The sequence below is a fragment of the Solanum lycopersicum genome, chromosome 3, assembly GCF_036512215.1.
Source record: "Solanum lycopersicum chromosome 3, SLM_r2.1".
Taxonomy (NCBI): domain Eukaryota; kingdom Viridiplantae; phylum Streptophyta; class Magnoliopsida; order Solanales; family Solanaceae; genus Solanum; species Solanum lycopersicum.
Window position 1 is genome coordinate 12,665,303 of NC_090802.1, and position 72,089 is coordinate 12,737,391.

Sequence of the window (72,089 nt, forward strand, 5' to 3'; positions counted from 1 at the left end):
ATATTTTATATAAAATTTAAATTAACTATAATACAAATAAAACTTATATATCAATATAAAATAAATATTACAATAAAATAACATAAAATCTTTAAAGAATTAAGTTGATACGAATAAATAAAATTGGATAAATCATGTTAGTTTCAAATATATATACAACCCAAAAGAAAAAGGATTTATATATAAAAAAGGTATCAAACCCTTGTCAAAAAATAAAATCCTTCACCTCGAATACTGATTCTTGCGTTAATAATCTTGGTAGCAAAAGGAGAGTTGATTTTGTGGGTTTGACAAAATCTTCATCGGCGGCACCAACCCATTAGCAGCCCTATCTGAATTCGAGAGAAAGAAATTTGGTGATTGTTGATTTTTGTTGGAGTGAGTTATGGGATCGGATGAAGGAATGAGTTGTTCAACTTCCATTCCTATTGATTCCTCCAACCTTGGTTTTAAGGTTCGCTTCTTTCAAACAGAATATCAGTTGCGTTTTTTGTTTTTGTTGGATATTTACCTGCCTCATGACTCGTCGTTGCAGTTGTTAAAGAAGCATGGCTGGAAAGAAGGAACTGGACTTGGCATTGCTCAACAGGTACCATTTTCCTTGCCTTCCTCTTTAAAAACTTTGACCTATTCTCATCTTTAAGCAAGGCTTTTGCAATTCCATTGTTTCTTCAGATTCCCTCTCTGCCTTACCTTTTTGTCAACTCAAACACCTCTTCAGATGCTTTTTTTTTTTGTGCATTTAAAATGGGATTGGTTTGATTTCCTTTGTTCATACCTTCTCTTAGGGTCTTTTCGTATCCCACCTTCTATATAAGATAGCTAATCCCACCATTTTAGTGTAAAAGTGGACCACACACCAAGTGGTAGCCATATTTACCTAATCCAAGTCGACATTTGCTTCTGATGTGCGATCAAAGCATTCCACCACTCTTTAGGTTGATCGGTATGCTTTCCAAACTCAACCCCATTGAAAGGTTGTTCTTCCATATACCTGTTTGGAAATTCAAATAGGGTTGAGTTCGTTGCACCAGACTTGTTTTGTGAATGTTACATCTCCAGTGTTGGTTTGCGAGCTATTGCATAGGAGCGGGACTTTTATCCAGAGGGTAGCGACTGTGAGTTTTCCTTGTTATATAAAAAAAGGGAATATGTAACAACTCCAATTTTACAAAAGAAACATTTAAATATTATAAACACTAAAACTCGCAGTTACAACGGAAAATGGAACTAACAAGAAAACTATTGTAGAAGATAACTAGAAGGGAGATAAGAAGCATAGACTCAAAGAAAGGGGATGAGAGAACTAGATATTTTTCTCAACAATTCGTATAATCCTTAAATAACATAGCACTACCTTTTTTGATGGAACCATTTTATGCCCACTTCTCTCTGAATCCCAAATTAACCTGGACGAATTGGTCGTTCGCGGCCTAATAGCTCTTGTCAGCTCAATAACAACTTGTATGACATGAGTATCTACATTGGGCTAGACTTGGTTCATAACAATACCCCATCCCAATTAAGAATTGTCCTCAAGGTTCAAGTCATGAAATCTATCCCAACTTTCTCAATTATTTGAAGAGTAGCGATTTCCACTTGCTGCAATGGTCTTACGTGTAAAGTTGGACACAACTTCTCCATCCACAATAAAAGCCAAAGAAAATGATCTGATGCAAAGTGCAACTCTATGCTGTCTGCCAAGAGTGGTAAGGAAATTGGCATTACTCCTATTTTCTCTGTAATAACTTGTCCAACTTTAACCAGAATCGTATAAAGTGGTAGATGTCTCTGCAACATATTCCACTACCAAGAATGAAATTAAGATATAATCCCACCACAATAGTTATCGAAAACCAATTTTCTAGAAATAGGTTTTCTTTTCCAGTTTCCAAAGGTATTGTTGCAATTGGAGGTTGCTGAGATAGTGTGAGATCAGATACAACTTCGAGAAGCCAACCAGCTGTGCCATCTCCACCTGCAACAATAATTTTGATTCTCTCTTCAATTTCGGCGTCAAATTGATCACTATTACCCTTGAGCCTTTCTATATTCAAATACAGTCTATGTAAAACACTATCAGATGTTCCGTCTCCTAAATAAAAAACTTTATATTTGTTAAGAAGATGACAAAATGTGCAAAGAAGTTCTCCTCCAAGTTGACCTCCACCTTTAGAGTTGATGAGCACTAGCACTGAGCATGTATGTACATCAGGTAAACATAAACTGTTGAAGCACTCGGTGCAAGTATATAAGAATATAAAAGTCTTTATGGATGTTATTGTGCTCAAACCTCAGAGTATCTACCGCTAACTCCAATATTTTAGAGTTATTCCCATTGTACACTAGCTTTCTATCCTGCGGTTTGTGTCGGTGTGCTAAATGAACAATCATTCCAACCATCAATTGTGCCAATCTAGCATTCCAGCCAATGGTAGAACCAGATGTGGGAATATCACCTACAAGTGAATATATATTAGTGAAGAAAAGAGATGTGTTATCCACTGTTTCATCGACGTGCTTCAATACAAATTCCTTATATATAACCCTCCAACTAAAACTGGGATCTCCAATTAACGATCTTGCGACCTTGTAGCCACAACCAATGACACAAGAGGTCCGACATTGTTGTCGAATGCTGAAGAAATGTTTGATAGTTTCCTCATCCATTGCAAACAGTCCCAAGTCATCAAAAATCTCGCAATAGTTTCCTATACTTCGCAGAGGTGGTTGCTCCCACGAGCTTAGCATCATCAACGACTTCACACATGAAGAAAGTGTTAATGGAATGATCATTGTGCGGACCGAAAGCGGAAAACAATAAATTAATGGGGTACTCTTGTGGTGGAGGTGTTTCATAGGATATTATACGAACATTTTGTCCCCCTTCTAGACTTGATTGGTCATCACATAAAGGAGTTTGTTTGGAATTCCAAGAGCTTCATCTTTAGTAGGTTACTAGATAAATTTGGATCCGACACCATTTGATCATACAAACTAGGTACTGAAGAAATCGGCCTACTGTACATATTATCAAAAGTATCATTTATTACTTCCAACAGAGGTATTGTCCAAGGAATCTACTTCATTACACTTCTCGGGCATTTATTGCACAGGTGGTCTACGAAATTTCTAGTGAAACCGAGATGTTGCCTGTTCAGAAAGATGACATACCTGGGTCTCTGGTAACACCATAGTTTCATCTCTAAAGCAGTTAGTTTCCCCATCTGACATCTCCTTGCACAATGTGTGTGCTAGGTTTGGTTTGTTGCTGTTTGAGTGTTCAATCAAGTATTGAGGCGAGTATGAGTTAGTAATATAATTCTCCTCTGCCTCATGTTGCTTGGGAATGGGTGCTAACTCGCTATATGTGTCTCTAGTACGACTGTACGGGAGCGAGAACGAATCAACACTTTATCCACAAAATGATCCCAACCAGCGAGTTTTTGTGTTGCGAAATAACCATCGTTACCATTCTGAAGAACCACCATCAAAATAAAATAAAGCCAAGGACAATTTATGCTCCAATAAAATGTTGTAGGATCCAAAATACTTCTCTTCCTGAAGAACCACCACAACCGGATTATCACAACTAAATCACTGTATGAAAATTGAATCCGATATGCGACGAGGAGTTGAATGGGGCAGAACATGGATGACCGGAGGAAATCAAACCGTTAGCGGAATGCACAAATAGACATTTTTCTCAACAATTTGCATAATCCCTGAATCACATGTCACTAGCCTTTTGATGGAACCAAACCGTTTGATGATCACTACTCAACCCGGATCCTAAATTAATATGGCCCTATTGCTCGTTCTCGGCCCAATAGCTCTTGTAAGCCCAATAACAATTTGTATGACATTAAAATCTATATTGGGCTGGACTTGGTTTCATAACAAAATACATCTTTATTTCCTTCCTCTTTTTCTTGTACTTGATAGTGGGTCTATGTTGATGCATAGTGTGGTAAGTAGATGCATTAGCAGTTCATCATTCGCATGCACCGACCATCTTCCTTCCCCATATATCTTCCCCTAAGAAGAGAAACTTGACAAGCATTGCCTTCTGAAAATGGCTAGTTTAGAAACAAGCCTATATTATGGCCTGGTCATTCGTTCTCTCTGTAAAACATGGTGTAGGTAATATATCTGTATTTTGAATCTTCAGTTGCATAATGTTGCAATGTGAATGTTTTTGATCTGTTTGTGACCTCAACAGGGAAGATTGGAACCTGTGCCAGCTTATATCAAGAAAAATAAGAGAGGATTGGGAGCAGAGAAGCCAAAGAAGGCAGCAGTGCACCCAAAATGTCCCGAACATTTCTCTGATAGGAAGATCTTAAAAGATGGGAACAAAGAGAGTGTAAGTTTCCATTCCTCTGAATGCATATTTTAGCATTTGTTTTAAATTGATGTTATTAAAGATCTTTGCTTTTTGTTTTTGGAAGCTTTAGTAGACGTATGACACATATTTAAAAGTTCTAAGCACAAATACCTATACCTATGTTCCTCTCAATGGGGATAAATACCATTGGCAAGTGTGATAAAAGGCACATGATGTTTGTTAGTGCAACAATTTTGTACTTCTTTAAAGGAGCTGTGTTTTTGTGGGAGGGAAGGTGATGTGGAAAGGGTTTTATTAGCCTACAATAGGGCTTGGGAACTATTAAATGTCATTCGGCTGAAATAGAGATGATTTGATGTCTGTCTTTGCGATAAAGTTGATTGTTGTAGAAAAAATTTAATACCCCACTTAGATTTCTTGGTATTGGCTCTTCGTGGTGTGGTTATGTAAAACACCAAATAAGAAGTTCGTCTAACAGAAGCATGGAGAAGCTACTATTTTGGACTCATTAACATGAGATGCTATAATGAACCCGTACAATTTCACAGAGCTTATCTTCTTATTGTTGAGAAAACAGATTCTGTGGCCCTTGTATTTCTTCTTTTTGATTGCCGAAAATTCCCTATTGCCAGTATTGCACTGTTTGGAACTCATATCATTGGAAGACTTCTTTGACCAGTTTAAAATATAATTTTAACAGAATCAACTTATACTGTTGATATGAATATTGATTTTTTTTCTCCATTGATATCACCGTCTCCTTTGCCCTTGTCCATGTGATCAAGTAAGAAATAAATGTTGTGGAAACTTAGGGGTCAGTTTGTGTGTGAACAACCTTATGTTGTGATTTCAATGCGGAGATTTATTATCCTTTGATTATCTAGTACTTATTATTTGTTTTAAACGTTGCATGAAAATAGGTTGTGTGATGTATAATCTAACGCATGCTTTATTTTAAACTATGTGAGGTTTTTGGATAATTCATTTAATTTTGACCTTTGACAAAGCTATCTGCATAGCTAGTAGTTGAACCTACTTAAGATGGGGCAGACTTTGACGAGTGCCCTCTCTTTCACCGGAGTGATGGGCACATACTTCTCAATATTGATTTGTGTAGAATTAGAATATAACCAAGTGATCAAAGACGCTGACGGGATAGTTAAAGGAAAGGGCTTTGGCAAAAAGCTCAAGATTGATATTTTACATGTTTTCTCAAGAAATAGCTAACTCTTGGATTATTTCCCACATTAGTTGGGGTATGAAATAATACCAAGATTCCGATATCAATACACTAGTATAACTTTTACCTGAATAAAAAAATGTAACCAAACAAAGAACAGAATAATATCGCATTTCGTAACGGGTATATATTTAATTACATACAATGCATGTTACTTATTCCCTTGTCCTTTTCAAAGTGTGATGCGCTAAGTGACAAGGGTTTGATTCGTATAGTGTGTGAAGCGAAGTGCTCGCTTCATTGAAGTTTATGGCAAAATAAACCTTGCACAGAAAAGTATAAACAACTAAATTGTAAAGGACTCAACAAAATAAATATATAGAGATAAATGTTTCAATTTTAAAACTACAAAGTTGAAAGCAAAAAATCCGATTGAAGACGAGTAAAATCAAACCAGAACACAAATGAATCAACATCATATTGTTTATCATCTTCTTTTGCCTCCTCAACTTCATCAATGAGGGATCTAGTTGTAGCTACTTCTTGCCCCTTATGGCTTGAAGTACTCCCCGCTTAAACCAGGGGCCGTCTGGTTACTGGTTAGAGTTACGTAGGAATAAGTTAGGTGCGTATAGTTATGCACGAAAAAGATACGCACGTAGGAATAAGTTATGCAAGTATTAATTATGCAAATATTAGTTATGCATGTAATAAATATGTACGTATTAGTTATGTAGGAATAAAAATACATGGATTATTTCTTATTGAAAGTTTGTTTCGTTATAAATTTATTATATAAATGACTCATCAAGTAATTGTAATCTAGTTTTGTATATAAAATTATAGGAATTGATATTTGATTAAGTATATTATTTTTTTCTAATCTTGAATCACTTTAAATACACAAATTAAAAAAAAAATTAAAAGTGAATTAAAGATTCCAGTACCTTATAAAGCTGGAGAAATTAATGATAATGTAAAGAATTAAGTATTGTCAAAGAGAATGGAGAAAACAACTGGAGCGGAGCAGTGATTGCTGCTTCCTAAAATGCCACTTTGTGAATTATTGTAATAATACTTTTTATTATTTAAAGATATAAATAATTATTTTAAATTATAATTATAATCAAATATTACATCCATAATCAACCACCGATAACTATTACTAATTTATATATTACAGGTCCCTACGTAATTTGTCCCTAAACAAAGCTATCCTTATGGAAAAAAAGAAGGGAAAGATGAAATTTGTTATTTTAATCTATGTATAACTAATACTCACATAACTTATCCATCTTCTACCCTGCATAAAATTATACATAGATTTCCTCATAAATTATGAAGTATTAATCATATGGAATCACTAAAACACAACCGAACATTGTATAATTAATACATGAATAACTATTATACAACATTTGAAACCTACCAACCAAACATTGTATAAAATTAATATATGAATAACTTCTGTTCTATTTACAAACCAAACATGGTATAAAACTAAAAGTTATTTCATATATTAAATTGAGTCTCAAAGGCATATCTTGAACTATGCCTAGGAGAATTACTGAAGCCCTAAAAAGTTGGAAAGAGGGGCAAGAGTGCTAGCTAAAGACAGAACTAGAGGGAGAATTATCCCTGCTTCAATCTGGTGGGCAACCTGAAAAGAGAGAATAGGTGTTTTGAGTGCATACAGAATAGTATACATAAAATCAAACTCAACTGCATTTGTTGTTAAGTTTTTGGTGCAATAATTATTCTCAAATGAAATTATCTCTATAGTTGAAGTTTTAGACTCGATTTAGATTTAGAACAGTGGAGTTTTCGAGTTCATCTGTATATAAGATTAGTACTACCCATGTACTATTGTGATATAATACAAAGTTACCAAGTTTCAAAAAAAAAACTCATTATAGGGATAGGTTCGTATTGTTAGAGTTCCTTGTGTAAATATGATTTTAAGTTCTACCTATATAGTGTTCTACAGAAATAGGAACAATTACCATTTTTTTTAGAAAAGCATAAACCCTAAGATGTTCGTCTCTCATCTTTGCTTACTTAAGCTCTAAAATGCTCTCAGACGCGTTCCTTGAGAACTATCTTTCCTACTTCCTAGGAAGGATTCATCCCTTTCGGTGATCTTAGCTGGAAAAACCTTATTTTGTCTCTGAGCCACCATATTCTATGGTACCTCCAAACCCCTTCTCTTTTTTCTTTCTTTTCTTGACAGCCTGAGACATTTCAACGCTCGATTTAAATCCTTTGACATTAGCGGACAGTGGGTAGGGATACATGGTACGAATGGGTAGAGGAAGCCGAAACATGATGAGAAGATCAAATGAGCACAAAGGTCATGAAATGGATCTGCAACATACTCAAAGAAGCTTCTAAAGGTGAGAAAATGACGATAAGGAGATGGGAGAACAAGGAGATACTATCAGATATTTTTTTGCACTAGGAAAGTTAATGGACATGGTAGATACATGAACATTCTATCACTTCATGGGCTAGAAGATCAGTTATCATTATCCCAGAACCAGCCTTAAGTGCAGCGTGGAATGAGATAGCATTTAGATAGGAAGGTTCATGCAATGCTCCAACCACAAATTGTTGTTAGAACAACCCAAACTTATTAAGAAAGATCTCTCTAATGCTAACGTCGTAGGAGAGAGTAAATGGCATTCTGACATCTTTCGTGTTTCATTAGTTTCATCCAGCAAAGTAGACATTAATGTTACAGTCTAAGTTGCTCGGACTCGGGTGCGGGTATCCGAGACGGATTCGAATCCGAGAGTCGGATTCGGCGAAATCCAAATTTTAAGATTCGTAGGTGCGAATTCAGTATGGATACGGGTGCGGGTATACGGCTAAAAACGTAAATTATTCATCACCAAGATATTACTATAATATTATATTTTCTATAAATATATATATTTTGTAATAAGGTGAGCAAATAAATTTAGAGGAGTTGTACCTCACATTTTTTAACTCAAAATCAAACCAATTAAAAAGCACCACAAATGAGTAGCTAATTGGATGATTTATAGTGGTTGAGACTTGAGAGTACACTATTTTTATATGTGGCTCTTCCACACTCCAAATAATTACAAGTCAATATTTAAAAAAAATTAATGTTTAAAATTACTTTTTCCAACTTCCAAGAAAAAAAGTTGTCTCCCTAGAAAAAAAGCTGGCCCTGGCAGACCAATTACTTTTGAAACTTTCAATAAAAATACTTCTTTCTTCTCAACTCTTCTTCTTCTCTTTCAAACTGTTTCTTCTCAACTCTTCTTCTCTTTCGCCAGCGATGTCGCCGGCAACTTGCCGGCGTTGTCGCCATAAAAATAATTTTCTCTTCTCTCTTCTCTGTACTTTTTTCAAGCTTTGTACTTTTTACGTCGTCGGAAATTGATTTTTTCTTCCCCAATCTTTTCTCGGCTGCGGTCAAAGTAGGGGTGTGCAAAAACCGAACCGACCAATAAACCGAATCGATAAAATGTTATTGGGTTATTGGGTTATTGGGTTTTTAATGGGTTCAGAAAAAATAATTTTTGGGTTATTGGGTCGGTTTCGGTTTATCCTATTGGGTTATTGGGTAAACCGATAACCCAATAAGACGATATTTATTTATTACTTACCCTTCCTCAATATTAAATATGCATAATTTAATACATAAACAGATTCAATATTAGCTTTTCAGGCTATGTGATTTTTTGGTTAGGAAATTGGTGAGAACTTTGTTGATTATCTGGTGGATCAAACAACTGTTAAAGATTGTCTCATTGAAATATTTTATTTTAGTTTTAATTCTAGTTCGTAATTGTAGGCGATAGCTTTTGCAAGTTTGTGAATATTAGTAATTTGATCAGCATTCAAAGTTTTCTATTATGTTTTGGCGGTAAGTTGGTAACATGTAATTATAATATACGTACTATTATATATTATTTGATCGACATTTTTTTATTGGGTTAACCGAAACCGAACCGATAACATCAAAAACCGATAAACCGATAAACCAATAAAAAGTTTTTTATTGGTTTGTTATTGGGTTAGCATATTTTAAAATCGAAAACCGATAAACCGAACCGATTATATGTAAAACTGAACCGAATCGACCGATACACACCCCTAGGTCAAAGTGTCTGGATTAGATTGACCGAATCCGACACGCACCCCGCACCCGCACCAGAGTCGTGTCGAGACGGGTTCGCCTGCAAAAATGAAGAGTCCGCGGAACTTAGGTTACAGTGCCTCCTAAAACCAAAGACACTGGCCTTTTTAAGGGATGCATTGTTGCATCCTTCCATGAGGGAGAAACAGAGAATCCGACAATCTCACAGATCAAAAGGTGATACGCAATTACATGGAATACAACTTTTGGGGTCAACATCTACGAAACGGATAATAGTATGCTCCTTTTCAAATTTCCGAAAAGGAATATGGCAGAGCAGATTATGCATAGGGAATGGAGATGGAAGAAGACCAAAGTTAGGCTACTTTGTGGAACTCAATAATCGGATGCTCCCCTTTCGAAAAAAAATTTAGCAACACTTGGATTGAAGCCGTGGGTGTGCCGTTACATCTATGGTCTCAAGGAACGTTCAAAGAAATTGGAAATATTTGCGATGGTTACGTCTCAATTGAAGAAGAGACAAATCTAAAGAATCATCTCAAGTGGGTGCGAATCCAGATTGCAGGAGATGGTGGGGACTGCCTGAATGAGATATCAATACAAAGAGACGAAATCAAAATCACAATACCAATATGGGTGGAGAAAGGGTTCGATTTCAAAGATTGTCACTAGAGATGGACGATGACACCGTTTTTTTTTTGAAACTGGAATCAGTGATGGATGACACAGTTGGAACATCAAATTGACTGAGCAAAGATTGTAGTGAAGGGGGTTCCCTTGAAAGTTTACTGAACATCAAATTAATATATTGAGATGCAAATGAAGTCCAATTGATGTGTGGGTACTCCCTTCTTTGATAGCACCAAAGGCTCATTTCATTTCTTCTTTAATAATCAAGAAAAGGAATCATTATTTTATCATACGAAAGATATCATGAGTTTTGTAGTCGAACAACTACAATTCATGAGAGATATTTAAATAATATGGTGCCTCACACAATTAACGCGAGGATTTATACAAGAATAAAACATTTTTCTAAAGCTTAAGATTTTGTCTTTTAGGGGATGTCATCATTTTGGGTCAACCATGGAACGAACCATGCAAGCTTATCCTGCTGGTGTATGGACTCTGATTTATTATAAGTTCGAAATGCATAGAGTAGTATGAAAACTTGTAAGACAATTTAGAGCACTGATCTTCCCAACTAAGAAAATTAGAGTGTTGCACTGATCTTCCCAACTATACTAAACAACTTTCTGCAGCTCATATGTATCAACATCTTATCCAGTCGAATAGCCAATCTATTCGACTTATTTGGGTATGTAGTACTTGAAATTGAGCCTAAAGTTACCAAAATCCCACATTTTCATTTGAGATTGGTCCTTGAATTCCAACTTCAATTTGTTGAACATTAGTATTATTGAGTCCATTAGAATCATGGCAAACATAAACCCATATAATTGGTGTTAGCCCATCACCATTAATCATCATCTTCCCAAAAAAAGTCCCCTTTCAAGACCCATTTCTAGAGCTCTTCGAACGACTAGTTCAAATTTCAATTTTATTCCATAGCTATGTTCGACAACTTCATTGGAACACAATTATATAAAAATGTAGTGGTAGAATTTCCTCTTTTTCAATCCGTAAAATTCAATACTTCGTTGAAATTGTTATAATTGCAATTTTTTGAAAATCTAGAATTTCACATTTATTTGATTTTAATACTTTTTGTTAGAGTGGGTAAAAGTCCCACATTGGTTGGGGAATGGACTGGTGATCTCTTTATATGGGGTATAAGTCCCACATTGGTTGGGGAATGGACTGGTGGTCTCTTTATATCGATTTGGGCAATAATCCCCTCATGAGCTAAGCTTTTGGGGTGTCCAACATTGGTTGGGAATGGACTGGTGGTCTCTTTATATGGACTTGGGCGATACTTCCCTCATGAGCTAGCTTTTGAGGTGTGAGTTAGGCCTAAGACCTAATTTCACAATTTTTTTTAATCAAGTAGCATTTTGCATTCAAGCCAGTACTACATGAGTACTGGAAAACCATATTTACAAGAGTGAGATTAGATACAGAGTATGCCAAAAGTTGATCAAACCTAAATGGTATGTAGCACATCTAGGATTGATTAACAATTTAGTACACCAAACGCAAAATAACAAAACAATTTAGCTTAATCTTTTGTTGCATTTATCCTCAAAACATCTCTCATTTATTTCTATCCAAATTATCCACCATATACATGAGGGGATGACCTCCATTTCTCTCTGCTCCTAGCTCCAGCTTCCTCCCAGCTAAAAATAGTGTCAGCAATCTTGCGTGGTACTGCCCATGCGATGCTCCTAAGATTGATGAAAATCTTCCATAACTGATCGATGATACTACAATGTAGGAACTAGTGATTTAGGGCTCATTTGTTTTTATTTAGATTAGAACGTCCGAGTCTGAATGCACAACTGAACAACTGAATGATTAAGATGTTGTCTCCCAATCTGAGCACTGAATGAGATGGTTTGTTTATAACATCTGAATGTGCATGATTTTTAAACATCATAAATATATAATTTAAATGAAAAAAAACTAAATGTTTAAAATATAAATAGTAAAATAATAATCGATTAACAAAAACAAACTAATTACAATTGCTATACAGCAAGCTCTCAAGATACAAAACTACAGAAGGATGAAAGGAAACTTGTTGAAATTAAAGACTCTTCTTTCTCTTTATTTTCTCACAGAAATCTAGGTGCTTTATTTCCTATTGTATGGCTTAAGTTATGGGCATCTTGTTGGTGTTTTGAAATTCTAATTTTGCAATTGAAGAATAGCATTTAAAATACGGAATAAAGATGAAGAATTAGATTCGAGAATATACCCAAACGAAATTCGATAATTTATTGGTTCAAGAAAAAATAATTAGGCTCATTGATTGATAGTTGAAAGATATGTGGAAGAAAAAGGTTACTTTGAGAAAAGAAAAAAAATAAGGCGTGAGTTTAGAGAGAAATAAAAACATGTACTTTAAAGTTTGAATAGTGTTAAAACTCTTTCAAAGATCTGGTTCGGTCAGATGTGTTCAGACCCATTAGAAGTTATTTTTTAAGAAAATACAAATGCACTTAATAGGCTTAGGGCTGAATCAATCAGAGTCGAACCCCCACTAAGTGCAAACAAATGAGGCCTTACTGTCTCGGCTTCCTTTTCACGTAAGAAGCATCTTGGGCATAGGCGTGCTATAGCTTGTATTCAACTTACAAATATCAATTATATCTTACCTTAGTTGAAGAGGTTGAACATTGGGTTGAAGGGTTCTTGAAACTCTCATGACTTGAGCTAATTTTTGGAAAGGGGAAAAAAGTTCCCATCAGAAGTATGTATATATAGAAAAGTTACCAGTTTAAAAATAGAATTGTTTGTATGTATAGAACTAGTCAGGGGGCTGAAGCCACAATATTGCTATACCAATACGGTCAAGAACTAAAGCTTCTTTACTTTCGACTCAAAGATTGGATTGGCAAAACTTCTTCCTCTAGCAATGGCCTGCACGAGTACTCCTTTGTTTTAGGTGTGACGAGTGTTTATGTGGATGTCCTGTTTGTGTATTAGTTTTTGAGTATTAGACATCTGATGATGGTACACTTTGTGATTCACAGAAAACAAAGGGAATGTCTAAAAAGATGAAGAAAGTATTGGAGTTTGAGAAGCGGATGCAGGAGAAAGAATTTGAGCGAGCATTCTTCAGGGAATTCTGGCCAGATAATGTTTAGTTAGATTAGATGGGTGTTCTGTTCATTTCAACGCATATTTTTGTAAATAAATATTTTCAAGTCTACAACATGTAACTGTATTTTTACGTCAATTCCATTCGCTTAGACAATTATTATCGAGTATGTGTATTTTTATCTCAAAATCAAATCTGCACTAGTAACAGCAGCCAAATTAATTTTACATATTTTGGTCAAAGAATATAGAGAAAGTTACAGCTAATTAAATAGTTGGGAAATAATGTTCATCAAGTAAAACAATTCCATTATCACTTCCTTAACAAACACAAATTATTCATACAAGTGTTAAATGGATGATTTGAATAACCATTAGAATGCAATTCACTGCTAAACAAAAACACGAACAACAAAAGACCGTGGCAACAATGAATTAACCAAAAATAATGGTCGACTCCGCTGGGGATCGAACCCAGAATCTCTGGTTTCGTAGACCAGCGCCTTATCCATTGGGCCACGGAGTCATTGCTGGTATCGATAATGCAACTTTCCTGCTACATAACAAGGGATTCAAAATTCAAGTTTGATTAGTTAAATTATTTTAAAATTCCTATTATATTAAGATTGATTAGTTAAATTATTTTAAAATTCCTATTATATTAAGACTAGATACCTTTTCACATTAAAGGGTTGTAACTTTTCCAATGAGCTGTGACTTTTTTGAGGGGTCGTGACATTCCGATAAGTTCCTACTCTTTTGAAGAGTTGTGATTTTTTCAAATGGTTTTGTCTTTTTCAAATGAGTTCTGACTTTTTTGATGAGCAGTAACTTTTTTGAAAGGTTGTGACTTTTCTGATAATGTACCTATTAATACTACTATCTCTTAGTTATGAATAGAGGGGTTTTCTCTAATTTTTCATCTACAATTTTTTTAAGTTTTCGCTCTTCTTCTTAAAAAAATCTCAATTTTTATTTGCAACAATTTTATTAAGTTTCAAATTCAACAAAATTCGAGGTGCCACATAAAAAAAAGTTGGTGAATATATTGTAGAAAAGTATTCATCAATTCAAGCTCATATTTTTCTCTTATAATTTTCATCACAACATACTTCAACATTGTTTGTATCCTTATTGAACATTAATACCCTTTTATTTATTAAAAAAGACTTCATTTATATGAGTGGTGACAAAAAATTCAAACCTTTATGTTTCTTCTGTCATAAATCACAATCATTTACTTCTTATAAATTCTTTAGAATCTTTTTTCTGCAACAATTTAAGATCAATTAAGATTTTCATAAATGATTCAACTTCAATCCATTGATATGTTCTGCCGAATTTCTTCGCATGAAAATTTAGATATTATCTTTTTATCAAATAAGAAAAAAAAGAACAAAGAATATCTAAATAACTGTGAACTTTGTTTCACACAAAAAAACTTCTATGTATTGTGAGCGATAAATTATAGTTCATTTTCTTGTTTTGTTTCTTCAATTAATTTCTTGTGTGTTTTATTGGAGAGAGAGTTTAATAATTAGTGTTCGCATAACAAGTGAAGAGTTACAAATGAACACATTGAGGATTAAATTTTCTAATAAAATTAATCGATCAAGTTATGATAGAGACAATAATAATTTTAAAAAATACAAAAAAGACACGTGATCTTTTTTGTTTTTACCTTTTTTATTCTTTTACCCTCAAACAAAGTTTCTTCCTATTTTTTTTTATAAAAAATAGTTGGCGTTAATATAGTTCATTGAATTACTCTTTATGATGTGAAGTCCATTTTTTCTACAATAGATTATCACTTTTTCTATGTCAACGCACTTTTCCTATGTCCTTTCAATTATAATAGTTTACTAAAAAAAACTTAATTTAGTAATATTAATTCCATTTCCATTTTACGATATCGTATACTATATGATATGATAGACATGTTCAACTGTCTAGTGGTCGAATTTGTTGTGGCGATATTAAACTTTCATGATGACTTATAACCTCCATGAACTATTTAGTAGTGTATTTTTTTTACCTCCTGAACTATTTAATAGTGTATTTTAAAGGTATATATGTGCCCACGTGGACACATTACTATTTATAATTTTGACTCTTTAATCAAACAATAAAGTTGTGGTGGGGGTAATACTAGGAGAAATATTATGGAAAAGGAGGAAGGAATATTGTGATTCATATTCTGTCAACAAGGTTATTGGGGATGTTATTAACATGGTGCAAAAGTTCATGTGATGTGTAGAAAGATGGATTGTTCAATTCCTAGTACTTGACCTCTAATGGTGACGTTATCATAGGATGATTTTAGGCCCTTCTTTAAAATCAGGAGTGTATCCTCCTAATGGAAGGTTATAATTAATAGTGATGGAAGAAGAGCTTGGCCTAGTGCGACAATTTTTTGTATGTATTAGAGACAATCATGGTTGATGCAAAAGACAGTGGTTGTTCACTTTCTCCTCTTTTGTCTTGAGAAGTGGGCTCATGAGTTGACCCACATGTATTATCAAGTTATTTTTTTTTATAAAATTGACCAAATGGGCCGTTGATTAGAAAAAAAAACACTCATTCTTTAAAAATAATTTATAATTAAATGATCGTAGTAAAAATAATATTAAGAAAATAGAAAAAAAATATATATATTTTTTAAAAAAATCAAGTAGTAAAGTAGATAAATGAGGGTTGGGGTGGGGCTACATCATTGATGTCAAATAAGTCTTTATTTTGAAAGAAAAAAATATCAATTATTTTTTTAAAAAAAAATTAAGAATAAAGAAGAGTAATAAAAAGCTCTTCTTTTTTTTTTTTTAAAAAACAAATCCTATAATATTTGAATTCAATCAAATTTAAAAGAAATTTGAGTTGAAATTGGGTTCTAACTCCTTAACATCTCTTATAGATACTCCTATAACTATATATATATTTCTTTTTTCCTTTTTTATATTGATCATTAGCTTTATTGATGAATTTATCAGCTACATTCTTCACTTTCTAAAACATATTTGTATTTTAAAATTTTCATCTTATATATGTAAATGAGCAATATTCGTATTACAAGCTAATGTTTTGCTTTATATGCAATTAAAGTAGGTAGTGTTTTATTGTAATTTGTGCTACACTCTCTTTAGGCGTGTAAAACTATTGAAAATGATAATTTTTTTTCTTTTTTTCCTAACTTATAACCAAAATTAATAAAAAAAAAACGGAAAAGGACCTAAAATACCCTCAAAGTATTGAAAATGGTACACAATTATCCTTCATCCACCTATTGGCCCCCAAATACCCTTCACATCCACCTTTGGGTCCAAATTTACCCCTTCATTAACGGACCAAAATTAAAAATAATTAAATAATAATTTTTAATGACGTGACACTCAACGATTGGTTGTAATTTAATTATTTAAAATAATTTTAAACCCACCCATTACTTTTAATTCTAACATATGTAGTTACCTCTAACAGGTTTAGCCCCATAACAATAGCTAAAAAGGAAGCAGCGATGGGCAATCCTTGTCCTATTTGGCCATATGCCTTTCCAGCAAATGCAGCCGCAATACCCAATAATGCTAGTGTGGTTGCCAATCCCAGTGCAAATGCAATTGAATCTCCAACAACCTGTACACAAGGATTGAAGAAAGAAAATTGAACTAGTACTACGCTCTGGCCTCTGGTAAATTTCCAATTGGAAAATGCAGAATTCTGCAAAGCTTTGTGCATAAAATAATTTTCTACTTCCTAGTACTCCTTTCATATTCTATACGACACCTTTTGGTTGGACACCGAGTAGAAGATATTAGTATGATTTCTATATAAACAGTAGTAGAAATATTGAAGTACCAATTGAAAAACTAGTTTGATGGAGAAAACATTAACTTTGATTATTATTAGTTTTTATCAGTAAATTGTCTATATTGATGCACGACAGTAACAAGCAGATGTAGGGAGAGAGCTACAAGCAACATTACAAGTTGTGTACTGAACTGAGGAATTCGATCATGGCATCAGTTAAATAAACATTTGTTGCGATAGAATTTTATCATAACGAAAATCATAAATGGACTCATCATCAAGAAATAAACAACTATCATTCACCACTTACAGGATTCGCAAGTAAACTTTTATATGAGATTCAATGGGTGGGTTTAGTTAAAATGGGTGGGTTTAAAATTATTTTAAATAATTAAATTACAACCAATGGTTGAGTGCCACGTCATTAAAAATTATTATTTAATTATTTTTAATTTTGGTATGTTAATGAAGGGGTAAATTTGGACCCAAAGGTAGATGTGAAGGGTATTTGGGGGCCAATAGGTGGATGAGGGGTAATTGTGTACCATTTTCAATACTTCGAGGGTATTTAAGGCCCTTTTCCGAAAAGAAAAAAGTTGTTATAAACATATTTGTATTATAGTGAATGTTTAATTATGTGAAACCTTTTTAGGATATGGTTAGAAATCCTACTTGGAGACCAAGTCAGATTTTTCCTATAAATAAAGGATATTTCTTCATTGTAAATAAGATCTGTGAATCCTGAATATACATCAAGATATTTGAAAAGTCATCTCTCTTCTCTCTACTTTGTTCTTCTTCTTTATTTATATAGTTCCATACCACGTTATCAATACGATTGTTTTATTCTTAAAGAATGATGAAGAAGACGGAAAAGTGCAAAAGAGATCTTGCATAAGTTATGCAATAAGGTTATTATATCTTCAATGTATGATTTATCTTAATGTTATAATTATTTATGTGACAGATCTGGAGGTACCATCTAAAGTAAGTATTTAAAGAGACTTGTCGACTTTCTATACGTTTAATTTTAATCGATTGGAAAGAAAATTCCTTAATTTATTTTAATAATTAAATAAGCACATTTAGTGAGATATGTTTTCAACCTTTATATGAGATATGTGATCTATAAAGCTATGTCTATTAACTGCTAATGTTGATTATAATAAATCAATAATCTCAATTTAATGTGTAATTATAATGTACGATCATATTAATGATCATCAAAAGTGATAAAGTTACTATTATTTTGAAGGCTTGAGGTTGAGCCTCATTGTGGGTAAGAGATGGATTTAAGTTCTATCGCACCAAAAGCATAAGACGATAGATTCATATTCAATCGCACCAAGAGGGTAAGACATCATGAGTCTTGATGCTCTGTGATGAAAGATGTTGAATTCAAGTCCCTCAATGATTTATGACATAAGACGTTGAGTTTGAGTCACAATGCACCATATTGATTATATAATGATGACTAAGGCAAATAATGAGTTTTTGATAAAAATTAGTCATGAAATATATCTCGTTGAAGCAGATCCATTCCCCGAAGTGAATGTAGCAGTGCATAAATGTCTAAAGAAGACAATTGACTAAATGATGCACATGAATATGGAATGAGGTACTAAGTTATCAAAATTTGACGTACTTAGATGATTGTGTTCTATTCATGAAGAATGAGAGCTTTTGACAAATGGTAAAAATACAGATCCATTCTTTAAAGTGAATGAGGTTAAGCTATCATGCTAGGCGTGAAAAAGATCGCAATATTTGATTGTAAATGTGGTATCACTAAGATTGTCTCTTGACAGACATATGTTAAAGAAAAGTTTCATACTTTATCTTTTGACTTTTATTGGATAGTAATTAGTGCAATTGAGGCACATTCTAATACAAATTCCAATACTTTTTTACTTTTGCATGATTGTATGGGACATCATGAGTCTATAATGATGAGGTGAATTATAAACAATTTGAATAGACATCCACTAAAGAACTTAAAGATTCTTTTAAATGATGAATTTACTTGTACTATTTGTTATCAAGACAAGTTGAGAAGAAATAATTCAAAAATTACTCTCAGAGTAATAAAATCAAAATTTACTCATATAATAGTAAATTAAAAATTTACTAAATCAAAAGGCATAGGCCATAGTAAACTTGGAGTTTACAAGTAATAATTTTATTCATCGGCATGAATAATTGGTAATCCCAAAGTTGTGCATACACGGTGATAGACATACACTAGAGAATTTGAAGATTCTTCAAGAATTCTATATGCTACTTGTTCTCGTGATAAGTTGATTTGATTGGTATGGTCCACTTATTATGGCGGTGATTAAATAATCTTTATGAACTTGGCCTTGTCGGCATTATTATATGAATTATGGTATGCTCATGATATGGTATATGTGAAGGTATAAAGTGAAGTTGCTCATGTGATGTCTATATGATCTTATATGGGTGCTATATGATTGAATATGCTTCTTCTCTTGTTGTTATATGATGATGATGGACTAGGGAGATCCTTTATAGATTGATGTTGTATCTTGTATTGGTAGACTTGTTGTCCCTACTTGGTACTTGTATTGTATAGTATTGAGTGAGTGTATGAATGAAAGTAAGGATCGGTAGACCTAGAGTAGGTGCCCTTTCCTTGAATGACTAAAACAGGTATTCTAGAGTATGTCTTCAATCGGTAGACCTGAGCATGGTGCCTCTTCTTGATGAACCTAGAACCCTAAGTGAAAGTAAAGCCTTGAATATGAAAAGACGGTCAAGAATGTAAAACCTTGATTAAGAAAAGAAGGTTAAGAATGTGAAATCCTGAATAAGAAAAGAAGGTTAATAAGAAGTCTTAAAGTGAAAGACCGTGATGGTGTCCTTATTGAGTGGAATGATGGACTTAGGTGTAGGTTGACTGGAACGACATGAAACCATCTTTAAGGAAGTCATAAGAGCTATCCTAATAGTCCTTTGTTGGCATCCCTAGTGGATCCATCCTTTGGATAAAAAGTATTATGAGATGGTAGGGCACAGTGATGGTACCTTCTTTAATACAACTAGGGAATGATTTACTCTATGAGAACAAAGTCAAAGCACCGAGTGAATATTCTTGTGGTAGTAGCTCTACTTTATATGAGACTAGAGTACAAAGAAGCCTTTGATATTACTACTTCTACCTTTGGTGAGTGGAACACCTTCTATGGTGGGGGGTCTTATGACACCGGATTCCACACCTAGCTAGTGTGGTCTATGTCGGTTAATGCCTATTCTCATCATATGGGCTGGTGGCAATGGAAGGGCAATAGGAAATGGAGCTGAAGAAGAAGACTCAGGGTGGGTAGGGTAATTCGAAAGAAAAAAATTTATATTCTTAAAATTCATTTTGAATATTTAGATAGAGTTTTTTTAAAGAAGTTAGATTCAATGTCATGTGTTATCGTTTTATTAGTCTGTTTGTTATATACATGCATTTGAAATACACACATATTTATTTTCCAGCTAATTGTGATTATATGTCAAGTATGTATAAATTTATTAAGGTTTAAGTTTTTAATAAGTACAAAGCTAAATTTAGGTGTCTAATTTAAATATGCGGACAACTTTAAGGACTGCGTGTGACTTAGTCTATAATAAAGATAAAAAAACTCAATTTCTTATTATGAGTAATATACCCATATAAAAATATTCAAAGTCAAACTAGCAAAAAGTATAAAATGTTATAGAAAAAATGTATGAAGAGAGAGGGGAGGGAGAGCGATAATATTTTGAAAATATAATGAAGTAATTTGATAATTCACATATTATTTGTCCATAAATTTTAAATTGTAGAGATGTGAACAACTTTAGATTTATTTTATATCAATAAGAAGAACATTTGACAATTATATATTAAGTCAAGTGGTAAACTAATAAAAATCAATATTAACAATTTAAAACATGATTCATTAGCTCTATTCCTTTTTTGATTATGAGGGATGAAGGTGGGGTGAGATGAGCATGGGGCGGGAAGAGAGGAAATATATATTTCATTGAGGAACAATATGAAAGTCAAAGAAGGGAATTTGCTGAAAATTCTCGCCTTCATGTATACCAATTATAGATAAACATAAGGAAAGTTGAAATGTAGAAAAAGTTGAAATGCTTGTTGCTTATTGTTAAAATCAACAAATGCTGCAACAAACCAAAACTCATCATTTCTTTTCAACTAAAATCCTACCAAGAAATATGCATAGTTGCAAAGGTTGAAGTTTTGGTGTTTTTCTTTATGTTATCAATGGTGACATCATTAGTAGTAGGTTTGTTCTATAAATAGAGAGTCCTTTCTCATTTGTACATACACTAAGATAGAAAGAAAAAAATACTGAGAGTAAAGTAAGGTATTTTGTAGATTATACAAGAAAATAGTTTGTGAAGAAAAATAGAGTGTGAGCGATATTTTCGTAAGGTAAAAATTAAAAGAGTGTTATTACATTTGACTGTTGTATATAGTCACTTTGAATATTATATTCTTGACTACGTAGTATAAAATTCCTTACTTAAGTGATATCAGTTGCTCCTCTAGGCCCGTGAGTATTTTCCTTATTTAAAAGAGTTTTCACATAAGTTTCTTGGTGTCATTATTTTTCCATTTTATTTTTATTATTTTGAAAATATAAATTTTGTTTTAGTCCGCATTTTTTTTAATAAACTGGTGTCAGAGCCAAAGTTTTATCTTAATATGCTTTGTGATTGCAGTACAGTCTGAACTTCCATATCATAACAGATTTACTTTGGTTTGCAATAACTATATATATTTTTCGGATAAATAATGAAAGTCAACATAAGTAGAGTGATTATTTTGAATGTTATTAATTATGCCATTTGGAAGAAAAAAATGGAAAATTTGTTAAATGTCAAGAATTTTTACAAAATGGTTTGTACTACTACTATAAAGCCTAATAAAATAGATAAAGAGTAAATTTGTAGCACAATCATATTTGTGAATTCATTACGGAATGAGTTGATGATAATGTGTTGAACTATATTTCTGGAGAGACACATGTTCAAACCCTATAAGAACATTTTGAAAGTTTGTATGCTCGGAAGACTAGCAACAACAAAATATTCTTAATAACGCAAATGTGAGTTTAATGTATCGTGATAGTTCTCAAATGACAAACAATCTGAATAATTTTTTGGGATCACGAACCAATATCTAATATGGTCATTAAATTTGATGGTAAAATTTCCCTACCAGACTCTTAAAAAATATTTAGAACGTCATTGTCAAATTCTGCTCCGGATGATGTGATCTCTATAGATTCCATCAAGATTAGTGTCTTGAATGAAGATATGAGAAAAAAACTCAATGTTTTTCTTCATCGGATATCCTGGATCCAGGGGAGAAACAAAACTCATGGTTCTCAGAATAAAGAACAAAATAGAAGCAAATCCAGAGACATACTTAAGGATATTGAGTACTATCATTGTGGCATGAAGTTAAATAGGAGAATGAAAACAAAGAGGAAACTAAAGAAGATGGCGATGAAAATTTCCTAACCACTGTCACCACCGAAAATCTTATTACCGTCCTTGATGTAGATATGATAATATTGCTTGTGATGAGTCAAGTTGAATTGTGGAAACTGGTGCCGTATCTCAGTGACATCAAGGAAGATTTTTTTTCCCTCTTTCTATACTCGTAGTGAATTTGTAACACTGTGTAGGGATAATGAGACTGTTTCTAGGGTAATTGGTATTGGTATAATTTGTTAGAGAACTAGTGTTGAAACTATAATAGTTTTGAACAATGTGAAACATGCTCATGATCTTCGTTTGTGTTGGGGTTTATTAATGATGAATGATATGTTAGTACCAACGGTGATGGAAAATGGAAGCTCATTAAGGGTTCCTTGGATGTGACTTGTGGTAACAAACGTTGTGGTCTATACTGGTCTATGAATTCTGCTTGTTTTGATATGGTCAATACAGTTGAGAGTGATTATGTCATAAGAGGCTTCACCACCAGCAAGAAAGACTTAATATTCTAGCCAAGAATAAATAATTTTCAACTTTTCAAAGTGTTAAATTAGAAAAGTGTGAACACTGTTTGGTTGGTAAACAAAATAAAGTTTCCTTTAAGTCTAATTATCCATCGAGAAAGACAGGGATGCTTGAATTGGTGGACTCTGATTTATGTGGTCCAATGAAGACAATGACATTAGGTTGTCCACTTTACTTTGTCATTTTTATTGATGACTGTTCGAGAAAACTCTGGGTCTATGTCATGAAGACTAAACACCAAGTGTTAGGTGTCTTCAAGCAGTTTTAGGCTTCAGTTGAAAGGAAAATTGGAAAGAAATTGAAAAGTATTCGTAATAATGATGATAATGTTGTGGACCATTTGATGAATACTGTGAGCATCAAGGTATTAGACACCAGAAGACTCCTCAGCTTAATGGTTTGGTTGAGAGGATGAAAAAAACCTTGATGGGAAGAGTTAGATATTTGCTTTATGAAGCAAAGTTTCTGAAGTCATTTTGGGATGATGCTTTATTGACACTGCACATGTTATTAATCTATCTCATATGGTTTCTTTGCAAAGTGATGTGTCAAATTGAGTTTGGTATGGAAAGAATGTCTTCTATGACCATTTGAGAGTATTTGGTTTCAAAGCTTTTGTATATGTTCCAAAAGAAGAAAGGTTAAAGTTACCAAGACAAGGCAGTGCGTCTTCATTGGATATGTCCTTGATGAATTTGGTTATAGCCTATATGATTCAATTGAGAAGAAACTCTTGAGAAGCCGTAATATTATTTTTATGGAGAATCACATAATTGATGATATTGACAAAGTGGCAAACCTAGAATTTTTAAATTTTGATGACATAGTTCATTTAGATGAAGTTCCTCACACAAGTATCCATGATGTTGTTGGGCTTGATAATCATGGTCACGCTCAATATAATGTATCAAATCAACATGTTGATGTTAATAATAATAATTATGTTGTTATTGATGATCCTCATTCTCTTAAAGTTGTGAACGAATCAATCATTCCGCTTAGAAGGTCCACAAGATAGTGAGTCCTTCCTTTCGTTATTCATCCAAAGAGTATGTGTTACTCACTGACAGAGGAGAACCTAGATGTTATAAGGAGTCCATGGAAGATGCACAAAGATCAATGGATTGAATCCATGCAAGATGAGATGAAGTCTCTGCATGAGAATCACACTTATGAGTTGGTAAAATTGACCAAGGTCGTGAGAGCTTTGAACAAAGCGAGTGTTCAAAGTTAAAGTTGAAGATACATCTTGAAGCCCAGATAGAAAGCTATTGGTCGTTAAGGGACTTGGTCAAATAAAGAATATTGACTTTGACAAAATATTTTCTTTTGTTGTGAAATTTTTTTCGATTCGTATGATTATAGGTTTGGATGCTAGTCTTAATTTAGAGATTAAACAAATGGATGTAAAAAAGATTTTCCTTCACAGTGACCTTGAAGAAGAAGTTTATATGGTACAACATAAGGGCATTAAAGTATATGGTAAAGAAAATTTTGTATGCAAATTCAGAAAGATTCTCTATGGCTTAAAACAAGCTCGTAGACAATGGAACAAGAAGTTTGAATGTGTTATGGGGGGGGGGAGAGCCTATAAGAAGACTTCAAATACAAAAATTTTGTGACAATGATTTTATTATCCTCTTGCTCTATGTGGATGATATGTTGATTGTGGGCAAGAATACTTCCAAAATTGACAAGTTGAAGAAGGAGTTGTGTAAGTCTTCTGCTATGAAAGACTAGGGCCATGTCAAGAAAATTTTGGGAATGAAAATTACTCGTCTGAGAGATAAAAGAAAGATTTATTTATCATAAAAGAATTACATTGAAAGTGTACTAGAGTACTTGAATATGAAAAGTGTTAAGCCTGTTAGTACACCTCTTTCTGGTCATATGAAGTTGAGAAATACCATGTTTCCTACAGTTTGGGAAGAAAAAGAAAGTAAGGCCAAAGTTTCATATTCCTCATTCTTTGGAAGTCTAATGTATGCAATGATATGCCCTAGACCTGATTTTACTCACACAGTTGGTGTTGTCAGTAGATTTCTCGATAATTTCGAAAAAGAGCATCGAAAAGCTTTGAAGTGGATACTCAGGTGACCTTGATAACAGAAGATCCACTACTGGATATTTTTTTACTTTTTCGGTAGGGTTGTATCATGGCAGTCGAAGTTGCAAAAGTGTGTTGCACTATCTACAACTGAATCTGAGTCTATTGAGGCTACTAAATCTGGTAAGGAGATTATATTGATAAATCAATTTGTTCAAGAACTTGGATTACAACAGATGAAGTATGTTGTCTATTGTGACAGTCAGAGTGCAATAGATTTGAGCAAGAACTCCATAGATCATGCAAGAACAAAATACACTGACGTCACATATCATTGGATTCGTGATGAAGTGGAGAGTGGATTACTTTATGTCAAAAATATCTGTACAAATGAAAATCCCCTAGATGTTCTGATCAACACGATACCGAAAGATAAATTTGAGTTATGCAAAGAACTTCTGGGTATTAATCGTCTCTAAAGAAAATGAAGATGCCTTCTTTTTGTGAATGGATCTGGAGGTGGAGATGTGTAGGGTCCATACCCATAACAGATAAATATAAGGAAAGTTGAAATGCAGGAAAGATTGAAATGCTTGTTACTTATTGTTAAAGTCAGCAAATGTTGCAACAAATTAACCAAAGCTCACTATTTCTTTTTCAATTAAAATCTACCAAGAAGTCTGCATAGTTGCCAAGGTTGATATAATTTTTTTAGGGGAACTTTCACATATAACCACTTAAAAACAGTACTTTACTCTCCATAGCTATAGTTTGATAATTATAATTTGTAGCAACATGTTATATGGAGGAGAGAGGCGATCAAGACTGGGAGAGAAAGGAGAGAGGTGAGAGAGAAGGGGAGAAAAGAGTGGGAGAAAAGTGAATTGTATAAATATATCAGTTAGATAATTGTATATTATACATATGTATTTGAGAGGGAGGAGAGAGGAGAGAGAGACTGGGAGATGAGGGAGAGAGGCGAGTGTGACTGGGAGAGGTTGGAGAGAGGCGAATGCTAAAGAGGTGAATTGTATACGTATATAATTTTATATTATACATATGCACTTGTATGTATGGCAAAGGAGATTGGGAGACGGAGGAGAGAGGCAAGAGAGAGAGGGCAGAGAGTCAGAGAGAGGTGAATTATATATGTATATATTAAATAATTGTATATTTCATATGTATGTATATTTTGGCGAATTATACATATACAAACATGACTAATTATACAAACTCGAAGTCAACCCACGTAATTAATGTATAATGTTAGTCGCGAGGGTTAATTATAGCAAACTATAGTTATGATGAGTAATTAAATATTATAAGTTTGTTTTATTGTGAAATTTTTCTTTTTTTAATGTTGTCAATGGTGACATCATTAGAAGTAGATTTCTCCTTTAAATAGAGAGTCTTTACTCATTTGTACATACACCAAGATAGAGAGAAAAAGATTGAGAGCAAAGTGCAGTATTTCATAGACTATACAAGAAAAATAGTCTCTGAAGAAAAATAGAGTGTGAGTGATATTTTTGTAAGGTGGAAATCAAAAGAGTGTTATTCCTTTTGAGTGTGTTGTAGTCACTTTGATATTATATTCGTGACTACACAGTGTGAAATTCTTTAAAAAATAGTGATATCAATTGTTTCTCTTGGCCCATGGTATTTTCCTTATTTAAAAGGGTTTTCACGTAAAATTCTTGATGTCATTATTTTTTCATTTTATTTTCATTATTTTGACCATATATATTTTTGTGTTAGTCCGCATTTTTCCCAACACTTCCATGATAATTTTCGCATTGTACGATATCCTCGCCTTCACGACATATTGAAAACACATAGTTTAACTTTTTTTAAGGTAATATCATTTAGCATGTTCGAACGAAACATTCCAATCTAAAATGCTTAGAAGTAATATTTTAATATTATCTGTGCACGCGCGTGTATGTATACTAGTTATTTTTTTTTACAAAATGGAAGTTGTTTTTAATTATTTTTTAATCCACATGTTATCATCCATATGAAATTAATATTTTTTTGAAAAAAAAAATAACATGGATACACACTTAAGATATCATAATCTCTGAAATTTTGTATCATTTAAAAAAAAATTAAAAAATCCCTTTTCTCCTTTGTTGAAACAACAGTAGCTAAATAGCTTGAAGATGTGTTGAAAAACAAGTTATGTAGTAAATGTGTGGATTTTATTTTGTTTTTTGAGGTCCATCATAAGAAAAAAGCCAGGTCTTTTTCAATTCGATAGCTTTTATTTTACTGCAAAGACAAAATGGGAAATTGAATAAAAAATAGAATGGAAAAACTATCATTAAGTTGTAAATATGTTGTGTTGCCCTTTAAGGCAAAACCCATTAGTAAAGGTGCACACACCTTAACACCTACACTTAAGCTCCAATTAAGCGAGGCGAAGTACACAAGCTGGGCTTAAGAGTTCTGTAGGTGAGCCTTAATGTCACGGCCCATTAGTTATGTCTTGTGAAATGAAATTTCAGCTTCTTAGGTTATATACTTGGACCAAAAACAACGACAACAACAACGTACACAATGAGGTTTGAAGAGGGTTGGATGCACACAGACTTAAATAAAGACCAAGGAAGAATGCTATTCCTTATATAAGTCTAATAATGGACTCGAATGCAAGTACACTAATATAACGTTTTTCATCAGAGAGACGTGTTAAAACATTCTTCAACTTGGCGCGATATTATTAGTTTCCTTCCTGTATTATTGACAGCTTTAAAAGCATCCCTTTGCCGCAGGAAAGTGTCAAGGGAATAATCTCTTATGACTACTCACAAATTGAGTAGATGAACATAACTTTTTTCATATCTCTAACGTGCATGTAAAAATGAAATCTCTTGTAAAACGAACATAAAACTAAAATAAATTTGTAAAGAATTACAAACCAAATCTCCCGAAAGTCTTCCTGTGGTTTTAGCTAAATTAGAAAAATCATAATAAAACCTAAGGCAAGAATGGGAAAAGTCCTCAGAATACAATAAGAGAAAATCACAGTTTGATTTTTATTGCTGTTTTGAGGAATTAATTTATAAGACAAACTTCCAAATTATTCCAAACAAATAGAAATTAAACTCTATAATAAGTTGAAGGGGAGTAATTGTAAGGATCACCAAAAACTGCAACATTGCCTGGCCTTGAAAATACAATCTACAAACATAAAAAAAACATTGTTTTAAATGAATTAGTTCATCAGAGCAGATCAAGAGGTATGAGAGGAGGTCAAAGATTTATCAACATATGTATATACCTGATAATCTCCTATTGTGCACGTTTTGAATCCAGCAGCACAATAGTCAAAGTAGTACTCCCATGTCCTGATGAACTTGTCATCGAATCCCAAAGAACGAATTTGGCTAGTGACAGTACAGTTAACAATGTTCAAGTATCTAGAAATGATTCATGAAAGAAACAGTTTTAACTCGTGGATCCACTATTTAGGTACAGTTACCTTTTGTTTTTCAGGAAGTTTTCTCGCCAACATCTCAGTGTCTGGTAGTAATGAATTCCTATCTCCTCCAGGTGCTCGACACTGCATTCATATCATTCGATAATGATTTTAAAAGAAATGGTTTTGAAAGTGTGACAAGAGCGCTAGCTAGTGCAAAATCTCAAAATCAACTCTTTGTTACCATAGTCTCGATGCAGCAGCCATGGCTGATGTTACTCGACTTAGTGCGGGCACGCATCCACCTGGAAATATATACTCTTTCATGAAGTCTGAGCTCTGCCTGTATTCTTCATACCTCTCGTCTGGTATCGAAATGAACTAAGGAAAGACAACACATTTTGTGAAAAGTGATTAAAATTGAAGGAAAAAAGTTGAAATGTGTCGAGGGGTCACTTCAATTCATTAAGTACCTGCAGGACTAGAAGTCCATATTCTGCCAATGCAGACTCACAGCAAGTAAAGAATTCCCCTATGAAATCATGACCAACATGTTCTAACATACCGCTGAAAATGATAAATAATTAGTACGATTGTAACAATGGGTCGACTTGTAATGTGTTATACAATATGTCCAGATGTAGATGGATAAGAGCTCACCATGATATAATCCTATCATACTTGTCCTTATTTGGGATTTGGCGATAGTCACATAGGAGAAATGTTATTTGATCCTGTGAAAAAGTTTCATCGAATTAAAATGTTAATAGATAATGCTTAAGCGTATAGTGTTCTCCTGTTAATCTTACAAGTACAAATATGTTGAAAAAAACATATCAGTTAATTTGTTTGCAACTTCTCTGGCCTGATTCGAACGTGGAAACAACTGTAAGGCAAGACTGCGTAAAATAGACACTTGTGTTCTGGCCCTTCCCTGAACCCCTTTTCTGGCCCAGATTATCGATGAAGCTTTTTATGGAGCTATTGAAGTTTGGGAAGCAAGAAAATGAAAAAAAGGTGTAGTTCATGAAGTCTGTTAGTTCCTTCTTGGTTATGTTGTTCATAGATGAAAATCCACATCAAATGTTCTCAAAATAGGCATCATCAAGAATGATATGTTAGTCATCTAGACATACAAGAATGAAATTCCAAACTTGGAAAATTTTGAGCTTCTATAGACACTGACAAGCACTAAGTACTAACTCCGACTATGTGAGCTTTGCTCATATTGCCGGCCCAAGCTCAGATAAAGGAGGAGACTGCGGTAGGTTGGAAGCCAACATAAAGTATGGCAATTCGTGATGATAGACGATGTATGTACTATACCTGAAGGCCTGCTTGCTCAACTCTCAACTGTGCATACTCTAGTTGCTGCTCTGAGAGAGTTATTCCAGTATATTTACATCCTGTTTGCTTGACAACTTCCATAGCCAAACTTCCCCAACCAAATCCAATCTCTAATATATGATGTTCTGCGCTAATCTTTGCCTAAACAGAATAGATGCAAAATCAAATTATGCCTGAAGTTTGTGTAGAAATGGTAGGGATTCTTAGTTGATAGCTTACCTTACTAATGAGACGACGAATCTTTCTCAGTTGTGCATCTTTTAGGTCTTCATCCTCACTCTAGAAAATATAAGAAACTAGATCACTGCGGAATGAGATTAGAGGAAAGGTAGTCTAGCAAATATCTAAATTTGAAAGCTAACCTTGAATATTGCACATGAATATGTCATTGTCTCATCCAGAAAGAGTGAGAAGAGTTCATTACTCTGAAAACAAATATGCGCAGGTTTAAGAATTTCATTTCACTAGTTATCTTTGACATCCCCTACATGCGCATAGCTCATAAATAGACACCTTAATTTGGCCTCAACTGATAACTTAACACTACAACTTTGAGAATGCACCTCTAGAAACCTCAAGTCGTCTCCATTGTATCAGTTGAACAGTCCAACTTACAAAATGATCATCTAGACACCTCCAAAAATTTATCTGCCACATCGGTGTCAGGTGTCCACGCACCACACTGGGGACAAGTTAAGGTGTCTAGATGTGCATTCTCAAAGTTTGAGTGCTTATTGCCAGCTTGGTCATCAAGTTAAAGTGTCTATCAATGTACTATGCCTTTTTTATAATCGAGAAATCCCCTAGGACCGATGTCAGACTTTTATCTGCAGCAGGACTAACCCACACATCATGAGTTGTGCTCTTTCCACTAGACCAAAGCCCCGGGGCTTGACATCCCCTACATACTTTGGGTCATGATATAATATGCAAGTCAATTACCAGGTCATAATGGCGAGAAATATTCCGACGAGCCTGAGTCAGAGTGTTATGATTCGAGACGTGTTGAATGAAATATTTTGCAGATGACAGTGCTGCTGTAAAAATCAATGGCATCCACCAACCTCTAGAGCCATGCAAAATGAGAATACCTTTAACATGAGAATAACAGATGTTTATATTTATTTATTTATTTATTTCAGATCAGTAACTATTACCTTTTCTTGCTAGACCTTTTAACAGATGCTTTCATATCTCTATTGGCAACAAATATCTGTAAAGGAATTCAGAAAGATAGGTACCGAAAGCTATTAACAAAGATATCGAGTCATTTCCTCACCATGAGAAGATTGAGAAGACCTTCATTCTTATCAACAAAAGAGAAATCCCCATGAATAAAGGCATCAGCAAGGCCTAGATCAGCTTGAGTTGCAACCTGCAAGAGATTATATATGTCACAGAATTTTTCTAGATTGAGAAACCTTTTTTAAGTTTTATCGATTGATAACTTGTAGGGGACGACATAAGAAAATTTAAATTTACCTTCCAGTAAAACTTTGTACTATGGATTCTAAGCAAAACTTTGAGACAGCATTTCCTATCTGTTCCTTGGAAAGTGAAAATTGTACCTCCTTCTTCCAACAAGCTGTATATCGAAAGAAAAAACTTAGAAATATCCGAGTAATATTCACATGAATAATTAAGACCATTCTGAAGCTATGTATAATTGAAGGAATCATAGTAAATTGCGATTCACTCGTGATTTGTTCTGCGACATGGTTTTCAACTTGCTATTTCTACCAGTCAAATAGCAAAGATCATAACTGTAGTAAATGAACAAGTTGTTGGTTTGTATCTGCCACTATTTGGATTCAATCAATGCAATGTGAAACTATCATCACTCACATTATGCATCCAGTTTCAATGAAACTTTTGAGGAATCTAGTAACGACGAGGCGTGCTCCTGTTTCAGTCCAGGTTGGTACCATGTGCTTGGGATTGTCCAGAATACGACAATTTCTTCTAAGCATGCCATCTGCAGCAACCATACCCGCCTACGGATGACCAAAAGGTAGACAATCATCTAAATGAGACTAAAGGGACAACAAAATGTTTTCAGTCATACTTCAAGTTAAAATCTGTTGAGCTTTTATTAGAAGTAGTACTACCTTTAGTCCATCCTCATGGAAACCGTACCCTGAAAGTATTGCAATAAACATATATCAATAAGCAGTAAACAAAAAGAGGAATATAAAGTCTGTGTGAAGCAAAGACGTAAGTCAGAACAACTCAAGCTACAAGTGTTACCAGTAACGTATGTGGAAAAAATGGCATGAATAAACTTAGACACTAGGTTGTTGGCATGAATAAACCTAGAAACTAGGTTGTTGTGCTCATTCACTGGCATCGAGCAGAAATGGAAGGGAAAAAAAGTCAAATTATGCAGGTTACAAAGGAAAATCTGCAGGTTACAAAGGAAAATCTATCTTGAAGAAACTCTCTGTAAAAAGAGATTCATACCTTGATATGTTCCACAAAACCATATTCCTCTCTTCCCTTGGATTTGATGTAGCTCATTCGAAGCTTTTGACGCAGCAACTGAAGGGACTAGGTGGCCTGTTGTCCATTTAAGCAACGTATGATCTGGTTCTTGAGGAGGATCGAGGGTTACGAGATAAGGCTGGTTCGAGTCACCAAGATTCTGTAAGTTTAGACAGCTCATAAATTAAGAGAGAAGTTACAAGAGGAAAGACTGCCCACTAAAGAACATCTTCTTCTGATAGGCTCCTAAATAATTGAATTGAGTAAAACACCTGCATTATATTGAGCGAATATGTGACACATGATCTATCATTCATGGTTCCAAGAAAGTTACAAGCAATCCATGCTTCCGGATTGTGAGGCAGGAATGTTTTGTCACGATGAAGAAAAATATCACTGTCATAGAGGAAGAGAAATGAATTTTGCAATTTCACTACGGTTCAGTCCACCAAGGCACTTCTTTCAAACCATGCAGAAGGAGAAGTAAAATGAAAGAAATTCAAGCCAAGGTGATCAAATAAAGGAGAGCGAAGTACCTATAGATATAATGGAAAGCACCTAGTATTCTTGTTTCATCATATGTTGCCTCTTCGCCTAACATTTTCAGAGTATCTGGAGCATGTGTAGTGATTATGCATCCATCATATACTTCTGTGGCACCATCAGTGCAAGCTATGGTACAACCTGCAAGGGGTTTTTCTTTTACACTTTAGAATCACGAGTAGCTCGTAGCTATGTGATGGTAACACAATATTGATTGAAGCCTTTTCTTTCGGTATCAAACACCAAATTAACTCTACCTAGACCACTGCCACTTGAAAAAATATCATAAGTTGAAGTATAAACTAAGAAGCACATGTTCTTATACAAATTAATAGGCTAGAAGCAAATATAACCTAGTCAACCTAACGGTTTGATCTTCAGTCAGATCAACTATTATCTTTTTATTACAATGGATATATCCCTTTCTACTATTATTATATAATTTACGAGCCATGACGCATAACAAACACTCAAAATTGGCCCAAGCTGACAAATAAGCACTCCAACTTTGAGTATACACATCTAGACACCTCAACTCGTCTCTACTGTGTTAGTTGAATATTTCAACTTACAAAATAATCATCTTGTCACCTATAAAATTTATGTGTCATATCAGTGTCGGGTGTCCACGAGACACTGTAGAGACGAAGGGGAAGGTTTAGTTGTCTGTTGAGACCAAGTTGATTTGTTTAGATGTGCATACTCAAAGTTGGAGTGGTTACTTGTCAGCTGAGACCAAGTTTGAGTGCATGTTTATGTATTATGTGAAGAAACACTACAAAAAACTCTTGCAAGATACCACATATAAACCAAGTTACACCTTCTTCATTTGTCGATACAGAATTTACTTCACAACCAGTTCTTATTTGGCAACCTCTCTTCTCCAGCTCTTCCTTAACCTGCACCAAATCAGTACTCTAAAAAATGATACATGCTTAACAAATCATACAAGAAAGTGAAAATTGGCATATTGCCTGAAGTTCTCCTCAGGGAAACAATAAAAACATTGTGGTATCCATGAATGAAAAATCACCTTATTTACATATGTCTGTGATCGCCATCTTACAGTTAGCAATTGAGGGAGATCAAAGATCTGCAAAGAAAGAAACAAAAGCATCCTTAGGCACAAGGAAATGATATATATAATCATTGAAATTCAGTCTCTTGTATGCAACAGACGAAGTACGGTAATTGAACAGCGGATAAGAGGGAAATACCTGCAGAAGATGGTGGTCGCGGAAGAATAAAAGAATGTAGTAAGAAGAAAAGCTCAATACTCCTGCTAAGGGACAGGACCAGATTGAAGCACATATTGGAATCTGTCAAACATGAGTGAATTTCTTATAGCAAGAACACTTTATTGAAAGAACAAAAAGGCCAATACAAGTATGGACATCAAATAAATAAATACGAAAAACAGCAGTGTCACCAGATAAGCCTTCTGAAATAACTCTGAATAGCCATGTGACTTAATAAATTGCCCTAACGTTTCATTGCAATCAATGTCGGGATTATTGTCAACTTCTTCAAGGTAACTGCAGTGTAGTTAGAAACATATTCGTGATGAAATAAACTTCAGTAGCTCAAAACACCTAGACTATTCTAGAAATTGAACTTGTAATTTTGATTGTTACATTTTCTATTTCTAATGTGTTCTATAGAATGTACATATATCGTTTGAATGAGTCTACACTAATTAACATGGGACATACTTGCTCAAAACTAGTAAAGTAAAAAAGGTGAAATAATTGAGTGACCTTCTGAGTGCGTGCTACAGACATAATTAAGTGATTTTTCTACTACAAACAAAAGAAACATGAATTTACTTGATTGTTTGGAATAGTTGACTGATTATTTGAGTAATGAACTCATTCATGGAATTGATTACTAATAAGAAGTGACATATATAATGATAAGTTATCAGTACCTTATGACATCCTGTTTGAATCTGATGATTTCTCTAATCATTTGCAAAAAATATGGATTCAAGAGATTCTTCTTCTGTGCAAACAAACTAGAGAATCCCTTTCGAGTACCCCATTCGCAACCATGGCCATGGTCTAAGCTCACTGATAATGACATATGATAGGTCTCCATATCAACTCCAAGGCACTCAAAAAATTCCATCATGTATGGATAAGTTACCTGTCAAATACAACATCCAGAAGATGGGGGGTTAAAAAAGCTCTAGCTACAAACATTTTCAATGTAATGAGTTGATTTCACTCAACTAATAGTTATTTATCTCATAAAGTCACATGGCTATGCCTTTCTTTCATCCTTTTCTGCCTTGGCCTATGGCAATTGGTCTTACTAAGATGAGATGCATTTCGTTTTCCTTTTGTTAGTTATCAGTCGGGGCTTTAAGAAGAAAATTGAGTTTATTGTTGGGGTTCGGGTCTTTCTCCTTTCCTATGTGAAAAGATAGAAGTATTACTTGGACCACCCCACTTGTTTAGGTCTTATTTCACACAAACAAGAGAGAAAAATCAAGAGAGAGCCGTTTCGAAGATTGAGAGAATTAGAGAAAACTTTGTTGCTTCAAGAAATTTCTGCTCAGGCAGTCCGCTTTACACAGAGTTTGTCGCTTCATTAACCATAAGATTGTTCTCAAATTTGAATTGGAAGTTCTCATGGACCTGATTCTTGCATTTCAATGGTGAAGATAGGATTTGGTTGTCTGTAGCTTCTGATTTGAGGAGTGAGCAGTAGCTCAAGTTTGCGTGAATTCTCTCCTTAGATCTCTAATTTTGGTGCAATCTTGTTTTGTTATTGCTTGTTGATTTACACTTGTTTTGTGGCCAACTTTGGAGGACAATATTGTAATTCTTGGTGATTATAATAGAGCTTTCAGTCTCGTGATTTTTACTCTTTACATTGAAGGCTTTTTTTTTCACGTAAATCTTCCTGTTTTATATGATTGGTTTATTCGTCACTTGTTGTTTTTGTTTGGTTGATACATTTGATGTTCATTCTTTGCAGTGTGTGATTTAGTTTCTCTTGTCTTGGTTTCAAATTGAAAGAAAAAGTTTAGATTTGGATATTATTCTATGGCTATCATGTCGAACATTTTTTGTTAATGTCTTGCCTATTCCAATAAGTAGTATCAGAGCATTGGTTTTTGTTTATTATCGATTTGAATAATGAAGGCAAATATGAGAAAGATATTTGTTTGAATGACAGTAACTATATACTTGGAAAGACAAGATAGAAGATCTTCTATTTGTCAAGAAAATGCATTAACCATTATTTGGTTCTGATAAACCTCAATCCATGACGACTAAAGAATGAAAATTTGAGAACTTACAAGTTTGTGCCTATATCAAACAACGGGTTTAAGATCATTCTACAAATCACATTGTAAATGAGACACATAACACAAGTTTGTGGGACAAACTCGAGACACTTTATGTTTTGAAGACTGACAACAATAAGTTATTTCTTTTGAAATAATTGATGAAAATCAAGTATAAATAGGTCACTCATATTTTTGATAATATTTTTATTTTTAGGGTATTCTGACCAGCTATTCGAAATTAATGTAAAGTTTGATGAAGAGATATAGAGACTTCGGCTTCTTAATACTCAATTAAACTCTTGGGAAGTTCTTTGACTAATTCTTCTCTTAGTGGTGTTGTAACTATAGTATATGCTAAGAGTGACGTCTTGAATGAAGAGATGAGAAGAATATCACAAGCCTCATCTTCTTCGACTTCACACTCCGATGTATTGATTACTGTAGATAGGGGAGAAACAAGTTCTGAGATCAAAATGATAGAGGTAAATTTAGAAGCAAGTCGAAGTCCAAATACAAGAATACTATATGTAACTATTGTCACGAGAATGGACATATCATGAAATATTGTTACAAGCGAAAGAGAGACATGAGACAACAAAAGAAAGAAGACGATAATGAAAATAGTGTTGTTGTTGTTGCTAATGATGATCTTCTTGTTTCTTGTGATGAAAATGTCGTTAATCTTGTTTTTGATGAGTCTAGCTGATTCATGTATTCAGGTGCTACTCCTCATGTCATGCCTAAGAAGAAATTATTTTCTTCTTGAACTCCATATAATTTTAGGATGTTGAAAATAGGCAATAATCACGAGGTTGCATTTCTTGGCACTAGGACAGTTTATTTGGAAAGTAACAATGGTTTCAAATTATATCTCAATAATGTCAAGAATGCTCCATATGGTTTCTTGAATTTGATTTCTTTGGAAACCTTGACTATGATGGTTATGTTAATACGCTTGGTGTTGGCCAGTGGAAGCTTACTAGAGGTTTGATGGTTATGGCTCATGGTGACGAGTTATCTAACTGATATGTATTTCAGGGCTCCATCTCTAGATACTCGGTAAACTTGATGGAGAATGATACGTCATCAGAATTATGACATAGAATGCCAAGTCATATGAGTGAGAAGGGGAGTGATAGTTTGGCTAAGAAAAACTTTATTTCTGGAGTGAAACAAGCAAATTTGAAAAAATGTTTACCAGCTAAGCGATGAGCACACTCCAAATTTTCTTGTTTCACTCCAGAAAACAGATTATTGTTAGTCAAACTATCATCTCCAGAAAGTTTACTGAGCTTGTAAACATAGAGGCCTAAAAATGCATACAAGTTAGACAACTTTTCGCCACTAGCCACAATCATCGAACCTCTCACAAGATACTAGTCAACACCAAGAATATTAACATAACCCTTATCATCAAGGTATCACACATAAATTAAATTCAAGCAAACATCTAGAGCATGCTTGAAATTATTGAGAACTAGTTTGGAACCATAGTTACTTTCCAAATAAACTGTCCCAATGGCAAGAACTACAACCTATGATTATTACCTATTTTTAGCATCCCATAATTGCCTAGAGTATAAGAAAGAAAATAATTATTTGGTGTTACATGCGGAGTAGCAACAAAACCCACAAACAAGATAGACTCATCACAAACAAAATTAACAACATTTTCATCATAAGAAACAAGAAGATCATCATTAGAAACAACATCAACGCGATTTTCATTGTCGCCTTGTTTCTTTTGTTGTCTCATGTCTCTCTAGTGCTTATAACAATATTTTATGATATTCTCATTCTTGTGACAATAGTTACATGTAGTATTCTTGTATATACACTTCGACTTACTTCTAATTTTACCTTTATCATTCTGATCTCTAAACTTGTTTCTCTCCTATCTTTAGTATTAGAAATATCAGAGTGTGAAACTGAAGAAGATGAGTCATGATATCTTCTTCTCATCTCTTTATTCAAAACACCGTTGTTAGCATATTCCATAGTTATAACACCACGAGGAGCAAAATTAGTCAAAGAAACTCAAAGAGATTAAGAAGAAGTTGAAGTCATAGTATCTATTCATCAAACTTTACATTCATTCTTGATAGATGGTAAAGAGCACCCTGAAAAATCACCAATATAATCAGAAATAGGAGTGCCCCCACAAATTTCTAGCATTTCTTTCATTCACAATGTGATTTCTAACATTTTTTTCAACCTATTATCTGATATAACCATGAATCTGCAAGTGCTCAAAGTATCATTTATCATTCTTCATGGACTGAGGTTTATTAGAAGCAAACATAGGTAAATGTATTTTGTTGACAAATAGAAGATCTTTCATCTTTTATTTCCATGTATAATAGTTACTACCATTCAAACAAATATTTGCTCATATTTTCCATCATAATTTAAATTGATAATCAGCAATAACCAATGCGATGATACTACTTTGTTGAGAAACACTAACAAAAAATGTTTGACATCATAGCAGCGAAATATTATCCAAGTCTAAATTTTCCCTTTCAATTTGAACCAAAAAAAAGAGAAACTAAACCAAGCACTACGAAGAATGGATAGGAAGTGTATCAATTAAACAAAATCAATAAAATAAAAATAAATCAATCGCACAACACATAAAGTTACGTGAAAAATCCTTCAATTTGAAGAGTAAAATATCATGGGACCAAAAAATTCACTATAATCATCAAAATCTACAAAACTATTCTCCAAAATTGGCCACAGAACATGTGTCAAGTAACGATCAAAAAACGAAAAAAAGATTATGCCAAAACAAGAGAATGAAAAGAAACATTTCATCCAAAAATGAGTTATTGTTCATACCTCCAAATCAAAATCTAGAGGCTATTAAGTCCGATCTCCACCATTGAAATGCAAGAACCAAATTCGATGAACTCTCAGTACAAATTTAAGCACGATCCAACGGTAAATGAAGTGATGAACTAAAATACTCTCTCGACTTGTGTGTCCGAAAAGAAGACCTAAACAAGTCTTATATATACCGCATAATATTGGATTTATGTGCAAAAGTGGACTGATTCAAATAATTCTTTTTATTTATCCACGTAAAAAGGAAAAATGAAGTTTGTAAGTTGTGAATTGTGAATTATAAAAAGGATGTCTTATTATATTTTTAATAAATTATTTATTCATATTAAATGAAGTTTTAAACACAAATATAGAGCTACAGTTATTAGTAAATTTTGCCTAACTGTTAATAGGTTTGTAGATTCCCTATAGGATCTTAATATTAGTCGTTCTCTTAAATGATACCAACTTCAGCTTATTGATGACAAAATTTGAAAGTTTTAAGTATTGGCATTGAAATCAAAGTACTTCTCTCTCACTGTCATAAACACATGTTATTCTATGAACTTCGATGAGAAAATTGAATAATACATCAATTTGTTTGTGATATTTTTCCTTTTAGTTAGTCTATTAAAAAGGATAACAAACTTGACTATACAAAATTAATACCTAAATAACCACTACATAACAATATTTACACTTTTCACCAACATAGCATGACATTTTTTTTACAGAACACATTCAAATAGTTTTTTAAAAAGGAAAATAGATAGACATGACAATCCACTATTTATTATTAGACATTATTTTAATTCCTTAATTTTTTTCTCCCTCCTTCCACAAATATCTCAAATATAGTTAATGCTTCTCTTTCATATATAACTCAAAAAGAAGGTTTAGTAATCAAAATCAAACTCTCTACCTCTTCTATTTTGAAAGTGTGTTCAATGGCAAATATGAGCATTCTATTAATTTTGATTTATCACGATGGAAGATGGAATATAACAAGTATTCACCATAATAGTTGCTTAGATTAAAGAAAAGGATCAACACTGTCTCTTATCCTTGCCTTAAACACTCAAAATGATCCTTATCATTTCATATGAAGCACTAATAGTATAAAAATGGTGCAGTTTTAGTCTTTGTAACATTTTCCGTCAATCTACTACGTGTAGCTCCTTTTGTCCATTCATTAAGCAACAATGACGGATAATTATTAAGGTCACCAAATGAATTAATTTTGAGTGGTAGGATCCATTGTATTCACAATTAATATCACCCTCAGATATAGATTTACTAAAGAAAAAAAAAAATACTTAGTTTCTCACTTGAGAATATTTATAATGGAGTTCAACTATGTTAGAATCGCACCGCGTACGGCTTCATTTGGTTCGTATAGCCCGAGCTCAAATCTAAACCTTTAGTTAAGAGAGAACCATTATCCACATCCTTTAATTGTATAAATATACTAAATCCTTTGTCTAGAATTACAGAAGCAGGCTTTCTAGTCTAAAACAAGAGCTTGTTAGTATCAATTAAGCATAAAATTATAATTTAATAATTATTATTGGGTGATGATTACTCGTTAAGAAAATTCATACATAGTTATAATATTATCTATTATTGGGTGATGATTACTCGTTAAGAAAATTCATACATCATTATGGAATTGATAATTTCGGGGAGATAATGACATTCAAGAAAAAAATTTTAGGTTGAAGGTTGGATCTGCTAATTGAAAAGTGGTTACAGCAAGGAGTAACAAATTCTATCAACACGGTATGATTTGTTGATATGTGAGTGTTAAACTTTGACTCTATTTAGGACTTGGATCTACCCTCTACAATGATACAAATAGGAAATACACAGAACAATTAGTTTTTTAGGATTGCTCATAAGCAGCTTCAGTTCGTGATACACAAAAAATATTTGACAGACTAAAACTGGTTCCACTTTTACAAAGAATGAGGACTATTGATCCATAATATGAAAAGATAAGGATCATTTCGAGTCTTTTAAGGCATAGATAAGGGACAATTTAGATTATGATAGTTTTAAAGTAATTTGGTGGTTTTATTGATTTTTATCTTTTTTATATAAACGTAACACAAATTTTGGTATAGCTTTGGTGATTGATGTTTCTTTATCGTGATTTATACAACATAAATTACACCATTTTTAATTAATTTAACCACACCATTTTCAATCACCATAGCTTTGGTGATTGATGTTTCATTTTTAATTAGTTATATATTTTTGTAAAAGAATGCAAATAAGTGATTATATTATGGTGTTATACATTGTTGTAGATTAGTATATGTCTAACTAGTTATCGAAATGTGTTGTAGGAATATATATAAAATTTCAAGATTGAAGGAGTGATATATGACATAACACCAAATATGATGACTAACTAATATTATTGCTTCCTAATGAGGAATCGACACAACAATATTAGTTTAAGCCTAATAATTTATGTCCAGCATCAAGATTTTACTAATTTTTAAAACTCGAATAACACTAATGCTTAAAAAATTATTTTTGAAAATATTTCAAGGTTTAGAATTTTATTTTTTATGCTATCTCTACCCCTACTCCTACCCTAGCCACCCCAACCAAAATCTTTTCTTTTTTAAAAAAAAAAAAGAATTTGTTTTAGAAAAATATTTTAAATTATTATTTTTTATTATTTTTGCCAGCCATACTCCCCAGCCACCCCTTATCCACCCCTCAATTTTTTTTAAAAAAATTATCTTTCAAAAATATTCTAGGGTCACAAGTTTGGGTCAGATCTCAGATCAGATTTTAGAACGGTCCTCGAGGTCTTATCCTAGTTTGTGTGTTAAGATCGGGTCCTAGATCAATTATCGGGATTAATTTTTTGGTTAGAGATTATTATTCTAATCGGTATTTTTCAGTCTCAAGCCAAAAAAAATAAAAGACATTTTCTGGAAAATGTTGTTCATTCACCAACCAAACACTAAAAATTATTTTTCGAAAAAAATTCTTTTACTCACCAACCAAACATGAGAAAATAAGTTAGAAATTCACTTGTTTTCCAAGAAAACATTTTTTAGAAATTTTCCGTGGAAAATGAAGACATTTTACATCGTACCAAAACACCCTAAAGTCTTTAATTTATTACAATTTTATCAAGGAAAAACTTCATAACAAACATCCATATATATTCAAGAAAATAGTTGTGTTTTTTTTTCTTCATGTTATATGAATATAATTAGACTATAAATAGCAAAGTTAATTATATACAAAATTAAATATTATTTTTCTATGTAATAATAAATAAATATTATTTTTTCTATGTATTTAATATAATAAATAAATATCAAATAGGAAAGTAATTATTGAGTGCCAAATTAATTATGCAAGCACATTTGTGATCTTTTTCCATATTTACCATAATCAAAATTTTCTCTTATATTATTATTCATAAATACATATTTTTTTATTTATTCCTCCAAATTCATTCAAATACAAGATCCTTTACTTCACTGCACGAGCGATTTTTGTGATTTTGTATCCAGCAGGTTTTCTAATTGCATATTTATCTCGTTTTTATGAGCATTATATACCTACACATCTACATCTCTTCATTTTCATAGGTTTTTTATTCAACAATTTGTTTATTCATTTCAATGACTGAAATTGATACTCCGAGAAGGATTACAATAGGTATACATTTATTTCATAAATTATTGGATGAATTACCTTCTTTTGATATGTGTATTACTCACAATAAGCCAAAATTTCAGGCTTTGTTGCGACAATGGAGAACGAAAGAAGAACAAAAAAGATTAATGATCATATATCTTATTTGCTTGAAGAAATTGAACATGCAAAATTAGTAAAGAGGAAAAAAGGTTTAGAAGTGAAAACTAATCTTGAAAAAAGGAGAAAATCAACAATATTAATTCAATTGCGTTGAAAAAAGAGCAGTCAAGCAGGAACAAAAGGAAACTGAAATTGAGATTTGTATGCTTTATTTTTTTTTATTTTAATATCATTTACTTATATATCTCAACACATGTATTGTCTGTCATTGTCATTATGGATTGTCATCTTGTATTGAAAATGTTAGATAATTTGATTTTGTATGTATATAGTTGTTAAAAAATGAGTACAAAAAGAGCATGAACAAAAAAGAGATTGAGGGTTCTCTGATTGTCAATTTTGTATATAGTAGAATACTCGTATACATAGACATTTGTATTATTATATAACCACAAGTTGGACTGTTGATATGTGAATACAATTATATTTGAATACATAAGTACTCTGTCAAATTTTAAAAGTTGATTAGGGAACTTAAGTATAGTTGGGTATATCAATATTGTACTGTTAGCCTTTTCAAAATTTTATTTAGAAGAATACTTATACAGTTTGATACCCACAAATTATATCTTTTTTTGCTCGTTTATCTAATGTATTCATATTTTTGCTTAACAACAGAGATGAAATGTATCCATATTTATATACATAGATACTTCTATTGTTATATAAGCACAAGTTGAAATGTTGATTTGCGAATACAACTATATTTAGATATATATAAGTACTATATCTAAGATTAAAAGTTGATTAGAGAATACAAGTATAGTTATATCCAATTTATTCATTTTTTTGTTTAACAACTACTGTATTTATTGCCATATAGTTCACCTATTCAAAATCGAAATATTTAACCTTCATTCACAAATTCAACAATTTGCTTACATATAATAACTTGAATTAACAAAAAAAAAATATTAATACCTTTTCGACACCATAATAAGAAACATGGAGACAACAAGAAAATTGAGTATGATGTATCACTATTTTTGTTAACTGATAAAGAATATGATATGATATGTCTTTAAATAAGTAACTTTTTAGTTATAAGATAATTATGAAAAGTTACTTATTGTGTGGATGTAACGTAAGGATTAGTGGGTTATATTTAGAGTCAATTCCTTATTTAATTTGTTGTACTTAATAATGTATTAATATATAAATAAAAAACTAAAAAACTATACAAAATACAACAAAAATGTGACATAAATTATAGTCATTTATAGTAAATAACATACCTATAGCTATTGATATTCATTAACCCTATAAATATAACTAATTTTTCGATACGTGCAACACGTGTATCTCAAGCAAGTAGTATACACGATGCAAGTTATATTAAGAACATAGTCTAATCAATAACAAAAAAAATACAAACTAAAAATGATTAACATAACACTCGTCCAATTTGATTGACTTCTTTGTTGAGCAATTAATTACTAAATTGCAAAACTAAATTACCATATTTAGTAAGATAGATACAATTTATAAAATGAGTTACATTCTAATGTTATTATGTGCAAATATTTTGTCTATAAGGAAGTATCAGTATTAAATATTTGCACTTAATAACTTTAAGTATTAAATTTTGTGATATAATATTTGAATAATGAAATGTGATACTTATACCAAATATTTTTTTAAAAAACTCGATATGATAAATATTTAAAACTGCTTGTTAAAATTTACAACATGCAAAATATATAGGTTTATCAAGAATTTAAAACTAATTATTGTTATAATCTTAACAATTGTGCATGGAAACAAAACAAATGAAATTATTTAAATTAAATTATTTATATTTAAATTAAATTAAAAAAACAAATGAACATATTTTGATTAATTTATATTTAAATTATTAGATATTTTATTAGATTTTAAATAAGGATAAGAGTTAAATGGTATTCAACTTTTAAGTTTATTCACTTATAATAATATATGATGATTATTTTTGTAAGTTGCTCTATTATTAATTGTTTTCTCCCCAACACCAACCCAATCCACATTCCATACCCACCAAGGAAATTATCGGATAATAAATAGAGAAACTTACATAAATATATTATAATAAAAAAATATTTATCATTTATAAAAATAGTATTTTTTCACTTGATCACTTTTAATTCATTTATAATACAAGTTTAATACATATTATAAAGAATAATTTATTATTCACATATAATACAAATTTTAATGATGAATAATACATTTATCACACATTTTAATACACTTATAATACAATAATTTTTTACTAAACAAACATAATATTTTTCAAAAAACAATTATAATTTATATATATTGCATACATAATTCACTTTTAATACATATTACAGATTAAACAAAATATTATTATAAATGATAATAAATAAAAAATATCACAGAAATCAATAATTATATTTTAAAATGTATTAATTTATATAATTTTTCCTAATAAATATTCAGAAAATATAATTCAATATAATTTTTCCTAAAATATTTGACTTTATCCGGAATATATTACATTACAACTATTTAGATATTATTTAAATTTAAATATTTGAGCCACTTTAAGTCTTTTGGCATAGACACAAACTTTCCAACTTGACCCACGTATATAATATTTATAATATAATGATATAATATTATATAACGTACACTCAATTATTTTTGATTGTACAAAACACTCATATAAAAGCAAAGATAATTGAGGTCATATACCTAATTTGGTTGAGAAGAACAATTTATCAAACGTGTAAATAAGCAAAAAAAATAATATTTATAACTTACTCTATTAAAGATGATAAACCCAAGGTCAAGTTCGACGCCGTCAACGGCGACGGTCTTAGCATGGCCGCCGATAAAATGTTCCTTCTCGTAAATTACAACTTTGACCCCACATTTTGCCAATGCATATGCAGAAATAAGTCCATTTATCCCTGCCCCCACCACACCTACTTTCATCTTTTCCAATTTTTTGTTTCAATTTTATTACTGCAAAAAAATAAATTAAAATTTTTATGTTCAATATGATATTTTTTCACCTAATTACCAATGAAATATGGAGAAAAATATTGTCATACCAAACACACTCCATATATATATACAAGTTCATTTCCCTACTTTTTGAGGACCAGAGGTAGAGTTAGAGGACGAAAGGAGACTTATTCAAATTCATTTATCGAAAAATCTAGCACACTAGGAATATTACAAGGTCATGGATTTTTTTTAATGTACGTTGTTATTGCTGTTCATAGTAATGATGATGTATATAGTAATTAATGATGAATTTTAATAAAAAATTCTATTTCCGCCACAAATAATCACAGTATGGTGATGGAAGAGAGAGCAAAGGTAACTAGTTAATTGAAAAGCTGTAGAAAAGATATACAATACCCGATCAGGTTAAGCAAGTGAATCAATACTCAACAAAGAAAAAACATATAGTATTATAGAATCACAATATTTTATCAAACGTGATAAACTTAACCCGTAAAATAATATACTGTAAAAAGTTTAGGTAATAGATATTAGTCATTAGATGTGCATAGCCATGAAAATGTACCTCAGAGATATTGGTGGAGTTGTAGAGACCTTAAGCTTCAGGAAGAAAGGAAATAAAATGAAATGATAAGAGTATTAGTCTCCTTTTTAATTTATTTGTAGAAATTAATTAGCAAATCAAAGGGATCTGAGAGTGTATATTTGTGGGTCCATCCCTTATTTGCTAGAGTTATCATACAATAAGAAATTATTTTACACAAACAACCCTTCACGTGCCTATTAATTTTGCCCCAAAGATCATCTATACCACCAAATAATTATGACAATAAAGTCAATGATATAATATGCATGGGTGAAAATCGTTTTCATCCCAACTTTGCTTTTAAAAATAAAATTCCCCTCCATTTTGAATGATCATCAAAGTCTTTCTGTTATTCTAATTCAATTTTATATTCCCTCATTATCATTTCTTTTTACTTCAAAAATTATGATATTTTCACTTTTTTTTAAATTCATGTAGGAGTAATAATTTTCCATAAAAGTATAACCATTATCGTTTATAAGAAAAAAGTGAGAAATACTAATTAAATATATAAGTTAATGATATCCTATAATGAAGTAAGTTAGCATTATGAGAAAATTACTTTTAGTTATGATAATAAAATTATAATTTTTAGTTATACAAGTGAAAATGAAAGAGAATAATGATTATACAAATATATTTCATGTAGGAAATATAGAATAATTAATTTAATTTAGGTCAATTTTTTTTAAAGAATGTATTTATTTAGGTTTTAAATTATTTTAAACTATAATTAATTTATGTAATATATATTCCATCAATGATAATTAAAATTTATTTATTTATATAAGCAATACAGAAATAATTGCCCTACCATTTATATTGCTTGAATGCCATTCTGATCTAAAAATAGTTATTTTAATTTACTTGTTCAATTTATGAAATCAAAAAAAAATTTAATTTTTTTTTTCATTTCTATCCTAAGTATCAAATAACTGAGTAAAATTTAAAGTTTCAAAACATTATCAATAATGTTAATTTAGTAAAATATACATCTAGTTAATTTTTTTGTCATGAAAGATCATATAACAAAAAACGCACGGAGTAAGAGAGTGGAGCAGGACAAAAATATGTGCATACATACATGTATACACATACTTAATGCGTATTATATTTGACTAATGGTCATAAAAATAATATTAAGTTTTGTGACAAATTCATAAAATATTAGTATAATGAATTAACTTAAAGTATTTAGTAATAAGTATCGAGGTTAATAAATAAATTATATATAATAATAAAAAAATTCTGCATATTTTTTATTATATAGAAGAGTGAATTGGTATGACAATCAAGGGTAAAAATGTAATTTCATTCTAATAAAAATCTTTTAAGAAATGTAGTAAATAATTCTAGAATTTTTTTTTCTATATATGAAGTATCAAGGGTAAGAAAATAATTTCACGCTAATAAAAATCAACCAAAAATGATAACAAGAAAATTAAATATTTTTAGAAACATTTTTAGTTATTGTTATTACGATTAACTTTTTTTATTATTACTTCACTTTCTTTTCTTTTGTGAATTATTGTGATATATATTTATTACTCTATTTTACTTATTTTAATTTAGTTCTTAATGTTTTTTACATTCATTATACTTATAAAAACGTCTACTTTAAATATATAAATTTATTATAAATTAATTATTCACCTTTATTTTGGCTCTAATTAATGTACTTGAAAAGAAATAAGTGTTATAAAATTAATAATATATATTAGATTGAAATTAAAGAAAAAGATGTTAAAAGTAACATTTATAAGTAAAAATAAAAAGGATGATATGTTTGCATTAAAGACGATCAAGAATAAAAATATAATTTCATTCTAACAAAAATATATTAAGAGAAATAGCAAGAAAAACAAATAATTCTAGAAAGATCATTCTATAGAAGTGAATGATGATCGAAGGTAAAAATGTAACTTCACGATAACAAAAATCTAACAAGAATGATAACAAGAAAACTAAATAGTTCTAGAAACATTTTTAGTTGTTGTTATTACTTTTAACTCATTTTGTTATTACTTTACTTTTTTTTATGAGTTATTGTGTATCTATTCGTTACTCTATTTTACTATTACTTTAATTCAATTCTTAATATTTTTCTATTCATTATACTAACTAAAAATGTAAACATTGATATAAAAAATTATTATAAAAATATAATTAATTATTGTCACTTTCATTTTGGCTCTATTAATATACTTGAAAACAAATAAGTGTGATAATAAATAATAACATATATTAAATTGAAATAAAAAAAAAAAACTAAGTTCCAATATTTTAAAAAATATATTTTAAAAGTAGGCCACTATTTTTTTTGTCAAACACCTATAAAACATATTTTAAATCTACTCATAAATGATCTATAGATAGATCAATAGACTCTATTTTCATATAGTTTATAAAAATTTGTTAATATATTGAGATTCATAGTTTAATTTATTTTCTTGATGATTTTCAAATAAAATTGAAAAAGAGTATCATTAAATTAATTATTTAATTTAAAAATATTATTTGACACGATGTTAAAATAATTACTTAGAAAATATGATATTTTATCATTATAAGTTTATTTAAAAATGTCATAATAATTTTTCTTTTTGAAAACTAATTAAATTTCTATTATAAATATATATAATAATATAATATTGAGCCCGTAAATAGAATTTTTATTATATTTACCCCGTATTACGAACCTTAAATTATCTAGTATATGATATAAGAATGGTAAAATGGACAATGCAAAATAAAGGGGGAAGTTTGATTATTGTTTGAAATTGAGGGGGGAGGGGGGAAGGGAGGGGGTTGATTTTAAAGCAAAGTTGAAGAATGAAAATGATTTTCACCCATTATATTATACTAGAAAATTTTATCTATTTAAATAAATATAACTACTATATTATTTATAATACATCCGTATAGTTTAGAAGTATTATCTAACAACACTATACTTAGGATTTGTAGGAAATCTCTCCTTTAATTTCTCCCCCTCTCACCTTAGACCTCTTGCTCCCTTTCTCATCCCTCTCCCTCTCTCTCCCTCTCTCCCTCTTCGTAGCTTGGTTACATTACTTTATTTATCCTACAAGTTTGTACAATAATGGGGAATTGATACATTATGGGTGTGTTTGGTATGAAGGAAATGTTTTTCATGAAAAATGTTTTTTTGAAAAATAAGTAGATTTTGAACTTATTTTTTTACTTTTAGTTGGTGAATCGTGAGTAGAAAATATTTTCTAGAAATGGCTTTTAGTGTTTGATTTATGAATGAATTTTTTTTTTGAGAAACATCTTTTATTTTTACTAGAGTAAAAAATAATTTATGAAATTGAAAATTGCTTTTTAGAAACATTTTTTTTGGAGGAGGGGGGGGGGGGGTTGTGGGAGGGTGTGTGTGCATAGGGGGTAGGGGCAAATATTTGAAATTGAAAATATTTCTTAAAAAGAAAATTAATTTTTTTTGGGGTTGGGGTGGGGTGGGGTGGGGGGATAGGGTGCTGGCGTGGGGTGGGCAGGAGTAGGTGAAAAAAATAAAAATTTGAAGTCGAAAATATTTTTTAAAATAAAATTAATTTTTTTGGTGTGTGTGTGTGGAGGGAAAGGGGGGGGGGTAGGGGGTGGTAAGGGGGCTGACAGGGGGAGGGAGGTAGGAGTTTTAAAATAAAAATATTTTTAAAAATGAACTCAAATTTTTTTGAGGGTGTGTGTGTGTGGGGGGGGGGGGGGCTGGCGGGTGGGTGGGTGGGGGGTTAGGGATCAGGTGAAAAATAGAATTTTGAAATTGAAAATATTTTTTAAAAATTGATGTTTTTGTCAAAAAAAATGTAATTTGAAGTTGGAGGAGAGTTTTGAAAAACGTTTTCCTTAATTTTTGAAGAGAAATTATATTCCTTAATTTTGAGGAAAATAAGTTGATTTGAAAAATATTTTTCAAGACTTTTGTCCCAACCAAACATGAGAAAATTGGAAAACATTTCATACCAAACACACCCTATATATTAATATGAATTAAGTTAATAACAATTCATACCTACTATATTTGATTTCTTCATTGGCACACAAAGCCCAAAAAATGGTGTGCTATAGCACACGAAAATCGTCGAAATGAGGCGTATGCTCGCTTCGGGGCTCGTTTGACCCTCCAAATGGGCCGGACAAGCCGTGATGGCCAACCGTATGCATAGACAAGGTCTTGACGGACGTCCACGAAAAAATTTGGCATTTTTGACGTCGGAATCCGGATCACCCAAAAAATGGTGTGCTATATCACACAAAAATCATCGAAATGAGGCGTATGCTCGCTTCGGGGCTCGTTTGACCCTCCAAATGGGCCGCACAAGCCGTGATGGCCAACCGTATGCATAGACAAGGTCTTGACGGACGCCCATGGAAAAATTTGGTATTTTTGACGTCGGAATCCGGATCACCCAAAAAATGGTGTGCTATAGCACACGAAAATCGTCGAAATGAGGCGTATGCTCGCTTCGGGGCTCGTTTGACCCTCCAAATGGGCCGGACAAACCGTGATGGCCAACCGTATGCATAGACAAGGTCTTGACGGACGTCCACGAAATAATTTGGCATTTTTGACGTCGGAATCTGGATCACCCAAAAAATGGTGTGCTATAGCACACGAAAATAGTCGAAATGAGGCGTATGCTCGCTTCGGGGCTCGTTTGACCCTCCAAATGGGCCGGACAAGCCGTGATGGCAAATCGTATGCATAGACAAGGTCTTGACGGACATCCACGAAAAAATTTGGCATTTTTGACGTCGGAATCCGGATCACCCAAAAAATGGTGTGCTATAGCACACAAAAATCGTCGAAATGAGACGTATGCTCGCTTCGGGGCTCTTAATAAGTGAGAAATTTCATATTTTTGTAAAAATAGATAATATGTAAGCTTATATATAGTACTTTTAAGCTATAGTATTTAACATATAATATCATAACATAAGTTCTTAGAAATTAGTACAATTATTATTGTCTACACAATGAATATACGTACTATATGTGTACATGTTCAATAGAAACGTAGACAATAACTTTGCAAAAATATAAAGAATAGAGTTAAAAATATCTACTCAAAAACAAAAATTAATATCATATGCATAAATTAATGAGTGTAATAAAACATATTAGGATATGTAAAAATAGAATGAAATAGAAAGGAAAAAAATTGAATTTACTGAATGCACAATGTCCCCTTAAGAAAACTATTCTCCTACAACACTGGAGGTTTATAAAATTACGTCCTCGCGATGGAACGATTTTACTCACCAACTTATTGATAAAAAAAGTAGTGTCAGTAAGTAACTCAACATAAGCAAAATACACAAATATTTAATTTTGCAGAAGTAGAAGAACAAAATAAGGATTTTTGCTGTTTTAACATGAGAGGAAATCTCTTTTTTTGTAGACAACAAAGGGCAATGTAACAAATACTTGTTGTGTCTTATGAAAGGTTACAACTATTTGGAAAAGTCACAAACCTTCAGAAAGTTCACAACCTTTCATAAATTAGTTTGCATGTACGTGGTCTCTTTTTGTGAATTGAGACTCAAGTTACCCATCCTCTGACATGAACTACGGATGACCAGCACAGACTGCCGTTCGATCTACGGTTTGTAGGTCTAATCGTAGGTGACAGTTAGCAGTCAGTTATGGGGGGAAATTATGTTGAATCAACTTCAAATGGTTATAAATCTTAGATCAAAATGAATTAGTTGTCCCATAAAATATCAAAAGATAGACAATTTAATTATCTTTCCATAGACACCGAATTTGCTAAAATCCAACCTTCGAGTAAAAATTTATTCCCATTTTAGTAATTTTTTGTCGAGCAGACCCAGCCTACGGACCCAAACGACAGACTGTTGATTGAATGAAGGCTCGTCAATCCAGGTCGTCCTTTGGTTCGACAATAAAATTTCCAAGGGTCTTTTGGTCTTTTTCTAGTTCGTTTAAACCCTCAGATACGTCGTTTAAGCCCTAAATCATCATATTCAGTCAGTGTAAACTTAGAAACATAAAAAAAACTTACCTAAGTCAAAATCATAAATCAAAACTTAAAAAATATAAGCAAGAAAGGAAAACCAAATCAAGAAACCTAGTTCAAGAACGCAACAAGGTTCCATTAGATCCAGAGTCGAAATCTAAATATTTCTCCGTGGATTACATTACCAGGCATGTGAGATTTCACTAGTGCGTTCCTTTCACCCATTAGATCCCTAGTTTTCAGTCAGTTCTTCAATCTCTTCGCATGATTAAACCTAGGGTTTCTATAATTACATTAGAACATCACAAATTAGTTAAATATATGTTATAAATCAGATTGTAATGTTTTAATTTCGTTTATCGCACAAATTATAGAACCCTAGCGATGTATTTCTTTAGTTCTTGAATTACACATGCTAGGTCAGATATTTCAGTTACTTCTGACATACATGCCTTAAATATTAATGCATCATTATTAGATAAATGTTTGCATTCTCAGTTTGTATATTCATGTTTTCAGCTATTTAGTATTTACAGAAATTCAGTCATAATATGTTAATTACTTAATTCATTGGGAGTAGTATATTACCGAGTTGGACTAGGGTTACGTGTACCCAACAGTTTCAACACTACTAGCCAAGTAGGTTATAATTCCCATATGTGGGCATCAGTTTAGTGATCACTCTAGCATGTTTTTATACTTTTGGCAGGGTATATTGTATCCTCTTGATGGGTCGTATATATCGGACTCCACATTTAGCTTATGTGGTTTTATTATCAGTTACTAATAGCTCCCACAGTTCAAACAGACTCTATTCCATTGACCATTTATTAGTATATTTAGTATTCAGTTCCAACATGTTATAAACTGGTCATTGCATCTAGTTAGTTTAGAATTCAATATATCATGTTTAAATTATTAAACTTACTTTTGTGCTTGTTCAGTTGTGTTTTATTTCAGCTTTACTCTATCCTACATGCTCAGTACCTTTCAAGTACTGAATCATACATGCGCTACATCTCCTTGTGATGTAGGTTCAGGTTCTCAGCATCCACATCACACATAGATTGATTCCCGATTTCCAGCTAAGAAGAACCAGTCGTGAGTCCTCATTCTCTGAGGAAAAGATCCATGAGCTCAGTTCAGACTTTTCATCGTTTCGTTTCAGTTTTTGCTACAATTAGTTGGGTTTTGTCCATGCATTTATAGTAAGTTAGAGGTTCATTTCAGACATAGTTAGTTTAAGCTTAGTATTGAGTTAATATATAATCTTTTTATTAAACTCATCAGTATTTCATGTATATCAGTTTTAGCATATGGGTACTCCCCATCTTTTTTATCTTAAACATGATTTAGCTTCCGCATCATTTTAATTTCTTTAGTATGCTCATGATCTTTCTATAGGGTTAACTTGAGATCCCTTGTGGTCCTAGGTCATGTGTCCCCGACTCGGGGGTAGCTCGGAGCGTGATAAACTTGACATCAGAGCAATAGGTTTAAGTGTCCTAGGATGTCTGAAAATTGACACTAAGTAGAATCCTTTTGATGGGTCTGAATTGCACCACATCTAATGAGAGGGAGGCTATGAAGTGTTCAGGAAAAACGTCACTTTCTTGTTACTCTTATCATGCGTAAGGTATGATCTAATTCTATTCTAACTCGACGTACTACATTTCAGATCATGCCTTCTCGTAGAGTTAACGCTAGGAATGTGAATGCCAGGAATGCAAACACAACTCCTCGAGTCCAAGATTAGGAAGTCTCCAATGCTGAATTCAGGAATGCCATTCAGATGTGAGCTCAGAGTATCGCCAACCAGAACAATCAGCAGAATCAAGCTCATACGAATACTAATGGTGGATCAGCAGTAGCAAGGGTCTGTGACTTTGTTAGGATGAATCCTCTTGAGTTTTTAGGATCGCAAACTAATGATGATCCCCAGAATTTTTAGATGAGATCAAGAAGGTCTTTGAGGTGATGCAAGTCACTGGGAATGATTAGGTTAAGGTCACATCATACCAGCTAAATGATGTTACTAGTATAGTACACTTAGTGGAAGGAAAATAGGGGTACAGATGTTGCTCCTATTACTTGGGATTTATGTAGTGAGACCTTTTTGGATATGTTTTTTCCAATGGAGTTGAGAGAAGCAAGGGATCAGGGTTTCATGAACTTAAAGAATGGAAACATGACAGTCCAAGAGTATGGGCTCAAGCTTAACCATCTCTACAGGTATGCTCCTCACATTGTTGCTGACTCCAGGGCTCAGTTAAATAAGTTCATGTATGGAGTGTCAGTTTGGTAAAATTTGAGTACAGAAATGCTATGTTACTAGGAGATATGGACATCTCTAGGATTATGACTCATGCTTAGCAAGTTGAGGGTGATAAACTTAGGGAACAAACCAAGGGTAATATGAACGCTAAAGATTGGAAACCATGACTATTCTCAGCAGCAATCGGGTGGTGGAAATCGCTCACTGAGTCAACAGAAGTTTTCATACCCGACCCCTTCATCAACTAGTGTTCCATCCTTCAAGAAAAGGTTTGACCAGAAGGTTAGAGCACCAGGATCTAAGTCTCAGGGAAGTGTTTCAGGCACCAAAATTTACCCCATTTGCCCTAAGTGTAGAAAAAACCATCCAGGCAAGTGTCTCGCAGAAAGGAAGGATACTTTAGGTGTAGTCAGTCTGGTCACAGGTTGAGGGACTGTCCTTCCAGACAGGGTAAAAGAGGTGGTAATGGTAGATATCAGCCACAACTTCAGTAATTCCAGCAAGTCACTAAACTTAAAAGGGTAACTTATCTGGTACAGGTGACGGTCAGCGCCAAAACAGGTTGTGTGCTCTTCAGGCTAGCCAGCATCACGAAGGTTCTCCAGATGTAGTCACTAGTATGTTACGAGTCTTTGACCTTGATGTTTATGAATTGGTCAATCATGGGGCTACTCTTTCCTTTGTAACTCCTTAAATAGTATTCCAATTCAGTGTTAGTTTAGAAACCCTCTCAGAACCTTTCTCAGTCTTTACTCCAGTCAGTGACCCAGTTATAGATAGATGGGAATACGAAAATTGCCCTGTCACAGTCTCTCAGAAAGTCACCTCAACAGATCTTGTAGAGTTATAAATGGTAGACTTCAATGTCATTCTATGAATGGATTGGTTACATTCTTGTTATACCTCAGTTAATTCTAGAACTAGGATTGTTCGTTTTTAGTTTCAAAATGAACCAATCTTAGAATGGAAGGGTAGTAGCTTAGCGCCCATGGGACGATTCATTTCTTATCTTAAGGAAGAAATATGATCTCTAAGGGGTATCTCTATCATTTAGTTCGGGTTAAGGATTCTAGCTCTGAAAACCCAACTCTTGATTCAGTTCCAGTAGTCAATGACTTCTTAGAAGGGTTTTTAGAAGATCTTCTAGGGGTTCCTCCCTAAAGGGAAATCAACTTTGGAATTAATCTCCTTCTAGATATCCAAACTATTTCGATTCCTCCTTACCGAATGACTCAAAAAGAGCTTATGTAATTGAACAAACAGTTGAAAAACCTTCTAGATAAGGGCTTTATCATACCTAGTATTTCACCATTGGGTGCACCAATGTTGTTCGTAAAGAAGAAAGATAGTTCTCTCAAAATGTGCGTTGATTATAGATAGTCGAACAAGGTCACAATCAAGAATAAGTATCCTATCCCCAGGATTGATGATTTGTTTGACCAACTTCAGGGTGCTAGTGACTTCTCAAAGATAGACCTCAGATCGGGTTATAATCAGCTTAGAGTCAGAGATAGTGGCATTCCAAAAACAACCTTAAAAACTAAGTATGGTCATTATTAATTTGTAGCTATGTGATTTGGACTAACCAATGCTCCTGCAACTTTCATGGATTTGATGAACAGAGAGTTCAAAGAGTACTTAGTTGGGGATTGTCCCTGCATTTCTAGTCTGTTAGACGCTTATTTCTAACATAATTAGTTTCAGCTTAGTATTGAGTTAATATTTTCTTCGTATTAAAATCATTAGTATTTTATACATTGTAGTTTTAGCATATGGGTATTCCCCATCTTTTCATTTTAAATATGATTTATCTTTCGCATCAGTTTAATTTTTTTATTATGCTCATGATCTTGCCAGTAGGTTTAGCATGGGATCACTTATGGTCCTTGGTCCCGTGTCCGCGTCTCAGGGGTAGCTCGGGGCGTGACATTTTGATAAAAGTACTATCTCTTTTTAAAAGTCACAACTTATGATAAAAATTTTAACTCTTCATAAAAGTCTCAACTTTTCATAAAAGTCACACTTTTTCATGAAAGAGAAAGGCAAATTTTGGAAATAAATAAATTTAAAAGGAAATTCTTTCTTGTGATGGCGGCACGTAGGAGGGTCTAGGGTTCTTTTTTTTTTTTTATATAAGTATATGATTTTTGCTATCACAATTAATAAATTTTAGAAAAGTTATTTCTCAAAATAAAGAGTTTCAATTTACCTTTTTTACTTGTTGAAGTGTCAGATTTTTACTTTTTACCTCAACCTCTATAGAAGAGAAGTAAGCAATATAATTTGCTTTTCTCACTTTTAACAAATAGCATCAATTTTTTCATCTTGTTTGCTTGTACCTGCTAAGTACGTTTTCTGCAAACACAATATCAAGCCAGGTTGTTAGTCACATAGCTCATATTTTTATTAGGCTAGCGAATTCCCATTTTTTATTTGTCATAACTTTTTCACACAAATGAATCTAAAGGAGTTGCAAGACTCATGCAACCAATAAAAATGTTTTCCACAAAATTTCAATATTATGTGACTTGACAAAAAAAAATTCATCACATGTTTATGATATATTTCATTCTAAGAATGAATTTTTTCTCTCCCAAAACATTTCATGTTAAATGTCTAATCAACATGTTTTTCATAATTTATTTATCATAACACTCATGTTAGAGCTAAAAATCATCTCATTGTAGTCAAACAACAATATGTGATTTATTCCACAATAAATATATGCACTTGTAATACTCTTTTAGACCATTTCTCAAATATTACAAATCACAAATTCACAAATAGTTTTTACATCCCCACTATTTAAAGAATTTAAACATTTTTTTTCATGAAAAGTAGTATCACATTTTTCATGAAATATAAGGTAAAACATTTTCTTCTCTTTTAGCTTTTCTCCATGTAATTGAGCAAGTATAAAAACACTTTACCGTACACCTCTTCTCTTCCATCTCTTGAAGAGAGTGATGTGGAACGAAATTATGTTGAGATCCCTATCAAACATAGCAAAAATTTGGTTATCCTTGAGAATTTGCAAAACTATCCTCGTGTGGCTCATACTGTCATTCTCACTTCTAAAGTATATCAAAATGTCATCAATGAAGACAATCACAAACAAATAAAGACATTTTCTAAAAACTCAATTCATAAGGTCCATGAAAGTCGTCGGGACATTGGTTAGACAAAATGAGATAACTAGGAATTCAAATTGACCATATCTCGTTCGAAATGACGTTTTCGGAAATATCAACCTCCCTCACTCATGACATAACTAGGAATTCATAGTGACCATATCTCGTTCGAAATGCCGTTTTTGGAATATCAACCTCGTTCACTCTAAGTTGGTGATAACCCGATCTCAAGTTAATCTTTGAAAAGTAAATTGCTCCTTGGAGTTGGTCAAATAGGTCATCAATCCTAGGGAGAGGTACAAACAATACCGCGGCACCCTATGGATATATGCTTGAAGGAATAAAACCCTTATCTAGCAAATCCTTCAGTTGAGCCTTTACTTATTTCAACTCGACCGGGGCCATCCGATTAGGAGGAATTGAAATATGTTGTGTACCCGGCAATAAGTCTATGCCAAAGTCAATTTCCCATTTGCTAGGAATTCTTGGTAGGTCATTGGGAAAGACCTGTGGAAATTCTTTCACTACGGGTACAGACTCTAAGAGAGGGACCTCGGATGCAAGATCCCTAACTATAACTATGTGATAGAGACATTCCTTTGCAATCAACTTGCAAGCTTTTAGACACGAAATGATCTTACCCCTAAGATTTGAGTTTCCTCCTCTCCTCTCAAAAATGGGTTCCTTTGGAAATTGAAATTTGACTACCCTTGTCCTACAATGAGTATAGGCAATGCAAGCATGCAACCAATCCATTCCCAATACGACATCAAGAATCTAGCATATCAAGTTCTATTAAGTCAACTAATGTAACTCTATTGGGCAAGGAAATAGGACAACCTTTATAGACTTTTTTAGCCACCATGAAACCACCCACCAAGGTAGAAACTGAAAAAGGTTCATCTAATCGGGTAGTAAATCAAGTTTCATGTCTAAAAGAGGGGTCACAAATGACAATGTAGCTCCCGGATCCAACAAAGCATATACATCAAAGGAAATTAATTGTAACATACTGGTAACCACGTCCGGTGAGCTCTCTTGATCACCTTAGCATTGGAGAGCATAAAAGTGATTCTTCTTAGGAGCATCCAAATTTGGGGCACTAGCTTGTGCTTGAGCCCCTTCCTTGAGCCTTCATCATAAGGAAATCTCTCTTCATGTGACCAATCTTTCCACAACCATAATAATTATCCGTGCCAACTAGGCACTTACACTCATTTCTATTTATTACATTTTGCACAAAGAGGTTTCTCAACATATGATCTTCCACCTTTCTGGGGCTTGGGAGTAGACCCCCCCCCCCCCTTTTTTTTTTACCTTGGAGCATTAGAAGGTCTTTGGTTGGAAAACCTTCTTTTGAACATTGGATTGTCTTGCACCTCAAATTTAGTCTTAGAAGAATTCCCATCTTCCGTTCTTACATTCTTCAACTCCCTACCAACTTGTTTAAGCTTTTGCTCCTCAATTTGTTTGGCATGAACCATAAGACGAGAGATGTCCATGCTAGGAATAAACATAGCCAACCTACACTCATTAACCACAAGGTCGGATATCCCCATAACAAATTTGTTCATCTTCGCTCTAGAATCCGCAACCATAGTAGAGCATACATGGATAGTTGAGTGAACTAGAGGTTATACTCCTTCGCGCTCATACTCCCTTGACGAAGGTTGATGAATTCTTGCATTTTCCTCTCCCTTAATTCCAAGGGAAAGATCCTATCAAGGAAAGTCCCCTTAAAATCTACCTAAAGTAATTCGACCTTCTATAACCGGCCTCTCATCCTTGCATTGCTCATACCAAACTTGAGACAAATCTTTGAGTTGGTAGGCGGCTAGTTCCGCCTTTTCTTAAGGAGACACACACATAGCATCAAGAATTTTGAACACTTCATCAATGAACCCTTGTGGGTCCTCCTCCACCTTAGAACCAAAGAAAGTAGGGGGATTCATCCTTGTGAAATCCCTAATCCTTAAAGTGGTAGTGTTAGCATTGGGATTCACTTGCACCCTTGCATCCCTAGCAACTTCGCACTACTACAAACTTGGTTATCAGTGACATATTATTTTGCACTTAAAACTCATTTTTTATCACAAAACATATTTCATGATGAAAAAAAATGTCGCTTGTTCGTCCATAAATCATAGGTCACTAAAGATATATAGTGACAATATAGTGTTTCGTCTCCAAGTAATGTTGCATTAACTACAATTGTCTCCAAATGCATAGTATTTATGACAAACTCTTTCGTATAAAAAAATCAAAACTTTGTAGTTGATTGTATATTTTGTCACAAATTTATCTATACCAACAAAATGAGGTTGTAACTAACTTTTTACTTTAATTAGTGATGGCATCATTTGTCTCTAATGTTAAATATATTTAGTAGTCAAATATAAATAGTTATGTCACTAAATAGTATGTTTATGTATGAAAATTTGTTGTCTCCATGTAATAATTAGTGACAATTTTGCGTTTACAAAAATAACCTAGAATTTTGTAGTTAAAATCAATCATTTCATAACCAAAAATATTAGTTTTACTGACACCACAAAATTGTCAATAAAAATTATTGTAACTAGTGAAAAATACAATTGTGATAGAATGCAAATTTAATACGTAATTAAAAAAAAATTATATAGTTGATCAGAAAATAATTTGAAGACAAGTTTTGTCACAGATGTAGACAATTTATGACAAAATAATGTCCTATACAAATGATATGCTTATCTTGAAAGATACAATGTAATCTAATCATTACGTCTTTCTCCTATCTCGTGAGCTTCACTTGTTTTGAGCAAAAAAAATTGAGTTGTTATTCCCAACTTTAGATTTGTTGATGAAATTTCCTTGACACACCTCCCTTTACAAACGGAATCTCTAATATCAGTTTCAGGACTTCATTTCCCAACACTTTTCATTAACTTTTCATGAACTTCAATCTTCATTCCAGTTATATCTGCATCGTTAAAAAGAAAAATCAATTCAAAATACTATCTTAAATGAAAAAATGTCACAGTATTGATTAGTAATTCCTACTTATAAACTAAAATCTGAAATGTTAAATTGTGGACTGAAAATAACAAGTGAAAATTATGGACTCTTAGGACTTGTTTGGTTGAGAATAGATTGAAAATATCTCCAAGTCTAACATCTCAGGGAATATAACATCTCACGGAGTATTTGAAAAATAAAGAATCATAAGACAAGAGAAGATATGAATATAAAAAAAGAAAAAGCTACAAAATTTTCAATAAAGAGAAGGGGGAGGAAAAATAGGAAGGTACATCTAATGTCTAATGCTCCAAAGACTCACGTCTAGTATGTATTTTGAATTTCAAAAAAATATTGTAGTGTGACCTTTGGAATTAAAATTCTAATTTTTATGCTTTGGAAAATCTGATTTATATGCAATAATATCTCCTATAAGAATTTCATGAGGAAGAATAATATAGTAATCCGACGAAAGATTATAAACATGTTTAATAATACAGTCAAGGTGATGGATCATACCTACAACTAAAATAATTTAAGGAATATTTGGAGTAACAAAGAAAAAATAAAAATGACAAGTGACATCACTATTTTGAATCAATGGACAAAAATAACAATACCAAAAACAAACCCAGATAATTGCCATTACGATACAAAAAGTTTTAAGAAATATATCATTTTTAGTTCATTAACATATAGACCATACATAGACCTAACTCTTACCTCACCTAATAGGGATGATTCACAATTTTGATAGGCCCTCAACTTAGATAAAGTCTACCAAACACATCCAACAACTAAAAAGGAGATGAAAACAAAAGTAAGGTGTATTCCTATTTGCTTAAGTATGGTTGTTACCTTAGCATATAGTGACAGAAAATGTTACATAATTTAAGAATAAGTTTAAAAAGAGGAAAAATAACATACAACCACTTTTTTTATGAAGTTTCTTTAAATTAATTTGGATGGAAACAACTGGATACGAATTAAATAGTAAAACTCATATTACAGGGAAAAAACATCACGAATGAGACATAAAAAAAATTATAGACTAAAAAGAACAATTGAAATCTCTAAAAATTTCATGTCTCATGGATATTTCGACAAAGCCAAAGTGTGGATGAAATATAAATAGTCAAGCTAAAATTCTGGAACATAACCAAATCATATATAACACAATAAGAAAAGCGACGACATGTGTCTTTCAGATTTTAGAACTAGTTAAAGTAAACAAAAAAGTATAACAGATTAATTAAACTTAATACCAGACGAATCTTTACAAATCCAGTTTTGATAGACGTAGGTCTGAACGCCTCCGAAGATCACTAGACTCGCTTGCTTCGCCAAAGCTCGCTGGAGGAGGCTCACGACGGCTCTGTCGTGAACACGCAAATAGAAACATCGACACTTGTCTCTTGGTTGTCACGACTGTACTGATGCCTGACAGAATATTAAAGAGAAGATGAGTGGCGACTGTTCGATCGATTTTCGCGAGAAGTGGGAGAGGATAAGGATCTCATCAGTGAAGAAGGATAAGAAGAGAGGAGGAAGAGAAGGGGAGAGGGGTGATTCCGGATGTTTTTCTCATCTCTTTTCTCTTCCATTCTTTTTCCAGAAACCCTAATTCTATTCGGTGAAAGCGTAATTTGAATCATATCAGTTTAGCCCTTTAGCGTAAATTGAATCCTATCAGTTTAGCCCCTAAGCATAAACTGAATCCTATTAGTTTAGCGCCTAAAGGTCATTTTATCCATATTTTGAAATACACCTAACTCCTCATGAGGTAGGAGTTATGGTCATTTGAAAATGACCAAAAATCAACTTTTTTCTTAAACAAATTTTCTAGATTTGTCTTATATAAAAAAATGACTAATTTAACTTCTAAGCTTTTTCCTAACTATTTCAATTTGTGAGATGTTAAAATAAGAGCGAATGAGTTGGTTACTGTATTTTTATACATTTTGAGTTGACATTACTGTTATAAAAAGCTTTAAATATTGCATCTCTTATTATTGCTTTCATATTGGATTTGAGTTGAGCTGAGTATTGTCTTTCCATTGTTATGAAATCATCTATATGTGTGTTAGTTTTCCCTTAAATGCTCGTACATCAAATGTAATGACGTCATTCAATCTACATCTTATTTATGATGCGGATACATGTGTTGGGTCTTTAACACGCGCTTTGTTAACCCATTTGCACTCTAGTCAGCTTTGGTGAGCCTCATTGCTTTCTAGAGGGCTTCACCTTATTTTTTTCTTTTTTAAGTTTTCGGGGGTCTTGTACTGACATCTATCATAAAATTTTGAGACTTCATATATAGATACAAATTGACGAGTATCTCCCTATTATCCCTTGTGAGTTTTGAGACTTTGAGTTGCGTTTCTTACAGTTATTTGGGTATTGACCAGAAATTCTTTGACTTAAGTTATTGTTGAGACCTTATGAGTTAAAAGTTGCATTTGAGTTTCCTATTTTAGTTGAGTAAGTCTTCCATAAAGTAGTCAAACAAACTATTTGCTTTATTACCAGTGATGATTCTTGAATGTCGGCACATTCAGGGTGTAGGCTCGAGACATGATAGTTTGTCCTAAAAAATTTAGAACCAAAGAATCAAGAACCTATTCACTGCAAGCACACCTATTATCCCTTAAGCTTAATTAAACAACATGACTTCGATGGTACAACAAAAATAGTCACCACATGAAAAACTTCACAAAAAGACTCCCCTTATTATTACATCACAATTTCAAGAACCGTGAATAATCAAGTGGCAACAAATCAATATTAAGAAGTGACTCAAAATAATTAGTTCCTTCACATGATCATTTCACTAACTTAGGACTTTCCAAAATTATAACTTTCTCAATTACATGCCCTCACAAGATAGAACGTCTTGAAATACTTAGAAAGCATTTACAAAACAGGGGGCAGAAGCACAAGCACTCACACTCTTTACAAAATAGTGGGCAACGACACAAGCACTCACACTCTTTACAAAATAGTGGGCAACGACACAAGCACTCACACTCCCAAAGAACATCTCATGAACACAAACACTACACAGTAGGCCTTCTCTTATTTTCTATCATCAATGGCTCAAAAGCATTCGGCCAGAAATCACAAAGGACTTTATCAAGCTTTCAATGTAGGCTTATGAAAGGCTTGTGAAAGGTTAGTATAACATTTTGGTACAAGTGACTACGATCTCCTTGAATGCTACATAATAATATTTTTCAGTTTTCAACTTTACCATTTTTCTTTATTTATCAACCCAATACATACTTTTTCTCATTTCACTCAAATGCCCCACATGCAACAATTTCATACTTGGGAGGATTTAATTTTCTTTTATTCTTTTACTTTCTTTTTCCATGTTTTTCACTCTTTAACACTTTTTCCTCCATTCTTTAATTCAACTTTTTATTTCTCTAAATTTAAACCTCGTGTGATAAGAATTTCCTCTATGGGTTTTTAACAACACGCCCAAACCTAGGCTTGTAGAGTCAACTTTCACAATATTTGAGTTCAATAAAGGAAGGGTTCAAAAGGTAATTACTTCTTTAAATTGGTGAAGTCTTGTAATGATGTTTCCAAGAAAACATCATTAATCTAAAAGGAGTCGACTAGGCAAACAGTAAGTGCAAAGCTGAACGTTTAGGCCAAGTGAATTTCCAAAAAATCACATAAAATCACAAAAAATGTCAAGGGTCATTGCTCCAATCAAACTCAATCAAGGATCACATTGAAAGACTAACCAGACAAGTTCTAGATAGTACAACTGAACACAAGGAATAATTCAACAACTCAATACACATGGCATCCAAATAAAAAAAAATCTTTCTTTTTCAAGTGCAAATGAATCGCACTCAAAACTATTAACTAATAAAGTTATGCACGACGAGGTGGATGGATTTAAAATTTTGCAGGTTAAACTCATCTCGCCCCGCCGCCATCCCTAAGATCTATTGTTTGAGGAAGGATTGTAATGGGTTTTGGTGGCCCTAAAATGGTTATTTTCTAGTTAAGTTGGAGATGAAGGGCTAGACTGAACTATTTCTTCTAGGAAATTTTTCAGAAAAAGTATAGGAGACCCGAGGTCACTGATTTTATGCCAATCGGTACACTATATTTCTATATACATAATTCTACATGTTCTCAATGAAGGATGGGATCATTTAAATAGACCTCACTGTCATGGAATATTTTACAATTCTTAGTTGTTTTTTCTCTATTCAATACTAGCTTAGATATTTTGTAGAACACTTTTTTGCAGATAAATGGGACAGTTTGCTTCTACTAGTGACCATGAATTGTCTAAATTATTGCTTTGGCTAAACCGTTAAAGGATGAAAACAATTTTGTGATGATGCCAAAAGAGGGAAGATATAGGTTGTGCAGTGTTTATAACTCATTGACTAACTTATTTAATTCTACTATTCCATTCATTAGTTCTTGCTTGTAAAAGTATTTGAATGCACAAATACGAGATTTGTGATCATCAAACTGGGAGATTTATTGGGTTCTGCGCAGTTTGGTTGATTGACAAAGTGGTATGAAACATGTATGTCAAGCTGGTTTACAAATACAATGTTTGCAGGAGCTAAATCAGTAGAAAAATCACACAAGAACAAATACAAGTGTGTAATAATCAAAGAATAGATACTTGAATGATCATACGAAGTGAGGCTTGGACAAGCTTTATAAACTTTCAGAATTTTCTGTTAACAAATGCGAAGGTTTTGAAGAAGTTCATCATTTTATCAAAGAGAACAATGATGGAGAGAAGTTGAGGGTCTAAATATTTGTTTCAACTTGCTGATAAATGGTTATGTTGCCCAAGATCCTCTACCAAGTCTATAATTATATTTTTTCAGGATTGAGCTTTCTATGATTAGATTGCAAGTAGACTTTAAAAAAAAGTAATATTTCTATTCAGTTTACCAGAGATCTTTGCATAATTACTGTTGATGAAAATCATGAACTTGTTCATGTAACTAATAACTATTTTTCTGTTATCATGCCATTATGACATGCCAAATGTTATGGTTATTTGGACTATCATGAAGCTTTTTATCGTGTCTCCTCGTTGATGTTGAAGACATGTTTTGTAGTTTATTCATTGGCTTTTCCCCCTGAAATTTGTTAAGATTGGAAGATCTAGAAGCTACAGTCTTCAATGATAATTAGGTCATCAAATGTTACCTTTCTCCATAAGACAATAAAGTATTATGATGATTACCTTTTTCGCGTTTCTTTGAAAGTATAGATTTGGATAAATTTTTTTATCTCAAGTGATATGTAGCTTTTTAAAAAGTAAAAATAAAATAAATTTAAGCCATCACCATAACCGTGTGGGCGATTAGGCTTGACCCCCCTATCATGTCTATAACAACCAAAAAGTTGTAAAAGGGTAGGGGGCATGGACCTAACCTGTGTTAAAGAATGAGGATACACTAAATAGTTACAAAATGGTAGGGGGGCATGGACCTAACCTCTGTTAAGGAATGAGGATACACTTAACAATCTACAAAAAGACTAAAATAACAGACTTTCATACTATAAAATACAATGGTTCAACTAACAAAATTATTATATTTGTCTTATCTTCTCTTTATACTAGGAATTTGCCAATTATCTAGTAGAAATAGTACCTTCACTTTTGGAATTAATGAAATAATAATAGAAGGTACCACTTCCACTTGAGGACTAATCATAAAATATATGAAGCAATGATATGCGTAAATATAGTAACTTTAGATTATGTATCGAATTGTGTAAGAAATATTCTATGAGATATTCTATGTTATATTATAATAAGATATTCTCAGAATATCATTATGAACTATTTTAGGTGTAGGAGATTCAATCTCTTGTATGTATATTCATCTTTACTAGAATGAGAATTGGAGGTCAAATTCGTAAACACTAATAGCTATTTTTATATGGTATCGGAGCCATTAAAAGAGATGAAGAATCATTAAGAAATGAACCAACCAAAACGAAAACCTCACTTATGATTCGATTTGAAACCGCAATCTGGGTAACTTGATCACACAGGTACAACTACGAGGAGAAAATCATGAAGAATAGGCTCGTGCAATGCGTACCTCATTGTGTTGCTCGAAGGAATTGGGGGATTTGTTGATGGAGCAATCACACAATTGGTAGAAGGGTCTTCAGAGTTGGAGGACTGGTGGACATTTCAGTCCATGATAGTATCATGGATTCGAAATACTATCGAATCAACTATGCGTTGAACCATATCACATATCGAGAATGCAAAAGATCTCTGGACAGATTACGGAATGGTTTTCAATTGCCAATGGACCTCAGATGCAATAGTTGAAAATTGATTTGATAGATTGTAAACAGTCTTGTATGCCTATTATAGCATACTTTGGAAGGATGAAGTCTATATGGGACGAACTATAAAATTATGAACAAGTTCATATCTGTACACGTGAAGTATTCAAGTGTAACATAGGATCACATTTAGAAAATAGACGGGAGGTAGAAAAAGTGCATCAATTCCTTACGGGATTGGATGACACACTCTATGGGATTGTTAGAACTAACATGACCCCTGTGGACCCATTGAGGACTCTAAACAGAGTTTTCACTATTTTAATCCAGCAGGAGAGGGTGAATACCATCACCTGTGCAGAGGAATAAATAGATTACATCATCGGACTTGCGGTTAAAAAAATAGCAGGAAAAGGGAACGTAGAGAGGTGAAGGAAAGATCAATGAATTGTTGTCATTGTAAACGTTCTGGACATGAGGCAAATATTTGATTTTATCTTATAAGCTACCCAGATTGGTGGTGTGATCTCCTTCGGGGAGAAATGTGGACTAGCGGCAAGGGGCTGCAATAACAACAATGAACAGTATGTGCTTATGCTGTTCAAATTACTTCCGGAGGTGCATGAAGATCGGGAACCACTGGCAAGTCAATGATACAGCCAGTGTTGGCTTGAGAATTGAACAATTATCGATTCTGCGTAATATGGTGAAGAACCATAAAACTGGTACATATGAGAGGATGACAAGTAAACATTATAAAATACCATGGATATTTAATACAGGACCATCAAACCATATGACTGCAAACTTGAAGTGCATGATGGACTTGCTAGAAATGGTTGAATGTCGTGTGGGACTTCCAGATGGAATACATACAATAGCTACAAAAGAGGGATCTGTAAACCATAGCGAGAACTTCAAGTTTTAATATGTTCTCTTTGTGCCTTGTTTTGAATACAATTTAATTTTCATACTGCAGTTAATAGATGAATTCGGTTGTATTGTTCAATTCACTAAAAAATTGTATATTATGTAGGGATGCACTTCGAGGATGGTGATTGGTGCAGGTGAACGAAGGGATGGACTCTATTATTTTTGAATGGTACCACAAGCTATGGCAATAAAGAAGAGGCAACTCACTTCATCTTTGGAACAAATGTCTAAGACATCCTTCTTTAAGGTTTACCAAGTTAGTTTCCTATATTATTCGGACTAATAAAAGTGAGATGATGAATAAAGCTTGTGAGGTCTGTAAACGAGCTAAGCGTACTTGAAATAGGTTTCCTTTTAAGTAAAAATAAAGCTTGTGGCAAGTTTGAACTCATTCATTGTGATTTATGGGAAATATAAAGAAACTTATCTTCATGTGGTGCTTAATATTTTCTGCCATTATAAATGACTATTCCCGTGCAGTATGAATATTTTGTTAATTGAGAAGGAGGTGTCACATATGATGTTGATTTTCTATCCATGGTTGAAAGACAATACAATAAACAAGTTAAAATTATTTAATGTGATAATGAGACGGGATATACTTGCATGAAAATTATTTTCTTGAACAGGGAATTGTTTTTCAAAGTTCTCGTGTTCGAACCCCACAACAAAATGTTAGGGTAGAGAGGAAACACATGCACGTTTTGAATCTAGCACGGGCACTACACTTTCAGAGACATATTCAAGTTTAATTTTACGGAGAATGTGTGTTGGCTGCAGGTTGCTTGATAAATAGAACTCCTTTCATTGATTTAAAATGGAAAAACTCTGTAAGAAAATTTGCATGGAAACCATCCTTCTTATGAAAACTTGAGGGTGTTATGCTCATAATTAGGGAAGAAAAGGAGAATTGTTTTTCAAAGTTCTTATGTTGGAACCCTACAACAAAATGGTAGGGTGGAGAGAAAACAATAACACATCTTCAATATAGCACGGGCACTACTCTTTTAGGGACATTTTCCAATTAATTATTGGGGAGAATGTGTGTTGGTTGCAGGTTACTTGATAAATAGAACTCCTTCATTGATTTTAAATGGAAAAACTTCGTATGAAGTTTTGCATGGAGAGCGTCCTTCTTATGAGAACTTGAGGATCTTTGGTTCATTGTCTTATGGTCATAGTCACGGAAGAAAAGGAGATAAATTTACTAATAAGAGTCGTAAATATATTTTTGTTGGATACCTATACGGGAAAAAGATTTGGAAATTATATAATCTTGAAACAAATTGAGTACTTTTTTTCTAGAGATGTTGTATTTTTTAAGAATGAATTCCTATTTATCCAACAAGTTCCCAATTCTTGTGAGAATATTGAAAAAATTGTTGTTTATGGATTTGTTGATGATGATTTTTATATAGATATTGGAGTTGAGCCAGCGAACACCAACCATTGATTAATATGTCTGATTCACAAGTTAATGAGGTGCAAGATGCTCAAGAAATGGGGAAGAAGAGATGTCTAGTATCCAAGAGGTAGAGGGAAGTGAAGAACAAAATAATGAACCTCAATTGGGTCGTGGACATCGAATAAAACAACAACCTGATCATCTATTCGTTTATGTTAATAATATCATCATAAAATTGAGTCCCTCTAGTTCATCTTTTACAATGCATACCTCAGGTACACCTTACCCAATAATACATTTCAGAATTGTGACAAATTTTCCTGGCGATATCAAAATTTTCTTGTAGCTATTACTACCGATCATGAGACATCATCCTTCTCAGAAGTAGTGAAACATGAAAGGTGGAGACGAGAAATGAAGATTCAAATTGAGCCTCTTGAACAGAATAAGACATGGGTAATTGAAAAAACTACCAGCTGGAAAGAAAGAACTCGGGTGCAAGTAGATTATAAAATGTCATTACGCAACCCAAAAATTCATGATTTATTTGAGTGATTGTTTTCACATGAAATATTTAGGTGCGTTGAAGTATTTTTTTGGGCATTGAAGTTGCGAAAAAGTTAGAAGGAATTTTAATATGTCAACGTAAGTATGCTTTGGATAATATTTAGGAAGTTTGATTACTAGGAGCAAAACCTGCAAATGCTCCTATGAAGTAAAACCACAAGTTAGCCTTAGCAGAAGGAAGTCCACTTGCTGATCTAGAGAGCCATCGTTGATTAGTAGGTTGTCTCATATATTTCTGCTACATTAGACCTGATTTGTCCTATTTTGTGCATGTACTATCCCAATTTACGAATTGCCCACAAGCCGAACACTGGGAAGCATCGGTACGACTTGTTCAATTTTTGAAAGGAAAACATGGACAAAGTATATATTTAGGTAGTGCATGTGATTTAAAGCTATATGACTGATGCGACTCAGATTAGGCAGGTTTTCCTTTAACATGATGATCTCTCACTCGATGGTTTGTTTTCTTAGACCAATCATCAATATCTTGGAAGACTAGGAAGCAACAAGAGGTGTTCAGGTCATCTGCTGGAACACTCTCCTTTTCAATGAATTCATTTGTTATTTGTCGTGTTGACTGCTGGGTATGTAGCAAGAATTAATGGGAAATGGAGGAAAAATGAAAAGAGAGTAACTTGGAAAGTCTTCTTATGCTTTAGTGAAAAGACATTTGTCACTCATCGGCGGTGGAAAGAAAAATAGGAGAGTTAAAATGGAAAGAGGGACACCCCTCGCACTGTCTTCATCGTTGCTCGGCTCGGCTTTGCTTTGGTTCGGAAAATGATCGAGAGATTATTTTTTGGACAAAGTTTGTTTTAATTATTTAGTTAATTATTTAATTAACTAAAGTAAATTAAATGGACAAAACATTTTCAGTTAATTAGTTGATAACAGAAATGTTTTCAATTATTTCGTTGAGATTAACCTAAATGTTTTAACTTTTTAGTTGATTAACCCAACCCGACTCGGATTTTCGTGACCCGTTTTATTTAAAATCTTTCTAATTTTTTTTAAATTTCTCACCATGTGGAAAATACTGTTCTGAAGGTCTGAAACGTTTCAACTTTCAGGAGCAACTAGGACCGTTCGCAAAGGTTACAAATTTTCATTAACGGTCGTGTGGATTCTCAAAGGGTTGCAACTTTTCGGAATCTGTTCCTCTTTCCTATAAATACCATTTATTCTTTAAAAAATTTACTTACGAATTTTTCTTATTTCTTCTTCTTCTTCTTCTTCTTCTGCACAAAACTTTCTTCGTACTTTACTGTTGTATAGTGGTTCACTGACACCAGAGTTTTTTGTGTCAATACGCTGGTGATTAAGATCATTCTATCCTGAGAGGACATATTCCAATTCAAACCTCAGATACTAGGGGGAATAATTTCCTTAACAGGACACCGTGCATTCATTGGGCTTGATCTTTTTCTGTTTTAAGTTTTAGAACTCTGGTACATTTACATATTTTTGTTTTTTCTAAATTAAATTTTATTTATCTTTCTTACTGGTTCAACAAACTTTGGTTACTTCGTGTTTCTGAAAAGTTTTGTTGGAATCAGTAATTCTATTTTTCAAACACAGATTGGAAATATAGACTAACTCAACCATAAAGAGTTATTGACCCTTGGACAAACAACTTTGTCCATTCTGATTGGTGTAGTACGTTGACGTCTCACCAACCTTTGTACCCCATTATAGGACCGGATGACAGAACTCAATCAGGGAACAAGTCTCTGCATTTGTAAGGATTATCAAAACAACTCGAATATAACATATTTTCATACACCAATTATTTTAATGCCTGAAAAGTAACGAGATGTAAGCAAAAACCCGCACTGAGAAATAGATAATGGAGACCTCCTCAATAAGGTCT

At 32.8% G+C, this 72,089-nt stretch overlaps 2 protein-coding genes and 1 non-coding gene across 8 annotated transcripts; 1 reads left to right on the forward strand and 2 right to left on the reverse strand.

Annotated features, from left to right (window-relative positions):
- The first annotated feature begins 313 nt into the window (after positions 1-313).
- Positions 314-13,543, forward strand: LOC101256563 (uncharacterized). Of its 2 annotated transcripts, none has more exons than XM_004234642.5 (4): positions 314-454; positions 536-589; positions 4,223-4,366; positions 13,320-13,543. In XM_004234642.5, the coding sequence occupies exons 1-4, from the start codon at positions 386-388 to the stop codon at positions 13,431-13,433; spliced, it is 381 nt and encodes a 126-aa protein (XP_004234690.1). In that variant the 5' UTR covers positions 314-385; the 3' UTR covers positions 13,434-13,543. The 2 variants fall into 2 exon arrangements, with proteins under 2 accessions (XP_004234690.1, XP_069150969.1); XM_069294868.1 differs by having other exon boundaries at positions 536-581; positions 4,215-4,366.
- Positions 13,544-13,839: 296 nt separating this feature from the next.
- On the reverse strand, positions 13,840-13,912 carry TRNAR-ACG (transfer RNA arginine (anticodon ACG)). Its single transcript has one exon. It is a non-coding gene; the product is annotated as a tRNA-Arg (tRNA).
- Positions 13,913-28,293: 14,381 nt separating this feature from the next.
- Positions 28,294-46,717, reverse strand: LOC101256851 (uncharacterized). 5 transcript variants are annotated; one of them, XM_004234643.5, is made up of 25 exons: positions 46,583-46,717; positions 45,808-46,011; positions 34,999-35,216; positions 34,501-34,606; positions 34,289-34,390; positions 34,105-34,164; positions 33,892-33,970; positions 33,065-33,212; positions 32,801-32,924; positions 32,508-32,688; positions 32,156-32,184; positions 31,893-32,041; positions 31,530-31,632; positions 31,327-31,422; positions 31,205-31,260; positions 30,990-31,113; positions 30,410-30,472; positions 30,267-30,326; positions 30,027-30,188; positions 29,361-29,434; positions 29,174-29,267; positions 28,945-29,081; positions 28,764-28,844; positions 28,563-28,668; positions 28,294-28,462 (listed from the first exon to the last, which is right to left on the reverse strand). In XM_004234643.5, the coding sequence occupies exons 2-25, from the start codon at positions 45,979-45,981 to the stop codon at positions 28,382-28,384; spliced, it is 2,607 nt and encodes an 868-aa protein (XP_004234691.2). In that variant the 5' UTR covers positions 45,982-46,011; positions 46,583-46,717; the 3' UTR covers positions 28,294-28,381. The 5 variants fall into 5 exon arrangements, with proteins under 5 accessions (XP_004234691.2, XP_069150970.1, XP_010317817.2 ...); XM_069294869.1 differs by lacking the exons at positions 45,808-46,011; positions 46,583-46,717 and adding an exon at positions 39,211-39,340; XM_010319515.4 differs by lacking the exons at positions 45,808-46,011; positions 46,583-46,717 and adding an exon at positions 35,303-35,828.
- Positions 46,718-72,089: the final 25,372 nt, after the last annotated feature.

What these genes read in the sequence shown, in the direction of transcription:
- LOC101256563 (XM_004234642.5), top strand. Translation starts at nt 386, where the DNA reads ATGGGATCGGATGAAGGAATGAGTTGTTCAACTTCCATTCCTATTGAT. An exon ending in CCTCCAACCTTGGTTTTAAG is followed by an intron (nt 455 to 535) that starts GTTCGCTTCTTT and finishes TCGTCGTTGCAG; the next exon opens with TTGTTAAAGAAGCATGGCTG. An exon ending in GACTTGGCATTGCTCAACAG is followed by an intron (nt 590 to 4,222) that starts GTACCATTTTCC and finishes TGACCTCAACAG; the next exon opens with GGAAGATTGGAACCTGTGCC.
- LOC101256851 (XM_004234643.5), bottom strand. Translation starts at nt 45,981, where the DNA reads ATGAAAGTAGGTGTGGTGGGGGCAGGGATAAATGGACTTATTTCTGCA. An exon ending in TATTTCAGAAGGCTTATCTG is followed by an intron (nt 34,391 to 34,500) that starts GTGACACTGCTG and finishes CATGTTTGACAG; the next exon opens with ATTCCAATATGTGCTTCAAT. An exon ending in AACTTCCTGAAAAACAAAAG is followed by an intron (nt 28,669 to 28,763) that starts GTAACTGTACCT and finishes TACTGTCACTAG; the next exon opens with CCAAATTCGTTCTTTGGGAT.